The sequence below is a fragment of the Lathyrus oleraceus genome, chromosome 1 (assembly GCF_024323335.1).
Source record: "Lathyrus oleraceus cultivar Zhongwan6 chromosome 1, CAAS_Psat_ZW6_1.0, whole genome shotgun sequence".
NCBI lineage: Eukaryota > Viridiplantae > Streptophyta > Magnoliopsida > Fabales > Fabaceae > Lathyrus > Lathyrus oleraceus.
Window position 1 is genome coordinate 416,546,909 of NC_066579.1, and position 72,089 is coordinate 416,618,997.

At 34.3% G+C, this 72,089-nt stretch overlaps 3 protein-coding genes and 1 non-coding gene across 4 annotated transcripts; 2 read left to right on the plus strand and 2 right to left on the minus strand.

Moving 5' to 3' along the window:
• Positions 1-34,077: 34,077 nt before the first annotated feature.
• Positions 34,078-35,590, plus strand: LOC127077600 (putative pectate lyase 2). Its single transcript, XM_051018728.1, has 4 exons — positions 34,078-34,827; positions 34,927-35,030; positions 35,127-35,265; positions 35,372-35,590. The coding sequence occupies exons 1-4, from the start codon at positions 34,078-34,080 to the stop codon at positions 35,588-35,590; spliced, it is 1,212 nt and encodes a 403-aa protein (XP_050874685.1).
• A 123-nt stretch (positions 35,591-35,713) lies between these two features.
• Positions 35,714-37,415, minus strand: LOC127077616 (LEAF RUST 10 DISEASE-RESISTANCE LOCUS RECEPTOR-LIKE PROTEIN KINASE-like 2.7). Its single transcript, XM_051018729.1, has 3 exons — positions 36,538-37,415; positions 36,190-36,234; positions 35,714-36,088 (listed from the first exon to the last, which is right to left on the minus strand). Exons 1-3 carry the CDS (start codon positions 37,325-37,327, stop codon positions 35,961-35,963), a joined length of 963 nt encoding a protein of 320 aa, XP_050874686.1. The 5' UTR covers positions 37,328-37,415; the 3' UTR covers positions 35,714-35,960.
• Positions 37,416-40,747: 3,332 nt separating this feature from the next.
• On the plus strand, positions 40,748-41,263 carry LOC127112915 (uncharacterized mitochondrial protein AtMg00860-like). Its single transcript, XM_051046398.1, has one exon. It carries the CDS (start codon positions 40,748-40,750, stop codon positions 41,261-41,263), a length of 516 nt encoding a protein of 171 aa, XP_050902355.1.
• A 9,264-nt stretch (positions 41,264-50,527) lies between these two features.
• Positions 50,528-50,631, minus strand: LOC127116623 (small nucleolar RNA R71). The gene has a single exon (XR_007801435.1). It is a non-coding gene; the product is annotated as a small nucleolar RNA R71 (small nucleolar RNA).
• Between the last annotated feature and the right edge of the window lie 21,458 nt (positions 50,632-72,089).

Below are 72,089 nucleotides of genomic sequence, written 5' to 3' on the forward strand. Positions count from 1 at the left end.
CTTGGATAACTCGAATATATGAAATTCTAACTTATTTATTCACTAGGTATTTTCACAAAATCTCTCTAGGCACTCTAACATAGGCCTTCTCCAAATTAATGAAAATTAAGTACAAATTTTGCTAGTCCATTTAACATTGCTCTATCACATGTTTGAGTAGATAGATCACTTCTACGGTCAACCTTTGAGGCATAAAACCAAATTGAATTATAAATTAATCTCATATAATTTATACAATTTTGTTTATTCCCTTTATTCTTATAGATTTGAACTAAATTGCTTCTTTTATAAATAAATTTTTTAATATAATGTCATGCGGTAGATGTTATAATAAGAGATATAAAAAAAAATAAAGTGTTAAATGAATGTTAATAAATTATGACGGTCAAAATATAATTGTATTAATACAATCTATGTATCTATAATTTATGTTTGGTTAAATATCTTTTTGCAATAGCATAAACCACAAGTTTAATGCAACTGGTTCGTCCAGTTAATGCCTGAATGTTGGAAACTCCATCAACAACAATAATTAAGCTTTATTCTACTAATCTCTAATTATAACAACAACATAAAAAAATAATAACATCAATTAAACTTTATTCCGATAAGTAGGTCAGCTAACTAGACTCAATTATATTATAATATTCCATTAAAAAACATGTTTCTCTATAATTCATAATCTTTAGATTTTGTCTTTTTAGGTTATCTTTTACCTCTATTTATCTAACTATCTTCAATTTGATTTACGATTTTTATTATATAATTCAAATGTCATCTTTATATGTATATATCCAAATCATCTAAATTTATTTTTCATCATCTTATTTACTATAGGTGATACTCCTAACACTTTCTATAATATTATAATTTTTAATTTTATCCTATATATTTTTACCACTTATAATGCAACATCTCCATCTCTTTTATATTTATTTTATTATATGTTTAATTCTTTATGCTTGGATTTTATCCCGTACAAAGCGTTGTTCTTAAAATTGTCTTATAAAATTTCCCTTTAAATTGATTGGAATTTTGTTTCACATAAATACTTGATGCCCTCCTCTATTTTAACCACTCAATTTGAATTTACTAGTTTATGTCTCTTTCAATTTCCCCGTCATTTGGTATTATGGGCTCCTAGATATTTAATCGGTGTAACTTATGACAATGATATTATCTCCAATTTTTATCTCTAGTTTTGAAATACTTCTTCTTTTTCTAAACTTATATATCATATACGATGTATTACTTCTTAAAAAAAATCATACGCTACTATGATTCATCCATCTTCAAATCTCCAACCTTTAACTTAAATTTTATTTTGACTCTTCAAATAGGATTTTATCGTTTGTAAAAAACATACGTGCAATAACTCATAGACGTGTTACGTAAATTCATACAAAATTATTAAATGAAATGTAGTACAATGTTGTTAAACTTCGACAATTTCTTAAAGAACTTCAAATTTGAATAACCATAAGTGAAAATAATAACATAAATAAATATTGGGCTTGTGTTTTGAAAATAACTTATTGTTAAACAACAATGAACAACTAAATTTGTACAACCAATTTATTAATTTCGGCGATTCTAATGGGATATATTACATGTTTCAAAAATATCCACTTATTGATTTATTAATGTCTGAGTGAAAACCTAATCGATCAACTAACGATTAGCCTTACTCGATTTCAAACTAAACAACCGTTACAAACCAATTCTGATTCTTTCATAATTCCTACTAAGAAAAAAATACTTGTTACAAACCTTGTTTATAATGGAGGATCCCATACAGAAAAGCTGAAGAATGCACATAAAGTGTGCAGCAGAATGTAAAGAGGAAGAAGAAGAAGTATGAAAAATACTGTTACATTGATTGATTTTAGAAGAAGATACAATGGTGCTATATATACACAAGTAGTAACCAATCTAAGCCTGCCACCTAAGCTAACAGAAATATATTATACATATACAAAGCTATATACAGATCAAGAATACTACTATGTACAAAAGATGTATAATCCAATATGCCCCCTCAAGTTGGACTGTGGATAGTGCAGAGTCCTAACTTGGAAAGGATAGAGGAAAAAGCAGGAGAATGCAAAGGCTTTGTGAAAACATCTGCTAGCTGGTCATTGGTGGAAACAGGAAGCAAGTGGATGAGCCTGGAAACGATTTTCTCTCGAATCACATGGCAATCGAACTCAATGTGTTTACTTCTTTCATGGAAGGTAGGGTTATGCGCAAGGTAAATGGCAGATTTGCTATCACAATATACAGATGCAGGCTGTGAAAACTGTACCATTAGGTCATTAAAGAGAAATTGCAGCCATTGAATCTCACAAGTGAGAGAAGCTAAGGCTCTGTATTCAGCTTCTGTGGAGGATCTGGACACAGTATTCTGCTTCTTGGACTTCCAGCATAACAAGGAATTACCAAGAACAACACAAAAGCCAATGATGGATTTTCTTGTGGTAGGACATCTAGCCCAGTCAGAATCAGCAAAGGCACACAGTTTGAGAGGACTAGAGGCTGAAAGGAATATACCTTTGGCTGGAGAGCTCTTCAAAAACCTGAGAACTTTAGTTGCAGCCTGATAGTGTGGAACAAGTGGCTTAGATACAAATTGACTCAAGTGCTGCACTGCAAAAGATATATTAGGCCTAGTGTTGGTGAGATAGATTAACCTGTCAATCAACCTTCTGTAGGAGGTAGGATTAGGCAAAAGTTCACCATCAGTAGGAGAAAGCTTGAGATTGGGATCAAAGGGAATAGAAGAAGGCTTGGCTGCCAGAAAACCTATATCTTCCAAAAGCTCAAGAGTGTATTTTTTCTGGTTCATGAAAATACCTTTTGAAGATCTAGCAATCTCAAAACCCAAAAAGAACCTGAGCTGGCCAAGGTCTTTAGTCCTGAACTTATCATCAAGTATGTGTTTAATGTGATGAATCTCCTGTAAAGAATTACCGATTAACACAATATCATCGACATAGACAAGGATGGCAGTGAAAGTATCCTTGGTAGATTTAACATAGAGAGAATGATCAACCTGTGATTGAGTATACCCCAGAGAGATTAAGAAGGTTGACAGTTTTGAGTAACACTGTCTACTGGCCTGTTTGAGACCATATAGAGACTTTTGTAATTTGCATACCTGAGATGGAACAGCTGAAGTGAGACCAGGAGGGAGTGTCATATATACCTCTTCATGTAAGTCACCATGAAGGAAGGCATTATTAACATCCAACTGTTCCATATGCCAGCCCTTTATTGCAGCAACAGACAACAAAACTCTTACTGTGGTGATCTTGGCTACAGGAGAAAAGGTGTCAAAGTAATCTACACCTTCCATTTGAGTGTATCCCTTAGCTACCAGCCTAGCTTTATACCTCTCAATAGAACCATCAGCCTGATATTTGATTTTGTATACCCACCTGCAGCCTATGGGAACTTTTCCTGGTGGAAGTTCAACAACCTCCCATGTTTGGTTTTCTGCAAGAGCCTGTAGTTCAATATCCATGGCTTGTTTCCAACAATCACTCTTAATGGCTTGATTATATGTTTTAGGTTCAGTGTTAGAGGAAATAGAGAAACAAAAATGCTTATATGCAGGAGAGCAATTGTTATATGTAAGCACAGAAGATAAAGGATAAAGGACATGGGAATGAGGTTTGGAGAGAGAGGAGTAACAATGATAATCCTTTAGATATTGGGGAGGGTGAGATGACCTAGAAGACTGTCTTAAGGGAACAGAATTGTTATCTGCAGAGGATTGGGAAATTAAACCAGTAGAATCATTGGATAAAAGAGTGTTAGGTTCTAATGTATGCTCAGAGTGAGTACTAGGTTCTAGAAAAGGTACATCAGGTAGGCTAGGGGCATAGCTGTTGGAGGGGACAAATATATCGGGAGAAGAAGTATCAAAAGGTACAGAAGAATCAGAATTGTAACTAGGTAAAGGAGAATCAGTATGAGTAGGCAGATTATTAGGGAGAGAGGTCAGTGAACCAGGACTATGGTGGTTCAAATTAGGAGGGGAGTTGGCACAGTCATTAGTGGATGTGGACACATCAGAGGATAAAGACAGATCAGTACTGGATTGAGTGTGAGGTATGGGAAAAGGCAGGTCATCTAAGTTTTGGCTTGGTGAGGGATCTGCAGGACTATTATCAGAATGAGCAGAGTTATGCTTAAAGGGAACTGTGTTTTCATAGAAGACAACATTCCTTGAGACAAAAATATTATGGTGATGGAGGTCATATAAAATGTAGCCTTTTGTACCATCTCTATAACCAAGGAAAATACATTTTCTAGCTCTAGAGTCAAATTTTACTCTGTGAGCTTGGAGTGTGGTGGCATAGCACAAACATCCAAAGACCTTAAGATGGATAATGGAGGGAGGTTGACTGAATAGAATTTCATAAGGACATTTTGATTTGAGCAGGGGTGAGGGTAGTCTGTTGATTATGTGGACAGCATGTTGGATGCAGAAGTTCCACAAGTTTAAAGGATGTTTGAATGAAAAAGTAAGGACCTGGCAACATTAAGTATGTGCTGGTGTTTTCTTTCCACCACTCCATTTTATTGGGATGTTTCAACACAAGTCCTTTAATGAATAATTCCTTGGGATAAAAGGAAATCTGCAACAGCTATGAACTCAGTCCCATTGTTAGATCTTAGGCATTTGAGTGTGGTATGGAATTGGGTTTTAGTGTATGCTATGAATTGGATAAGGCTTTTTCTGGTTTGGTCTTTGGTTTTGAGAAAAATAACCCATGTGTGCCTACTGTAATCATCAACAAGAGTGAGAAAGTATTTATGTCCTAAGGTAGAAACAGTGGAGAAAGGTCCCCACAAATCAACATGCAAAATATCAAAAGGAGCAGAAGAACATGAAGTGCTATTAGGAAAAGATAACTTTCTTTGTTTTGCAAAGTGACAAGAGTCACAAGGAACAACATCTTTATTACAAGGAATGAAAGGAAAATTTTTAGAAATAGCTTATAAACCTGTATTGGATAGATGGCCTAATCTTAAGTGCCAAAGAGTACAAGAATTTAAAGCAATAGAAGGATTTGTGGATTGGTGAGCTGTGGAGTCAAGGACATGTAGTCCTCTTTGCAGGCTAGCTATACCAATCAGAACCTTGGAATGAGTTTGCATGATATGACAGTTGTTAGCAGTGAATTGAACTAGGCATTCATTGCTATCTATCAATTTAGCAACAGAGATGAGGTTGACATGAAAACTTGGAATATAAAGAACATTATGTAGAGTTAAGGATGGAGAAATAACAATAGTACCAGAAATGGATGCTACAACTTGGGAGCCATTAGGCAGACTAACAGGAATAGGGACTATGTTTTTGTATTGAGTAAAAAAATCAAAATTGAAAGTAAAGTGATCAGTAGCACATGTATCTAAGATCCAGAGATTAGGGTTCTTACCATTCATGTTGGAGGCATGAAAATTCATAACAAAAGGGGATGTGGAGACAAAGTTGACTGTGGAATTAAGTTTGGATTGTTGGAGTAAAGCCAGAATATTGTTGTACTGCTCCTAAGTAAAACCAAAAGCAGAAGGTGTTGAACCCTGAGGAGAAGCTTCTGTAGCACTGTTAGCCGTGGCAGCTGCCAGAATCTTGCCTTTGTTCTTAAAACCTGGAGGATAGCCATGCTTTTGAAAACACGTCTCCACTGTGTGATTAGTTCTTCCACAGTGAGTGCAGATTCTGTTGGTACCTTTGGAGCCGTGATAACCCTGATTCTTGCCTTTGTAATTAGTGTTACCCTGTTTGGCAGCATAGTTTCCTTCAGTAGTCTGGACTTGTAAGGCAATTGTTTCCTCAGCAGTGCTAGCAGTAGGAGTATCGCCATTGATGGAGCTATGCATCTCTCTTTCTTGTTGTTTAACAAGTGAGAATGCGTAATTGATATCAGGAAGTGGATTCATCATCATTATTTGTGATTTGGAATGAGTAAATTTTTCAGATAATCCTTTCAGAAACCGTATAACGTAATCTTGCTCTCTGTATTTCTTGATGGAAGCTATGGCACCATAAGAACACTGAATAACGCAAGAACAGAACGATATCGGTCGATAGTTCTCCAACTCATCCCACATGACCTTAAGCTGAGTGAAATAGTTAGATACATCGAGATTACCTTGACGAAACTTGTAGAGATCCTCTTGAATGTCTGAAATGCGGAAGTTATCGCCATGTGAAAACCGAATCTGCAGATTCTTCCAAACTCCTGTGGCACTATCAATCCATAAAACCGATTTGGCAATCGATTCAGAGATTGAACGCTGAATCCACGCAAGAACCATTGTATTACATCTAATCCATGGCGCGTACAATGGATCTGAAACTGGAGGTTTGGTTAGGGATCCATCAATGAACTTGTCCTTGTTTTTGGAGATTAGGGCGATTTGCATAGAACGCGCCCAAACGTGATAGTTCTTATCGTTGAGTAGCTGAGTAACAAGAACAAGAGCTGGATTTTCATTTGGATGGAGGTAGTAAGGGTTTGCAGAATTGGTTGAAAAATCGGCATAGCTCTGGTTTGCCATTGAAGCTAAATCAAGAACGGAGAAAAAAGAAAGGAAATCGCGAACAGAGATGAAAAGAATGCGCGAAGAACAAGAAACAAAAAGGAAAGCAATGGCTACCAGAGCATTGTATGCTCTGATACCATGTTGGTAATGGAGGATCCCATACAGAAAAGCTGAAGAATGCACATAAAGTGTGCAGCAGAATGTAAAGAGGAAGAAGAAGAAGTATGAAAAATATTGTTACATTGATTGATTTTAGAAGAAGATACAATGGTGCTATATATACACAAGTAGTAACCAATCTAAGCCTGCCACATAAGCTAACAGAAATATATTATACATATACAAAGCTATATACAGATCAAGAATACCAGTATGTACAAAAGATATATAATCCAATAAACCTAGATTTGCATTAATATTGTAAACCTAACATCAATATCTCAACAAACAATCTGAAATCAGTGAATTGATTTAAGGTTTTTAGCGTTGCATTATATGTTTGCACAAAGTATATTGAATGAAAAAAATAAGTTAAAACTAAGATGATTTTAAGCTGCTAAAACATCCTTGTTTATAAACCTAAGGTATTATGTAATTAGGTTCTAGAGATAATTTCCCCATCACATTTTTTGGTCATTAGTAAGTTGAAACCTGGCTTTGGAGTCCACATGATAGTTGTATCCCAATAATATAGTATAGTTTGCAGAAGAAGACAAAGTAAAGATGAGGTTAAATCCAAAATTTACATAGTGAAATCACGAAGTCGAATTAAAATCCAAAGTTTGGAAACAAGATAAGGCAAGTAAAAGTATCCAATAAAATGCTATAAAAGTGTGTAAAAATTAAGAATGCAACGTTTAAAACAAGTACACATCTTAGACAATGAGGATAACAATATTGAGTAATATATCATATAAAATTTAAAGTAAACAGAAAAGAAAATCAACTAAAGAGAGCATAAAAAATGATTCAATCCTTATATTATATAAGTAAAATGCTTATAATCACCTAGTTATTAAAAATAACATCAAACATGAATTTGTAATTGAAAAATTGTAAGATTTTTTTTTTAAAGTTAAAACAAACTATTCAGAAAATAATATATTCCTATACTATTCCAATTAATCATTTAAACAATTAATACTTGTCTCTAAACCTAAAACGCCTTATCTAGTTACTATTATAAAAAAAAATCATTTTTAAATTTATTAAATAATCAATATATCTAATTAATATAGAGACCATTATTCAAACTTACAAAATAAAAATATTTTTATTTATAATAATAATTGAAAAGAGTATGTTAATGTTGTGTTTGTCATTAATGTGATATATGTTATCTAGTAACAAACTTAGATTTGAGGTCAATTACCATCTTTTTCTCTTTCTTCTTAAAATTCAGTTATTTAAACCTTTAAGATTATTATTGAGCATAGGAGTCTAATCAATACTTAGAGAGAGCTGATAAAAAGATTATGATGAAGAAATGAAGAAGATGGTGAAATTTTGAATGAGAGCGTTGATAAAAAGATTATGATTTAGAGAGAGAATAGGGTGATAATTTGAATGAGAAAGTTGATAAAAAGATTACGATGAAGAAATATTTTGAATGTGTGTAAGAGAGAGGTGTGTTATATTTTGAATGAGAAAGTTGGTGATGTTTTAATGAAGAAAATGGATAAGAGGAAGATAATGTCTCTAACTTGTGTTTATTGTCGTTGAAATGAAGATTCGAGTTAAATGTATATTTTATGCAAAAATAAAATAAAATCAAGAACATATATTTCTTAATAAAAGGCACTCTTCTTTTCTAATATAGTGTGATTAGGAGTGGCAAAACGGTCTGGTCCGTTGTGCATGTCCATTTTGTCCACACTTTAGTGCTGGTTGAACTAATAGTTTAGAAGTTCACTCTCTAATGTGTCCGTTCAATCACATCCTTTTTTTTAGTTTTTGCAACCGTGGACATTTATATAATTTTATGTATTTTTAAACTTAAAAGATACGATGCTCGCATATCTGTCTCATACCTCGCCCGCACTTTAGTGCGAGTCAGATTAAGGTTTTAGGGACACAACCTCAGTTATGCCCGTTCCATCCTGCCTCATTCTTTTTACTGATTTTTGTCGGATGAGGCAAAATGGGACGAACATGTCGATTTGCCACGTGGAATGTTATTGAATGAATCTACTACTTTGTTCAACCCTGTTGTTGTAATTTGATTATTCCTTATTCAAAATAATTTGCGTACTCTCCATGTGTAATTTGATATCTCCTCCTTTAAAATAACTTAATCAAATGATTTGTAACTAATTAGTAAAAATATCATTCTTTCTCTACCACTTATTCAATTTTTTTAATTTATGTGAAATGATCGTCCCTCATTGTGGGACGGATGAAGTATATCATTATCATTGCGACATAAATTATGGATATATTAATTGATTTTAATTTAGGAGAATTAATTAATTTTATTATGCTCTATATTTTATTTAAGAAAATTACATTCATTTATTAATTTTGACTATGTAGTATCCCTATAATTTTATTAGCCAATATTTTTTAAAAAACATTCTAGCAAGTATTTTCATAATAAAAAAATTTATTTTAATATATATATATATATAGAGAGAGATATCTTAGGCTCCCGCTCTGCGAGTCCGTGCTTAAGGCCATCCTTGTTCACACCTATACATAAAAATTGATACCCTCCATTTATTTTAACATTGCGACATTTGATTAATTACATATGATAAATTTAATTGAATAAATAATTATTCAGTTAAAATTATAATCAATTCAATCACGTAAGTTAATTATATTTTATGACTTGAATTGAATTAATCATTTTAATTGAATTAATTATATTCTTACATATGATTGATTAATTACATGTTTAATATATATAAAATAACATTGAATTAATCATGTTTAATAACATATTTAGATTCTCTCCTCTTATTTTTCTCTCTATGCTCTATTCTAATTTTCTAACTCTCTATTTAAAACAAAATAATTTTATAATAATGAGAGAGAATAAGATTAAAAGAATGATATAGAGTTAGAAGAACAATAGAGAAAAAAATGATATAGAGTTAGAAGAACAATAGAGAAAAAAATGATATAGAGTTAAAAGAATGATATAGAGTTAGAAGAACAATAGAGAAAAAAATGATATAGAGTTAAAAGAATGATATAGAGTTAGAAGAACAATAGAGAAAAAAATGAGAGTATCCATGATATATCCTTCATGCACTACTTTTTTTAATAAAATCCCACGGCTTTTCATAAATCATCAACTTAAAAAAAAAAAAAAATATATATATATATATATATATATATATATATATATATATATATATATATATATATATATATATTCAAAAAAACATAAGTTTGTAAATATTTATAATTTAGTTTTTATTACTACTTAATAAAATTATAGATGCAATTACTAATGCTTGAAAACCTTATAGGTATTCGTAAATATTAATTAATGTTTCCTCCTCATTTTCAACTGATTAAATACGTATATGAAGTATTTCTTGCCAAACAAGCCTAACTTAGTTTACAGAATCAATTCAACCACACTGATTTAGACCACCCCACTAACTAATACTATTATGTCATGCATGCAATCTATATGAAATTAAATGCCAAACTATGTATGATCCATGAACCTTCATTCTTCTATAAGTATCGACCATCGTTTATTATTATTCTCATTCAAAACATATTAACCAACACAAAGTACTAATTTACTCATATCCAATTTTCTTGAACCTTTCCTAGCTTTTAAATACCAAAATGAAGTCCATGAACATTTTCCTTGTGACGTTGCTATTTATGACTTTGGCCATTACAATATCATCAGCAACGTCTTCTGAAAACGAAGAACCAAACTCTAATCTACAAGGAACAAGCACCTTTTTCCTTTCCCGAAAACAAAACAGAGTCTCCCTGACATGTAACAAATACCCCAAAATTTGTTATATCAAAGGTAGCGCAGGCCCTGATTGCTGCAACAACAGATGTGTCAACTTTACCACAGACATGTTTAACTGTGGGAGGTGTGGAAAGAAATGTAGCTTTCCAAAGATATGTTGTGATGGTAAATGCGTGAATCCTAGGAGTAACGAGAAGCACTGTGGGAAATGTGGCAACAAGTGCGACAATAGAGGTTCTTGTGTTTATGGAATGTGCAGCTATGCCTAGAACTTCAAATGGATTAAGTGGTATATATAGTTTGACAAATAAAGCAGCCACTGTTATTATTTATTTTTATATTTGCATTCATTAATTGGTGACTTGGTGTAATAATAAATAATGTTGCTATTTGTTATTGTTGGTATTGTTATTAATTGAAGAAAAAACTGTAATTGGTTATTTATGAAATAAATAAAAGAGCTGCTATTCCAATGCCCGAAACTATACACTGTTTTTATTTTATTTTCTTCTTTGTTTGCAATTTCTCTATAATTATTACAAGTATCCCCTCTGGTTGAATTGTAAATTCTTGTATCAATACAGATGGTGCTTGATAGAAATAATGATATGTCGAAACATGTAATGTGCGTCGAATTATATTAGATATCGAAGTGGCGAAGCAGATTGTTCGACAGAGGATTTCGACTTGGACCAAAATAGGTATTTTGGACCTTTGTAATTTTTGGACTTAACTTAGGGAGTAAGTTAGCTCAATTATAAATAGAGGGAGTAACCCCTATGTTCATAACAATCTTGTAATCACTTGCAGTTGCAAAACTAACGAGATTTTCTACCGGCTGTGGGCAGAGAGAGACACTGTTGAAATAATCCTCTTCCCCAATTTCCGTCAAAATCTTCTTTCTTATTCAAGTTTCTTTTCTTGTTTTCACCATCATTGTGCAGCGATACAATCTTGCAACCAAAGTTGGTTGATTCACTCGAGTGAAGTGTGAAGAACAAATGGGAATTTGATCGATTGATTGAATTTTGTCCATCAAGATTGACTCGGAATTACTCGAAGTTTTGGGTTTAATTCCAACATCTGGTATCTAGAGCACTGACTAAGCGATTAATGGGAAGCAAAACAGGATGGTGATTAATCATCCGAATAGACATTTTTCTGCGAGTCTCCCAATTCTGAAGAATTAGAATTACGAGAATTGGTGCAAGGAGATAAATGTTGTCTTCTGCTATCAAGATCTTTGGTATCTTGTGAAGGAGAGAGTGACACCGCTTGCAACAAACGCGATGGATGAAGAAAAACTGCACACAAAGAATTGAAGAAAAAAGATTATAAAGATATTTTTATAAAATCCATCCACGTGTTGATTTTGATAATTTTGAAAATGTTAGTGATGTTGAATCAGCGAGAAGAGTTAAAAAAAATTCAACATTGACAAAGGAAGAGCTTCAAGGGACGCTTGAATCTCATGAACAAAGAATGGCTGAAAGAGTTATAGGCAAGTCGAAAAGTGATTTGGCATTACAGACGCAATCAACAAGAGAAAATAAAGGAAAAGGGAAGTGGGCCGACAACAAAGGTAGATGAGGCTACAACAATTCGACTGGTCGAAATCGACAAGAAAGAGACTGGTCGGACTAGAGAAGACTCTCATACCAAAGCAACCAAAGAGGTGGTGGTATAGGAAGATATGATGGTCAAAAACCTGACAAAACTCACATTCAGTGTTTCAATTGTCAGAAATATGGTCACTGCACAAGTGATTGTCCTAAAAAATAGAAGAGTCAGTAAACTGATGCAAAGTTTACAAAACATGAAGAAGAGATGTTGTTGATGGTCACAATAAGAGATGAAGAAAGATTTCAGGACCAATGGTACTTGGACTCAAAATTCTCATGACACATGACTGGTAGAAAAGATTGGTTTGTAAGCATGAAACCCTCAATGAAGAACATGGTAAAATGTGCAAATGATAATACTCTAGCAGCTGAAGTTATTGGTGATGTTCTGATTATGAGGAAAGATGGCAAGAGGTCAGTAATTTCTAATGTACTGTACATACCAGGCATGAAAATTAATTTTCTCAGCATAGGTCAGTTAGTCGAAAAGAACTACAAAGTGTCGATCAAAAATAAGACTATGAGAGTTCTCGACGCAGGTGGAAGGTTAATCTCGAAGGCACCTATGTCTCAGAATATAACCTTTAGGGTTGAACTTAATGTGATGGAGCACAAGTGCCTTGCAACTACAGCTAGTAGGGTTGAATGGATATGGCACTATAGACTTGGCCATCTCAATTTCAAAGACATCAAAAATCTGAAGAGAAGGAATATGGTTTCAGGGTTACCATAAATCAAAATTCCAAATGAAGCGTGTGAAGAATGTGTGCATGAGAAGCAACACAAGAACAACTTCAGCAAGGATGCAGGAAGCAAGTCGAAGGCAATCCTTGAAGTCATATACTCAAATGTGTGTGGTCATATCCAGGTAGATTCGATTGGAGGTAACAAATACTTTGTCACATTCATAGATGATTTCAATCAAAAACTTTGGACTCACCTGATCAAGAAGAAAAATGAAGTGATTAAGGCATTTGCCAAGTTTAAATCTATGATTGAAAGACAAAATGGTCAAAGGCTCAAGATTCTGAGGACTGATGGTGGTGGGGAGTATGTGTCGAAAGGTTTCGACAAGTTATGTGAGAAAGAATGGATTATGCATTAGGTGGTACCACCATACACTCCGCAACATAATGGAATTGCTGAAAGGATGAATATAACCATCATGAATATGGTGAAAGGTATGTTGAAAGGCAAGCATCTACCCAAAGAATTATGGGGAGAAGTTGTGTCTACAACTACATATATTTTGAACAGATGTCCGACGAAGAAGCGAGAAGAACTTACGTGAGAAGAATATTATTCTGGTGTTAAGCCTAGCTTAAGTAATCCGAAGGTATTTAGATTTATAGCACATATACATGTTCCAGATCACTTGAGAAGAAAACTTGATGACAAGTCGAATCAGATGATCCTAATAGGATATCTTTGACTGGAGGTTACAAGTTATTCAACCCAGTGAACAAGAAAGTAGTGATCAGCAGGGACGTGATCATATATGAGCTTAAGAAATGAGACTAGACTGAAAATGTCAAGAAGGATTAAATGAGAATCTTATATGAAGAACCAACAATTGAAATCAAAAGAGAAGTTCGACAAGAAAAAGTCAGAGGTCAAGACAACACAAGCAGACCTCAGAGAACAAGACACATGCCTGCAAGGTTACAAGAATGTATGATTACATCAGATGATGTGGTAGATAATGAAGGTGAGTTGGTACACTATGCTTTCTATGTAGATGTTGAACCAATCAATGTAGCTGAGGCATTGAAGGATTCGAAGTGGGTGAAATAAAAGAATGAGGAACTGAAGTCCATCAAAGTCAACAACACTTGGTCACTTGTCAAATTTCCTCAAGGTAAGAAGGGAATCGATGTGAAGTGGGTATACAAGGTAAAGTTGAATCCCAAAGGAGAAGTAACTCGACACAAGGAAAGGCTTTTGGCGAAAGGATTTCTTCAGAAGGAAGGAGTTGACTTCGATGAAGTTTTTGCACTTGTTGCTAGGATCGAAACAATCAGGTTGGTTGTTGGTCTAGAAAACATGAACAATGTGAACACGTGTCAGATGGATGTGAAATTTGCATTCCTAAATGGCCCCTTAGATGAAGAAAAAGAGATGTTGCTGGTGGTCACAACAAGAGATGAAGAAAGATTTCAGGACCAATGGTACTTGGACTCAAAATTCCCATCACACGTGACTGGTAGGAAAGATTGGTTTGTCAACATGAAACCCTCAGTGAAGAACATGGTAAAATGTGCAAATGACAATACTCTAGCAGCTGGAGGTATTGGTGATGTTCTGAATATGAGGAACGATGGCAAGAGGTTAGTAATTTCTAATGTACTAGACATACTAGGCATGGAAATTAATTTTCTTAACATAGGGTAGTTAGTCCAAAAAGAACTACAAAGTGCCGATCAAAGACAAGATGATGAGAGTTCTCGACGCAGGTGAAAGGTTAATCTTGAAGGCACCTATGTCTCAGAATAGAACCTTCAAGATTGAACTTAATATGATGGAGCATAAGTGCCTTGCAACTGCAGCTAGCAGGGATGAAAGGATATGACACTATAGACTTGGTCATCTCAATTTCAAAGACATCCTAAATTTGAAGAGAAGGAATATGGTTTCAGGGTTACCATAAATCGACATTCCAAATGAAGTGTGTGAAGAATGCGGGTAGGAGAAGCAACACAAGAACAACTTCAGCAAGGATGCATGAAGCAAGTCGAAGGCAATCCTTGAAGTCATATACACTGGTGTGTGTGGTTCTATCCAAGTGGATTTGATTGGAGGTAACATATACTTTATCACATTTATAGATGATTTCAATCGAAAACTTTGGACTTACCTGATCAAGAATAAAACTGAAGTGATTGATGTATTTGCCAAGTTTAAATCTATGGTCGAAAGACAAAATGGTCGAAGGTTCAAGATTCTGAGCACTGATGGTGGTAGAGAGTATGTGTCGAAATACTTCGACAAGTTATATGAGAAATAAGGGATTATGCATTAGGTGGTGCCACCATACACTCCACAACATAATGGAATTGCTGAAAGGATAAATATAACCATCATGAATATGGTGAGAGGTATGTTGAAAGGCAAGCATCTTCCCAAAGAATTATGGGGAGAAGTTATGTCGACAACTACATATATTTTGAACAGATATCCGATGAAGAAACTAGAAGAAATTACATGAGAAGAATGTTGGTCTGGTGTCAAGCCTAACTTAAGTAATCTGAAGGTATTTAGATCTATAGCACATATACATGTGCCAGATCACTTGAGAAGAAAACTTGATGACAAGTCGAGTCAGATGATCATAATAGGATATCATTCTATTGGAGGTTACAAGTTGTTCGACCCAATGAACAAGCAAGTAGTGATCAGCAGGGACGTGATCATAGATGAGCTTAAGGAATGAGATTGGACTGAAAATGTCAAGAAGGATTAAATGAGAATCTTATGTGAAGAACCAACAATTAAAGTCGAAAGAGAAGTTCGACAAGAAGAAGTCAGAGATCAAGAAAGCACAAGCAGACTTCAGAGAACAGGACGCATGACTGCAAGGTTACAAGAATGTGTGATTACATCAGATGATGTGGTCTATTATGAAGGTGAGCTGGTACACTATGCTTTTTATGCAGATGTCGAACCAGTCAATGTAGTTGAGTCATTGAAGGATTCGAAGTGGGTGAAAGAAAAGAATGAGGAACTGAAGTCAATCAAAGTGAACAACACTTGGTCACTTGTCGAATTTCCTCAAGGAAAGAAGGAAATCGATGTGAAGTAGGTATACAAGGTTAAGTTGAATACCAAAGGAGAAGTAACTCGACACAAGGCAAGGCTTGTGGCGAAAGATTTCTTCAGAAGGAAGGAATTGACTTCGATGAAGTTTTTGCACTTGTAGCTAGGATCGAAACAATCAGGTTGGTTGTTGGTCTAGAAAACATGAACAACTGGAACACGTGTCAGATGGATGTGAAACTTGCATTCCTAAATGGCTCCTTAGATGAAGAAGTTTATGTTGCATAACCAGTTGGGTTTGTGAAACATGGCGAAGAAAACAAGGTATACAGGCTGCATAAAGTCCTGTATGAACTTAAGCAAGCTCTTAGAGCTTGGAATAAGAAGATAGATACATTTCTAAGGGAGAGGAATTTGTGAAGTGCACAACTGAGCATGGAGTATATGTAAGAAGAAGCAATAGTGAATTGTGTAACGCCCCGATTTTTATTTAAATTATTTTTCATAATTTAATTATGTGATAGTTGTGGTTGTGTTGTGTTGATTGGTGTTTTGATGTGTTATGTACCCTTGGTGTGGGGAAGTTGCCTTAGAAATTAAGGTGTTGGGGAGTGTATGAGAAAAAGTGAAGAAAGAATGGTGTCTTTGGTGGTAAAATTATCATTTTACCCTTACGCTTTCAAACTTCATTGCAATGCATAAGCAACTTTTCGGTTAATATTCTGGAATAGGGTATTATAATAACACAATTGTTAATATAATTATTCTCATAATCAATTTTGAGAAGATATATATACAATTAGGATTTAGTGAAATAAGAAATTCACATTAGATTTAATAAACTCAAACAGGTTTTACTCGTCAGTTTAATGTTAAAATCGAGGTGAAAAGTGTTATACCCGTTGATGGAATGTCAAAACCGACGGGGAAGGTGTTTTCACTATTTAAAAAATTCAAAATATTCTTAGGGATCGAACCCATGACCTTTACACATTACTTGTCGGTTGAGTTAAAACCGAGAGGTAAAGTGACGCTCTTTTGATGACACATTTTGTTACCTCGTATGTGAAACCAAGGTAAATCATTTTTTTAACCGAGGTAAAAAGCGTTTTTCGTTGTAATGGATGTAGGAGGTTCTTCTCTCCACTTCACAGGGGTATTGGTAGGAAGCTGGATTTGGATCGAGAATGATTTGTTTGTGGAGCTTAATCGTGGAATTTCACGGGAATTCAATGTCGATTCCTACAAATAACGTCATTGTTTCGTATCAGAACCATAATTGATGTTGATTGATGATAAAGGACTCTGTAAATTGTGATGTTGATCTTCGGTATGATAGCGCATAGTGGTCCTATAAGGTTAGCACTCCAACGTTCAAGTCAGTTATAAAGTCTGTTGTAAAAAACAATGTTGGAATTACAAAGTACAATTTGTTTCTTGATCGATAAGAAGCCCACAAGGGTAGAAAAGAAGAAAATAACAAGAACACAATGAAATTGGTTATAAAATGTTATTCTTTACTTTCTCTTTGAAATAAGATTACAAGTGTTACAGAATAGCAAATAACCTCTCTCACCCTAATTAGGATTTGTGTTATCCAATAATGAGAGACTAATATGTTATTTATAAGAAAACTAACATACTAAACTAATGATTTTTTACACACAGACTCATTACACAAGCTAACTTAGAGAACAAGCTAACTTAAACAATTGAACATAACAAACAGGCTCAATTCGACATGCTAACAATTCTAGCATACTTTGACTATAACATGTAAACAGACTTTGACAATATGCTAATGATCCTGTCGGATTGTCTAACCAAGAAGCTATCCTTCGACCATACTAGAGTTCGATCCAATATCTCACAAATCTCCACCTTAGAGCAAACTTTATAACATCAAAGGAACAAACTAGCTTTCTTTTTTCTATGTTCGTTAACACATCGTCCATGACTCCGACTCCCTTCAACGCTTCTAAACAACCATGTTGAACCAGTAGCGTTTTCATCTTCAGACGCCATAGGCTGAAATCATTCACTTCGATGAACTTTTTAATCTCATACTTTGTTGACGACATCTCCTTCACGCTCACCGCACCAATTTGTTATGAAAACGATGTCAGAATTACAAAGTATAATTGGTTTCTTGATCGGTAAGAAACCCACAAGGGTAGAAAAGAAACACAATGATATTGGTTATAAACTGTTATTTTTTACTTTCTATTTGAAACAAGATTACAAGTGTTACAGAATAGCAAATAACCTCTCTCGCCCTAATTATGATTTGCGTTATGCAATAATAAGAGACTAGTATTTTATTTATAAAAAAAAACTAACATACTAAACTAATAGGCTTTTACACACAGACTCATTACACAAGTTAACCTAAAGAATAAGTTAACTTAAACAATTGGGCATAACAAACAGACTCAATTTGACATGATAACAATCCTAGCATACTTTGACTATAGCATGTGAATAGACTTCGACGTCATGCTAATGATCATGTCGGATTGTCGAATCAAGAAGCTACCTTTCACTTATAATAGAGTTCGATTCAATATCTGAAAGTCTAAGATGAGTATAGTAAAATGTAGAAATCAGAAAAATATATCCTGAATCTTAAATGCATTGACTATATACTTGGATCAACTCCATTTAACTTGTGCATGATTGGACCTTCTTCTAAACAAATATAATATTTTATGTTCGGATATAATTTGATCACTCCTCTTTAGAATAGTTTTTTCAAATAATTTATAACTAACTATACTATTATCAATTGACTTTATTTAAGTAAATATATAACAACGTTTACACTATATTTAAAAGAAAAAACATGTTTCTTTTACAAGTGCTTAAATGTAGAATTGTTTATTGAAATATGAGCTTTAAGTACTTTAAAAGTATGGTCTTGTTATCCAAATTGATGAGTAGTACATAATTGATAGAAAAAAGTCAAAGTATTAGCTGTCTAAGCGTATATGCTTTAAAAAGCAATGGTCAAACAATAGTATATTGGTGCTTCTGTAACTGATTGCTGTTTTCCTCCCTAGACTACCTACTTACTTTGTTTTACAAAAGATCTAGCTTCATATGGTCATAAATATTTATAAATTTATTTGCATTACAGCTTAATAAAATTATAGATGCAATTAACTAATGCCTGAAAACGTTATTCGTATTCTTAACTCAAGTACTTATTAATGTTTCCTCCTCATTTTCAACAGATTAAATACGTATATGAAGGTATTTCTTGCCAAACAAGCCTAACATGGTTTACATAAGACCACTCCACTAACTAATATTATGTCATGCATGCAATCTATATGAAACGAATGGCCAAACTATGTAATCCATGAACCTTTATTCTTCTATAAATATCTACCACCTTTCTTTATTCTTCTCATTCAAAACATATTCACCAACACAAAGTTCTACTTTACTCATATCCAATTTTCTTGTACATTTCCTAGCTTTAAATACCAAAATCAAATCCATGAACCTTTTCCTTGTAACATTGCTAATTATGGCTTTGGCCATTACACTATCATTAGCCCCATCTTCTGCAATGGAAGAACCAAACCCTAATCTTCAAGAAACAAGTCACTTTTTCCTTTCTCGAAAACAAAACAGAGTCTCTCTTACATGTGATAAATACTCCAAAATTTGTCATATCAAAGGTAGTGCAGGCCCTGACTGCTGCAACAAGAGATGTGTCAATTTTAGCACAGACATGTTTAATTGTGGGAGGTGTGGAAAGAAATGTAGCTTTCCAAAGATATGTTGTGATGGTAAATGCGTGAATCCTAGGAGTAATGAGAAGCATTGTGGGAAATGTGGTAACAAATGCGACAACAGAGGTTCGTGTGTTTATGGAATGTGCAGCTACGCCTAGAATTTGAAGTTGATAAACTATAGTGTGAACAATAAAGCAGCCACTACTAAAATTTATTTGACATTTGCGTTGATTATTTGGTGACTTGTTGTATTAATAAATAATATTGCTATTTGTTATTGTTTGGTATTGTTATTAATTGAAGAAAAAAATGTAATTGGTTATTTATGAAATAAATAAAAGAGCTGCTGTTCCAGAACTTGAAACTATATACTTATATTAATGATCTTTTATAGAATTAGTTTGTTATAATTGTTAAACTAAATAACAATGGATTTTTAATTCAAATGGCAATGCTAGAGTGGTTAATTTTTAGATTTGTTTTCTTGTACTCTTTTTATAATGCCCTGATTTTGAATAGAGAGATTGTATTTTTTATATATAAAAAACTAAAATTTTGAGATAAAATAACTTTCACAATCATTCATTGATTTAAAATCAGAGTAGTTTTTTTTCTCTTAAAAAGTCTAATCCAATTTGATGACCGGAATTGTTGTCACATTTGTAAAATAGATATTTTACTTACTACCTCAACCATTTGTAATTAAAATGTTTCAATTATATATTAATCAAATTAAAATATATTACATAAAGGCAACAAGTCTTCATATATAGAAGAAAAAAAAAGACTCCAACAAAAAAATTTAATTTGTTTTTACTCAAAATTAAAACTCTAAATAATTATATTTGATTTTATTCAATCTATCAAACAAATCTAATTAACACATTGTTAAAAGATACTCCCTCCGTTCCTTTTTAAGTGTCACTTTTTTACTTTTTACACCTACCAAGGAAACTAATCATTATTGTTACTTTTCAAACGATAATTCCTCCTTTACCTATAATACCCTTAATTATTTATTATATTCACTTTACTTTTTCTCTCTCTGCAATCATTATATAGGGGTAATTTTGACAAAATAGCAATTAATACTACCTTGAATTTTACAAGTGACAATTAAAAAGAAACAAATTTTTTACAAGAAAGTGACATTTATAAAGGAACGGAGGGAGTAACAACAAATTTGATAGAAACACAACCAAAATTTTCGCTCAAAATAATAAGAACCATGACTTACCGACAAATGTCAGATGTACACATGATAGAACATTGTGTCTCACATGTGTCCTTTTCACCACTAAAACATTTTGTAAACTCCATGTTGTTTTGCATAATGAAGAAAATCAAAAGGAACAACAATCTCCCTCTTTGGCATATTTTGGCAAAATCAACTCTTGCAAAACTTAACAGATGTTAATGGGTAAATCCTAAAAAATAACATAAATTGATCATCATAAGCATGCCACAATTAGAGCAAACAGCAGCAGCAGAACACACGTAAGATGGTTGCTACACACTCAAAACAGAATCACAATGCTCCCATAGTCAGACACACAATCAAGTTAACATGCACACTTACAAAGTAAGTAGTTAGGTCACTCATAACATGTCACTAACACCAGTCATATCACTTAGAACACATCACTACCACTACTCTCCCTTTTTCCATAATTTTGAAAAATGTAAGAACAAAAGAAAACCATATCAGAAGTTACCAAACAACGTCAGTAGTAGAAAAGAGAACCAGGACATCTAACATTGTTATTGGCCAAAAAACCATAAGGCTAACAAACCATCACAAATCCATAATAAGGAAAAAAACATGTCCATAAACAAGTGTCAAAGGAACAATAAACATACTAAAATACTTGAAAGAAAACAAGACCCCTAACTTCACTGGCCAAACCTTCCACCTGATGAGAGAAAAGTCACGCAGTCTTTGTCAACATCTAGGTCAGAATCACTTGCTTGATTATACTTTCTTTTCAATGACTTCATCTTTGTCACTGACTTTTTCCCAGTCACAGATCCTCCAATAGATGGTTCAACATGTGTTTCCACCCTAAACTCCGACTCTTAATTATAAAAGAGAAAATCACATTTTAGGATGTTACTCCAACAAAACATACATACTTTATTCAGATAAAGTCAACATACTCGTAGCCGAATTCAAATTATGGCAGAACTTCAAATATTTATTCAAAGGAAATACTTAAGGAAAATGAAAGCCAACATCAACTCAAAGTTGCAAGGTCATCTTCCAACTCACAAGCAATTACTCCTGCAAAATTTATGTGCAATATTTTATAAAGCCACACAAAACAAATAAGAAAGGAGTGAGAATACACCTTACAAATATTAATGGTGAAAATTAACAGCATGATGGTACACGAAACAATAACAAGTATATTATTCTCACAAAATACAATCACATTCCAATTTATAATATAAATGCTAATGCACCAACTTCTCCTCAATATGAATGTGGTACTGGATTTTTGGGATCAGAGGTATGTTACTGATTATCCTTGTCTCCAGTTCCTCTTTGAATTATGTCCCTCTATAGACATGAGAATTCTGTTGGTGCAAAGGTAGAATATATGATGAATGGAAATATTCTTATTCAGAGAATGATGGCTACAAAAAGGATTAAAAGTTACAATGATTGACACCCTATTTATAAGCCTCTAACAAACTTAAATATGAATCAAATCTAATATTTAAATCTAATATCTAACAAACTTAAATATGAATCAAATCTAATATTTAAATCTAATATCTAACAAACTTAAATATGAATTAAATCTAATAATTAAATCTAATACCATCCCTTAATTCATATTCCATCAAAACTTGTAACACCAATTCCATCCCTTAATCTGAGAAATTGATCAGTCTTGATAGCTTTCGTCAGAACATCTGCCAACTGCTTCTGAGTGCTGCAGTGTACAACTTCTAACACTCCCCTCTGAACTTGATGTCTCAGAAAATGATACTTGGTCTCAATGTGCTTGCTTCTCCCATGCAACACTGGGTTTCTGGCAAGATTGATTGCAGACTTGTTGTCAATCATCAGCTTCAGAGGTTTGTTTACTTTAATCTTCAGATCCTGCAATAGATTCAGAATCCACACAGCTTGGCATGCAGTAACAGCAATCTTACAATTCTTCAGATCAAATCTCTTCAGAAGTTCTAATTCATACTTGAGCTGATGCAAAATAATACCTTTCTCAGAGTATCTGAACTCCATCCCTAGAAAGTATGTCATTTTGCCTAGATCAGTCATTTCGAATTCATTCATCAGAACTTTCTTGAACTTGGCTATCTCTTGTTCAGAACTTCCAGTCTTGTTTCTCTCTATAGCATCAAGTTCTTCTTTCATGGCCTTCAGCCAGAGCTTCTGCTTAAGAGCCTCTTCTGTACTTATGGGTTCAGAGTCTACTAACATGGCACACTGAATAACTTCTCCTTCAGAGTCTACTTCAGTGTCTTGCAGCATGTCAAATTCTGCATATCTTCTGGGGATGTTTCTGATTCTTTGTGGTCTCTGAACTTGTTCAGAGTCTTGAGCTTCAGAGTTTCTAGCTTCAGATGGTTGACTTCCTCCAGAGCTTTGATCATCTTCAGGGTCTGGCATATTTCCAGAGTCTGAATTGCCACCAGAATCTGGATTACCATCAGAGTCTGGGTCATCTAGATCATCAGAGTCACCTTCATCTTCTGAGTCTTCTCCAGAGTCAGAATCACTATCAGAGTCAGAATCAACGTCAGAGTTTACTCCAACCTCAGAAATTCTGAACTCTGACCTTTCTTCAGAGGTTCTAACATCAGAGTCAGATTGAGACTTATCCCAATTCCAAACTTCTGATTCCTTCACAATCACATCTCTGCTGAATTCAATTTTATTGGTTTCTGGACAATAGAGCTTATATGCACCTGTACTGTGGTACCCTATCAGAATCATCACTTTGCTTCTATCATCCGCTTCTGTCTTCTGGCTTCTGGAACATGTTTATAGCAAACAGAACCAAACACCTTCAGATGACTAACACTTTGCTTATCTCCAGTCCACTTCTGTATTGGAACTATTTCCTTCAACTTCTTCGTAGGACATCGGTTGAGTACATACGTTGCAGTGGCAACAGCTTCTCCCCAGAGCTTCTGAGGAAGTTTCTTCTCCTTTAGCATGCTTCTCACCATATCAAGCAAAGTGCGGTTTCTTCTTTCAGCAAGACCATTGTGTTGAGGGGTATAAGGAGCAGTAACCTCATGCTCAATTCCATTCTCCTCACAGAATTTCTGGAATTCTTTGGAGTTATACTCACCTCCACCGTCAGTTCTAAGAATCTTCAACTTCTGACCACTCTGATTCTCAGCCTTCATTCTGAACTTCTTGAATTCATCAAACACCTCGTGTTTAAACTTAATAAGGGATACCCATGTCATTCTTGTGAATTCATCAACAAATAACACAAAGTATTTATTCCCTCCAATCGATGCTACTGGAAATGGACCACACACATCAGAATGTACAACTCCCAAGGCATGTTTTGCTCTTGGAGCAGTTTCTGACGCAAATGGCAATCGTGGTTGTTTTCCTTCCATGCAAACTTTGCATGACTTTTCAGGCTTCTTAATTGCAGGAATTCCATGTACCAACTTCTTTGAATTCAGATGTTTTAAGCTTCTGAAATTCAAATGACCAAATCTTCTGTGCCACAGCTCACTCTCCTTCTCAGCACTTGTTGCACTAAGACATTCTGAGTCTGCAGTTCTGACATTCACCTTGAATGTTCTATTCCTTCCCTGTTCTGACTCCATAATCAACTTCTGATTGCAGTCATACAACTTCAGAAGATTGTCTTTCATGGTAACTGAAAAACCTTTCTCAATTAATTGTCCCACACTCATCAGATTGCTTCTGATGCCAGGTACATACCACACGTTCTGAATCAATGCTGTTTTCCCATTGTTCAGAATCACTCTGACATTTCCCATACCTTCTGCATTAAGATATTTGTCATCAGCACATCTGATCTTTGTCCTCTTTTCAGAGTCAAAGTCAACCAGCCATTTCTTGTTTCCAGTAAGATGATTTGAACAGCCAGTGTCCATATACCACCAGTCTATCAGATCCATATCATCAGATTCAGAGGCCATCAATAGCACAGATTCGTCATCAGAACTTCTGGCTATATTTGCTTCTTCTGATTTTCTCTCCTTGTTTGACCAACAGTCTCTAGCAAAGTGACCAAACTTCTTACAACAGTAACATTGGATCTTCTTCTTGTCATACTTCTCTTTTCCCTTCTGAGCATTCTTTTGTCTATCAGAGGTTGAGCTTTCTGACTTCTGACCACCATCAGATCTTCTCCTGGCTTCTGACTGCTTCTGATACCTCCTATCAGAAGTTGCTTTCAGAGCCTGCTGCTCTACTTCCCTTTCAGAAGTTCTCTCAGTCAAACGCAACTCTTGCGCTTCTAGACTGCTTTGCAGCTCTTCAATTCTCATGGTGCTCAGATCTTTGGAATGTTCTATTGCTACCACAATGTAATCAAATTGACAGGTAAGGGATCTCAATACCTTCTCCATGATTGTTTCTTCAGAAAGAGTTTCTCCACACGCTTTCATCTCATTAGTGATCAGAATCACTCTGGAGATGTATTCAGAAACTTTCTCATTATTCTTCATGTTGAGATTCTCATATTGCTTTCTCAAGGACTGAAGCTTCACCTTCTTCACTGATGCGTCACCACCATAACATCTAACCAGTGTGTCCCACACAGCCTTTGCTGTCGTTGAATCTGCAATCTTCTCAAACACATTTACATCAACACATTGATGAATGAAGAACAATGCTTTCTGATCCTTCTTCCTTACTTCCTTCTGCGCGTTTTTCTGTTCATCCGTCGCATCTGCTGCTACCGGAACATAACCATCAGTGACAAGATCTAGAACATCTTGAGCACCGAACAGTACACGCATTTGGATCATCCAACGATTCCAGTTTTTACCGTCAAATACTGGAAGTTTGGTGTTCATGTTGCCGTTTCAGTTCATCTTTCTACCTTGCACAGTACACTCAGATTTCTCACACAGTGTTTCCCAACCCACAGAATTAAAATTCTGATCAGATTTTGTTCAAGATTCAACACGAATCTAAGAATCAAAACCAAACACACAAGACCTCACGTTCACTCGTGTTTCCCGTGTTTCCCAATGAATCCGAACCGGAGCTCTAGATACCAATTGTTGGTGCAAAGGTAGAATATATGATGAATGGAAATATTCTTATTCAGAGAATGATGGCTATAAAAAGGATTAAAAGTTACAATGATTGACACCCTATTTATAAGCCTCTAACAAACTTAAATATGAATCAAATCTAATATTTAAATCTAATATCTAACAAACTTAAATATGAATCAAATCTAATATTTAAATCTAATATCTAACAAACTTAAATATGAATTAAATCTAATAATTAAATCTAATAAATTCCAGGGTTCCTCTCTGAACTTGAACTCACTGGAACAGAGTCCTACCTAACTCCAAAATATATGAATGCATAATCATGTATAACAAACAAGCATGCAACTCAATCAATCATCAAAATCATCTCAAAAATCATACTCAAAAGAGGTTTCACTCTTGACCTATAAGTTTGTCAATAATCAAGCATCATTCTAATCCCACCGGATTACTCATCTAAAAAATATAATTTATTTGAATAACTACATTACACCTCAAATTGAGTAAAGATATGTTATTACTCAACAACTCTAAAATCAACCAAAATACTCAAAACATCTCAACAAGTTATTATATTATTATAACTCAATGACAATTCTAAAGTACTTAAAAGTACTCTAAAGTACTCAAAATTGCCCTACTGACAACCTTTATGAGTGACAACTCTATTAATCCTAAGGATTGGCAGTTTAACTAAATTATCCAAAATTAACCCAAAGGTACCAAAAAGGTCACTAATGTCAAAAGTTGCTCAAAAATATGCTAAAAACTCCATGAACTCGAAACTTCCAAAAGACATCGCGGCCCGTCGTCGAGCCCGAATAGCTGCTGCTACCCGCGATAGACCCGCCGTCGCGGAGCACCCCTCCGACGCAGACCGCACCCGAGCGTCGCCGCTTCATCGACCCTCATGGTAATCATCCTTCGTAGGCTCGACTCTGATCGCTGCGAGATACGTTTCAGTGCGGCCACACAGCCACCCTGCCTGCGCGATCTTGCGATCGCCACAACCGGCATCGCGATGCGACATGACCGTCGTGGCTCCGCCATGCCCCCCCCCCTTAAAAATTTGATTTTTGATTTATGTTTAAAACGTTCATTTCTTGGAAAATTAAGTTTTTTTGACTTTTTGGAAAATTTGGGAAAATTCACAGATCGCACAATTTTACAGGAATTCAAAAATTGGCCAAAATCACAGATATCAAAACACAATATCCCAATTTGTACAATCTACTCGTAACAACCATCAATTTCATCACAAAAATACACAAAAATCATATTACATCACAACTCATATCAATATATTTTATAGAAATATATAACAGTAAGAATATATTATCATCAATAACAAACCATCTTACATTGATCGTATGGGATTTATTTTAAATCCCATTGTGTCACCACAGTAACATACATAAACAAAATTATTATTCAATCTATGTCAATGGGGTTTTGCACAAATCCTGTTTGGCCAAACATATTACAGAAATTACATGAATTATAGAAAGTACGTAAATCACTCATGGCACTGATGGGAGGGTAAAAACCCCTCACCATCCTGCCTGCCTAATTATCACCCATAGGTAAAGTAATCCCCTTCATACAACGACAATGGAGAAAGTTGTTTCTGAGACTCAGTTATAACTGACAGAGATGTTCGCATTATGATGCACAATTTCGAGGAAATTGTCCTGATGATTGTAATCACATAGTTATGTTGTTTAGTCTTAGTTTTTGTTTGCCTTTTTGTTTAATTATTGTTTAAATTATTGTTTATTTGTTTGTCTTCTATACATAAAATAGGAAGATATAATTGGGGTTCAACTATTTTGTTTCATCCATATAGTTCTTTGTGTAAAAATGCACAAAAGGATAATTGTTCATTTTATTCTTGCGCATTTTTGCTATAAGCATGGGGTTGGTCGAGAATGTCGTCACTCGCCCCGGTCAACGAGAAGCCATTGGCATTCCCCTTCGTAACAAAGTAAGTTTATTTTATTTTATTTCTTCAAATTGATTACTTTATACTATAATTAACTGTAAATAATTTATGTTCAATCTTTTCGGTTTAGGTGGTCTGTTCTGGGGATGAACTACAACAGATGTCTCAAACACGCTATAATAGTCTATCGCAATCTTATAGACCACCTTGGATCTGGCGATGTATTATAACTAAACAACTCTACATTTGGTTTTAATATTACCAAATTACAAATCTTTTAATCATGTATTTTTCTTATACAGTTTAGATGGAGGTTGTATCTAGGTCTCCACCATCAGGTTAACATCGATAATGCTGCAGTTTGGACAACAAAAACATCAATCATCGAATTCACTACTATGATGATGTCGAGGTATTTGATAGACCAACGCCAACAAGCTTCATCATCACACGCCCAACAACAAACCCCCGCCTAACAACCAACCCCACACCATTACAATACCAACAACAATGTCAACCCACCCAAATCCAACGACCAATACCAAATACACCCAATCACCAAACACCTAACTCCATAACCAATTTATGCCACACACCCAAACACAAAACTAAGATCATGATCCATACCACCAACAATCATATGCCGCCACCATATCTTACTATAGCTCTGATGATTCATACGATTCCACTCAATCCCATCATAGCCCCCACCAATGTACACCCAAACATCACATCGTCAAAGAACCCAACCACCACACGACTTTCTTACACCATAATAACCATTGCTTTGTTTCCAAAATGATTCAATGTCCAAATTCAACCAACCAGCCCCTCCACACGTAACCCAACCACCACGACCCAACTACGAGGACATAGGCACCGAACTCGACTACGACACCCCTGGTCCTAGGGAGAAATGATTGAAAATTTGTTAGATATGCCAGAACCCTTGCACCAACCACCTTTGCCTCAGGACAATACTAGGCGACCCCAAACACCTTAGGGAAGTCGTGGAGACCTCGAAGACAAGCGAATGCGTCGGAATGTGAAATCGGATGGCGTTACGATCGATCGGGTCATTGGTTTTATATTCAATCGTTGTGTAATTCAATTTTATGAAATAATATTATAAATTAATTTTAACTCTCTATTTTATTTCAAATTTCTTTATTATTAAAATAATTAAAATTAGAAAAAACTTAAACAAAGCAGTAGTCACTGTGTGTTGCGCATACTCCTATAAAATACATGCACCACTTGCAGTAACATCATGTACATGCAGTCGCCACAAGGATGACGCCTATGTACAAAATCTCAATGCATGCACCACTTTAAGTGACTATTCCTTTTTTTAACTATTTAAAGGTTATACCAATAATTAAGCATTCAATATTTTCTATTGATGTTTTAATATATCATTTTTCAATTTTTTCATTTATTTTCGTTATCATGTAAAATTGTCAGGTATTAGTATATAATATAATAAAATAATTAAAAGGATTTTTTTTTCATTGGCTTAATAATTTTTTCTTCGGTGTGCTTTTGATTTTTGTCTTTATATTTCTTTTTAAGAAATAACTTTTGGATGTTAAATTTTTATTTATTTTAGTCTTTAAAGTTAAAATCTTCAGAAAAATTCATATAAAATTTATAAATTTTCTTACGAAATTTAATTTTAAGGATTAAAATTAAATAAAATTTATTATTTGAGATTTTTACCTTAAAAAAATTCAGAGATGAAAAACAATGGATCAAAAAGACTATTTAAATCTTTTTTATTTTATTTTATAAGAAAATGAAAGCCAACATCAACTCAAAGCAAATATGTCACATCCCCGATGTTATAGAATCATAGGAATGTTCGTCTAATAACGTAAATAAATAAATAAGAAATAAAGTTGCAAGGTCATCTTCCAACTCACAAGCAATTACTTTTGCAAAGTATCTGTACAACATTTCACAAAGCCACACAAAACAAAAAAGAAAGGGGTAAGAATACACATTGCGAAGATTAATGATGAAAATTAACAGCAAGATGGTACACGAAACAATAACAAGTATATTATTCTCACAAAACACAATCACATTCCAATTTATAATAAAAATGCTAATGCACAAACTTCTCCTTCAATATGAATGTGGTACCGGTTTTTGGGATCAAAGGTATGTTACTGATTGTCCTTATCTCTAGTTCCTCTTTGAATTATGTCCCTCTCTAGACATGAGAATGTCAGGGTTCCTTTCTGAACCTGAACTCACTGGAACAAAGTCCTACCTAACTCCAAAATATATGAATGCATGATCATAATAACAAACAGGCATGCAACTCAATCAATAAGAAAAATCATACTCAAAAGAGGTTCCACTCTTGACCCATAAGTTTGTCAATAATCAGGCATCATTGTAATCCCACCAGATTACTCATCTAAAAAATATAATTTATTTGAATAATTATATTACACCTCAAATTGAGTAAAGATATGTTATTACTCAACAACTCTAAAATCAACCAAAAATACTCAAAACATCTCAACAAGTAATTATATTATTTATAACTCAATGAGAACTCTAAAGTACTCAAAATTGCCCTACTGACAACCTTTATGAGTGACAACTCTATTAATCCTAAGGGCTGCCAGTTTAACTAAATCTATCCAAAATTAACCCAAACGTACCAAAAAAAAAGTCACTAATGTCAAAAATTGCTCAAAAATCAACTAAAATTCCATGAACTCGAAACCTCCAAAAGACGTCGCGACTCGCCTTTGGGCCCAAATAGTCTCCGCCACTCGCGATCGATCTGCCACCGCGTTGCACCCCTCCGTCGCAGACCGCACACGAGCGATGCCACAGCAGCGGCCCTGCGGGTAATCAGCCTCTGCATGCTCGATTTCGGTCGCTGGCTGTCGCCATCGCTGCGAGATACGTTTCGATGCGGCCATGCGGCCACCCAACCTGCGAGATCTCGTGATTTCCGCAATCGTTGTCGCGATGCGGCATGGCCGCGACTCCTCCATGCCCCCCCCCCCCCCCCCCCACTAAAAAATTTATTTTTGATTTATGTTAAAAACGTTCATTTCTTCGAAAATTAAGTTTTTTTGACTTTTTGGAAAATTTGAGAAAATTCACAGATCGTACAATTTTACAGGAATTCAAAAATTTGCCAAAATCATAGATACCAAAACACAAAATCCCAATTTGTACAATTTACTTATAACGACCATCAATTTAATCACAAAAATAGTATTACATCACAACTCATATCAACATATTTTATAGAAATATATTACAGTAAAAATATATTATCACCAATAACGAACCATCTTACGGTGATCATAAGGGATTTATTCTAAATCCCATTTGTCACCACAGTAACATACATAAACAAAATTATTATTCAATAGATGCCAATGGGGTTTTGCGCAAACCCCGTTTGGCCAAACATATTACAGAAATTACAGGAATTATAAAAAGTACATAAATCACTCATGGCGTTGATGGAGGGTAAGGACGCCTCACCATCCTGTATGCCTAATTATAACCCATAGATAAAGTAATCCCCTTCTTACAACGACAATGGAGAAATTTGTTTTTGGGACTCAGTTAAAACTAACAGAGATGTTCGCATTCTGATGCACAGTTCTGAGGAAATTATCCTGATGGTTGTAATCGCATAGTTATGTTGTTTAGTCCTTATATTTGTTTGTCTTTTTGATTAATTGTTGTTTAGATTATTGTTTAGTTGTTGTTTAAATTGTTGTAACCGAATGTGATGATTGAGTATGAAAAAATACTTAAAGCTCGTTGTTATATTATGATTCTATTTGGTAATTTTTATATTTCCTGAAACTACTGGTAATACGGTAAATATTATATATTTGTCGTTGTTAAGAAACATAAATAAAATAGGAACATATAATTGGGGTTCAACTGTTTTGTTTCATCTATATAGTTCTTTGTGTAAAAATGCACAAAAGGATACTTGTTCGTTTTATTATTGCGCATTTTTGCTACATGCATGGAGTTGATCGAGAATGTCGTCACTGACCTCGGTCAACGAGAAGTCATTCATATTCCCCTTTACAACAAAGTAAGTTTAATTTATTTTATTTCTTCGAATTGATTACTTTATACTACAATTAACTGTAAATAATTTATTTTCAATCTTTTCGGTTTAGGTGGTCTGTTCTGGGGATGAACTACAACAAATATCTCAAACACGCTATAATAGTCTATCACAATCTTATAGACCACCTTGGATCAAGCGATGTATTACAACTAAACAACTCTACATTTGGTTTTAATATTACCAAATTACAAATCTTCTACTCATGTATTTTTCTTTCACAGTTTATATGGAGGTTGTATCTAAGTCTCGACCATCAGATTAACCCCAACGATGTTGTAGTTTGGACAACAAAAACACCAATCATCAGGTTCACTACTGTGATGATGCTGAGATATTTGATCAACGCACACCAACGAGCTTCGTCATCACACGTCCAACAACAAATCCCCGTCCAACAACCAACCCCACACCATTATAAAACCCAACAACAATGTCAACCCACCCAAACTCAACGATCAACCTCACAACGCCACCATACCAGTTACACCCAGTCAACAAACACCCAACTCCGCAACCAATTCATGCCACACACCCATACACAAAACCAAGATCATGACCCATACCACCAACAATCATATGCCACCACCACATCTTACTATAACTGCGATGATTCATACGATTTCATCCCATCCCACCATAGCCCCCCACCAATGTACACTCAAACATCACATTGTCGAAGCACTCAACCACCACATGACTTTCTTACACCACAAGAACCATTGCGTCATTTCCCAAATGATTCAACGTCTCAATTCAACCAACCATCCCCTCCACACGTAACCCAACCACCACGACCCAACTACAAGAACATGGGCACCGAACTCGACTACGACACCCGCGGTCCTATGGAGAAATGATTGAAAATTTGTTAGATATGCCAAAATCCTCGCACCAACCACCTTTGCCTCAGGCCAATACTAGGAGATCCCAAACACCTTAGAGACATCGTGGGAGACCTCGAAGGCAAGCGAATGCGTCGGGATGTGAAACCAGAGGGTGTTACGATTGATCGAGTCATTGATTTTCTATTCAATCGTTGTGTAATTCAATTTTATGAAATAATATTATAAATTATTTTTAACTCTCTATTTTATTTTAAATTTATTTATTGTTAAAATAATTATAAAAAAAAACATAAACAAAGCAGTAGTCATTGTCTGTGGCGCATGCTTCTGTAGAATGCATGCACCACTTGCAATAGCATCATGTACATGCAGTCGCCACATGGGATGACGCCTATATACACAATCTTAATGCGTACACCACTTTAAGTGGCTAATCCTCTTGTCAATAATTTTCTTTTTTAAACATGATTAATTTGATAAATTATTTAAAATATTAATTATTTTAAAATTTAATTTAAAAATATTATTATTTATAAAAAAAATCACTTTTTTGAACTATTTAAAGGTTGTACCAATAATTAAGCATTCAATATTGATGTTTTAATATATCATTTTTCAAGTTTTTTCATTAGTTTTTGTTATTATGTAAAATTGTCAGGTATTAGTATATGATATAATAAAAAGTTTAGAATGAATTTTTTTTTATTGGCTTAATAGTTTTTTTTCTATAAATTGGTGTGCTTTTGATTTTTGTCTTTGTATTTCTTTTTAAGAATATAATTTTTGAATGTTAATTTTTGTTTTGTTTTAGTCTTTAAAGTAAAATCTGAAAAAAAATCCACAAAAAATATGTAAATTTTCTTACGAAATTTTAGATTAAAACTAAATAAAATTTAATATTTAATATTTTTATCTAAAAAAAATTCAGAGATGAAAAACAACGGATTAATTTAAATCTTTTTTATTTTATTTTATAAGAAAACCATCCAAAAAAAAAAATTTAAAAGAAAAATATCTATGAAGGATGTGTACTAATTTATTTACTTGTGTGCATGATCAAATTCAAGGTTGCCCACTACTAAATAATAATATTATATTTTTCCCATAACATAACCGGTGGCAATATACTATAGGCAAGATTAGAATACAATTACCTCAACTGTGCAATCTATGTTACATCACTGCACTGCACTGCACCAATCGTGAGTACCACTACAAAATAAAAGTTTATACTTGTGTATATAACTCCTTCAACAATTTGTTAATGTTTCAAACCCACAAACAATGGCCACTTTAACTAATTTTATTAATATTCTCCTAGTTCTTATCTTATCATGTTTAATTCTACCTACATTAGGTAATTCAAATTCAAAAAAATATCATAACAGTGATTTATTAGATAATACTCCAACCTACAACATTCCAACACAAAACAATGTTGCTGTCATGAACACAATTGATTCATGCTGGCGAACCAATTCAAATTGGGCATCAAACCGCCAATCATTGGCCGACTGCGCGGTCGGATTCGGCAAAGACGCGATCGGAGGAAAATACGGTGACATATATGAAGTCACCGATCCTTCCGACGATCCAATAAACCCGAAACATGGCACACTACGCTTCGGCGCAATCCAAACTGAACCACTTTGGATAATATTTGCAAATGACATGGTAATCAAGCTGAAAAACGAGCTCATTGTGAATAGTTACAAAACAATTGATGGAAGAGGTGTTAAAGTTGAAATTGGAAATAATGGACCTTGTATTACAATACAAGGTGTTAGTCATGTGATTGTTCATGGAATTAGTATTCATGATTGTAAACCGGGTTTGGCGGGTATGGTTAGAAGTAGTAATGAACATGTTGGATATCGCCAAGGGTGCGATGGTGATGGAATTAGTGTTTTCGATTCTTCGAATATTTGGATCGATCATTGCTTTTTGGCGAGATGCGCGGATGGACTTACCGATGTTACTCATGCTTCAAGTCTTGTTACTATCTCAAATAATTACTTTACTCAACATGATAAAGTAAGTAAATACAATGACTCTGAACGTCAACATCAGAGTACGAACCTGACTCTCATTTGTGTGTGCGAGTTTTTAATAGTTACGATTTGATTGTTGCAGGTGATGTTGCTTGGACACAATGATGATTACAGTGCTGATAGAGTAATGAAAGTGACAGTAGCTTTCAACCATTTTGGCAGTGCTCTAATAGAAAGAATGCCAAGGTAGTTATTTAACTAATTAAGCTACTTAATTTTGTGAAAGATTCAATAATAATATTTTTATATATAATTATTTGATTAATTACAAATGAAATGCAGGGTAAGATTTGGTTATGCTCATGTTGTAAACAACCGATATGATGAGTGGCTCATGTATGCTATTGGGGGTAGTGCTGACCCTATCATTTTCAGTCAAGGAAACTACTTCATTGCTTCCAAAAATTCGGATGCAAAACAGGTAATAAAAAATGTTACAAACACTTAATTCATATATTGCATCATTGATCTTAATTATAGTAACTTTCGTGTTACTGACGTTAATAATGCGGCCGCAATTGTGATAGGTTACGAAGAGAGAAACGGATGGAGAATGGAGTAATTGGAAATGGAGGAGTTATGGTGATGAATTCTTAAATGGTGCTTATTTTGTACCATCTGGTTATGGAAGTTGTGCACCATTATATTCATCATCTCAAAATTTTGTTGCTGCTAAAGCTTCAATGGTGCCTTTGTTAACACTCAATGCAGGACCTCTTGATTGTGTTGTTAACAAACCATGTTAAATTCACCAAACATTTACTTGCATTTACTTTTTTTTTTTCTATGACTTTGATTCTTAAGTCTGAGCTTGTGTGGTAAAAAAAATCAGAGGATTATTTGAGATCGATTTTTAAAGTGAACATGAATTGAGTAGTACATAATTCAAAGACTTTACATTCTCATATACTAATTTTCTAACATTTAACTTACATCAGTAACAAAAAGAAAGAAGTTTGTAACTTTGTATGACCTTTTCAAACTGGTATTTCTGAATAAAAACGTGTTTGGTGTTGACACATACAAGACACCGATACATAATACTATCTGTCTGTAAGGACGTGTCAGTGTCGGTATCTGTAATCGGTATGAGTGTTACACATCATTTATTTATTTTTAGAATAGTCTATTTTCATTACTTTGAACTCCACATGTGACTGGTGCTGTTTTTCTCAATTTTTTCAAGTACCAAATTCCAGCACCAATTCCTAATGCTCCTGCAGCAGAGAATGCAGTAACTGTCCCTGAAGCACAATCCAACACACAACATTAATCATTAGCCTAATTTTTTTTTAATTTCAATAACATATTTAGTTGTGAAAAATTTGTTCATTTCTTCTATTACCTGCTATTACATGAACCTTCCTATTGTGCTGCGCAATTTCTTGATCTGCCAAACAAACAATAGCCAATTAATTTTTACTCTCTCGTTGTTCGCAAATCCTAACTCAACTGACAAAAGCCGATATTGCTAGGTCAGACACCAGAGTTCAAATCCTAACTCAACTGACAAAAGCTGATATTGCTAAGTCAGATGTTATCACCAAACTCTGATACACAACCAGACAAAAAAAATTATACTCTCTCATTCAACTTAAACTAACTTATGATACATTCATAAATTTGTTTCTAGCTTATTTCAAAATGCTAAACTATAACTGCTTAATTAAATAAGATAATATTTTGAACATACCTTTACAATGAGTAGTAGAGTTTCCATTCTTACACAAACACAAAAAACTCTGTGTCACAGTATCAAATCCACAAGTTCCACCACCCTTCAATTCATCTTGACACATAAGACAACGAGTAGTAACAGGTATATCAAAATCAACTCTAATTCCATATTCAGGGACCTGATCATAAGGTTGAGGAATACCAACATCTCTCCAATAAACACTAGCATAACTTGTACAATACTTAAGCATCAATCTCAAAGATTCACTTGCTTTTGGATAATAAGAACAACAAGAACTACTTGTAAGAGAAAAAGAACATCCTGGTAAATGTCTACATAGATAACTAGCACTGTCACATGATGAATCACAGTGATCAGGAAAATGTTCACAAAACACAGGCTTTGGTTGGATAATCACATGTTCTTCACTACAGTTGAAAAACATGTACTCATTTTGCTTAGAGAGTTTCAGCTTTGTGCTAGTGTCTAGACTAAAGGGTCGCGTCGGTCGAAAGTTTTCACCGTCCTCGCATTTCCACATGAATGAATCAGTGACAATAATGTGAGGATTATCATAGGATATGTTACGGACTTCGTATCGACCGGAAGGTGTTCGGAGTTCGAGTTTTTTTTCTGAGTCGGAACATGCGAGAATGTGTCTGTAGTATGGACTTCCACAACCATCATCAATGCTGAATGGATATTTGATTGAAATGTTGCCACAGGAAGTTCTGCATATGGTTGATTGAGATCTTGTGGTGACTATGAGGAATGAGAGAAGGATTTGAGTAAATAGTAGTAACATTGTACTATTGATTATGGATTTGATTGTATATTTCAATCTATATGGTTTAATTTTGTAGTAACTATGGGAGAGTGTTGAAGAAATAAGGAATATAGATGAAGTGTTGCTTTTATAGTCTCTTTTTGCTTTTAGATATTCTCTATTTTGGTTTCTTTAATCTATGCTTTTGTTCTCTTTATTTATGGCTTTTGCTTTCTGCATTGGTAAGGTGGGGACGAGAAGGGAAGATTAGTGAACTAAGTAATGATCAATATGTAATATGTAGTTTTTCTACTTTTTTAGAGTGCAACAAATTCAGTAATAGTACTATGCTTGAACAACTAAAAAGAGGTGTGCAATAGGAACAAGGAATCAATAACTATGGCATGAATTGGAACTTATCTCTCATGAGTGGATTAGATTTGTCAAAGGGAATTACTTATTGCATCCTATGGATTGCTTCCCCATCTTTATGAAAAACCAAAGTTATATCAAATCTATAGGTAAATGAGTCAGTGTCATTTTTATAAAAAAAAAAAAAGTCCCAAATCTGGAAACAATTCACCTTGAGACATGACCTCAAGTACTTATCCTTTGTGGCAAAAGTTCTACATCACTTGTACATCAAGTATGCTTTAGTTCTGCATTGCTATGCTACATTTCTACTAGTTCACAAAAAATACTTTTTTTTTAATGGTTGGAACTATCACACACCTTTCACCATTCTTATCTATTATTTATCTTTAAATATTTTCGGAGGTATACTTTCAGATTTATTTCTGAAGTATATTTTTAGACTTTTTTTTTTATAAAATGAAAATGTGATTTATTTACATATGAATTTAGTGTAAATGATTATAGGGTGAATCCAGAAATGTATCTTTGCACTAAATTTTGAAAAAAAGAATAGGATGAGTCTCACTTAAAACGTATTTTGGTGTGAAAATAGTTAGTTCGAAAATGCATTTTTGGAATCAGAAGTGTATTTTTAGATTTTCATATGGTACTTTTTCACCTATTAGGGTGAGATTAGTAATTCCTTTGTCAAATTGGGTCATCAAACCAAATCTATTTTATCGGATCAAATTTCCAAATGGGTCGGAATGAGACATACTTATTAGGTTATGGGAGTTACTTTTCCCACCTGTAGAGGTGCTTCTCCACCACAATGAAAAGTCACAATTGTCCTTAGCGTCTGAAGATGCATCTCCAAACACACATTTTTTCAAACACTCATCAGCGCAAGTTGTTGAGGCACCTATGTTGTCAAAAATTAATCTGGAGATGCATAAGCAGTTAATCTGACGATGTACGATATGAGAGGGTCGTGGCCAGCACAAAGAGGACACGAGTCGATGATAACTTGTTTGATGGTTCTCAACGTCGAGGATCGCAACCATCCGGTTCTACTTCTCATAGAAGCCTGTCTCAGACCACTACTTCTTGGAGCCACGTGTCCCCAGAAGATGAAGCACCTAAAGTGTAACACCCCGGTTTAATTTCTGTATTTATTTATTAGGTGTTTATTTTAATTAATCATTATTTGATGTCATAATTAATTAAATATGTGTTATGGTGATTATTTAAATTATTTGAATATATGTGTTATTTGAATAATTGAATTTTATGAGTAGAAATAACAATTGTCTAGTAATGAGCCTAATTAATTAGAATGGGTGGATAAGTGGGTTAAGCCCATTATGAGTTAAAAAGATAGTAAGAGTTTTAAAGATTAGAGTTAGTTTTGCAAAACAAGAGAAGAAGAGGGAATAGAAGAGAAGAGAAGAGAAGGGAAAGAGGAGAAGAGGAAACTAGAGGAAGAAGGACATAGAGATTTCATATATACTAAGGTAAGGGTGAGATTTCAAGTGGTTAGGGGTAAACATAATGTATGTAATGTATGAGGGTTAAATATCATGAACTTAGAATTTGGGGATTTTGATTTTTGAGAAACCCTAACCTGTGTTTATGTTTTAATCCATTAAATTGATGTTTATGTTATGCTATGATGTTTCTATATTGACTTCAATGAATGGGTATGTGTATAGAACATGATTTGATGTATAATTGCATGTTTGAGTTTCACTTGAAAATAGTTTATTTGGAATTTTGGTGAAAATTAGTGGAGCTTAGAATCTTGTTTCCATGATCCTAATAGTTGTTTATATCTATATATATATTATATATATATATATATATATATATATATATATATATATATATATATATATATATATATATCTATATATATATATATATATATATATATATACGAGAGAGAGAGAGAGAGAGAGAGAGAGAGCAGAAGAGGAGAGAGAGAGCGAGAGAGAAGAGAGAGAGAGAAGAAGAAGAGAGAGAGGAGAGAGAGAGAGAGAGAGAGAGCGAGAGAGAGAGAGAGAGAGAGAGAGAGAGAGAGAGGAGAGAGAGAAGAGAGAGAGAGAGAGAGAGAGAGAGGTTGTATAACTATTTATTTCATGAAAAATGATGGATTAATGTGGTTTTGTGATGAAAATTCATGTTGGACAGCAGCATTTTCGCAACAGTAAATTTTCTGATTTTTGATAGCATTTTCACAACAACAAATTTTCTTATTTTTGACAGTATTTTCGCATCAGCATATTTTCTGGTTTTGACAGCATTTTGAAAAACTTGTAAATTCAATAATTTTTGAACCGTAACTCCGTTTGAGGTGCCGTTTGGACCGTTAAGAAGCTAAGAGTATTATCTATAACGTGATATTCATTTTGATAACAGTAGATTAATATTTTATCAAAAGAATCCTAATATGGATGTATGTTGTATGTGTGGTGAATGTGAATGACATGTTTTCTATTGTTTGGCATGTATTGGATGGTTTTTAGATGGATTTTGTGAAGAAACATAATACTTGGAATTATGTATGTGATGATGTGAATTGGTGAATTTGATGAATAACATGAATTGGCTTGTTTGCTTTATGTTAATGTGTTGCGATGAGATGTTGAATGTTATTTGAAGTATTGTTTGGGATTGAAGTCATGTTAGGTGTATGTTGTGCAAATGTTGGATGTGGTATTCTTATGTATGATTAAGGGGTTGCGATCGTTTTAATTGCATGAGTCTTCTTGTTGTTGCACCTTTACACTAGCATGAGTCTATGAAAGAGGCAATGTTGGATAATCTCGTGTAGATGATTTGATTGTCCCAAACCTAACGCCGAATGGGGTTTGAAAGCTTAAGGACGAATCGAGCTTTAGAGGTGGTTATCTAGTCTAATTGAGAGATGCTCGGTTGGTTGGTGCTTGTGTGTTTAGTAAGATTGATTTGAGGTCTGGGTATCATCAGATCCGTGTGAAAGCTGAAGATATTCAGAAGACTGCTTTTAGAATAAGGTATGGACATTATGAGTATTCGGTGATGCCTTTCGGTGTAACGAATGCACCTGGTGTATTTATGGAGTACATGAATCAGATTTTTCATAAATATCTCGATAAGTTTGTCGTTGTGTTTATCGATGATATTTTGATCTATTCGAAGAGTGAAGAGGATCATGATAAGCATTTGAGGATTGTTTTATCTGTATTGAAAGAGAAGCAGTTGTTTTCTAAACTTTCGAAGTGCGAGTTTTGGTTGAAGGAAGTGAGTTTCCTTGGCCGTGTGATATCTAGTGGTGGTATTTCGGTTGATCCTTCTAAGATTGAGGTTATATCTCAATGGGAAGCGCCGAAATCTGTGTCTGAGATTCGTAGTTTTCTTGGTTTGGAAAGTTATTATCGAAAGTTTATTGAAGGCTTTTCTAAGTTATCTTTGTCGTTAACGCAGTTGAATAGGAAAGGTCAAGCTTTCATTTGGACTGCACAGTGTGAAGCTAGTTTTCAAGAGCTTAAAAGGAGATTGACTACTGCTCCTGTTTTGATTTTACAGAATCCATCAGAACCATTTGTTATGTATTGTGATGCTTCATTTATGGGTTTATGAGGTATGTTAATGCAGAATCAACAATTTGTAGCTTATGCTTCAAGACAACTCAAAGTGCATGAGAGGAATTATCCGACTCATGATTTGGAATTAGTTGTTGTTGTGTTTGTTTTGAAGATTTGGAGACATTATTTGTTTGGGTCGAGATTCGATGTGTTTCATGATCACAAGAGTTTGAAGTATTTGTTCGATCAGAAAGAGTTGAATGAGGCAAAGGAGATGGTTGGAATTCTGGAAGGATTTTGATTTTTGTTTGAATTACCATCCTGGCAAAGCGAATGTTGTAGTCGACGCTTTGAGTAGGAAATCTTTGCATATGTCGATGTTGATGGTGCGAGAATTGGATTTGCTTGAACAATTTCGAGATATGAGTTTGGTTTGTGAAGAGGCTTCTTTTGGAGTGAAGCTTGGTATGTTAAAGCTTACTAGTGGAATTTTAGATGAGATTCGAGAAGGTTAGAAATCTGATTTGGTTTTGGTAGATCGATTGACGTTGATCAATCAAGGTAAATGTGGTGATTTTCGGATTGATGAGAATGGTATCATGAGGTGTCATGATAGAGTTTGTGTTCCCGATATTTCGGATTTGAGAAAGAGGATTCTTGATGAAGGACATCGTAGTGGCTTGAGTATTCATCCTGGTGCTACTAAGATGTATCAAGATTTGAGGAAACTGTTTTGATGGCCTAGTATGAAGAAAGAGATTACGGAATTTGTGTATTCATGTTTGATTTGTCAGAAATCGAAGATTGTGCATCAAAAGTTGTCTGGTTTGTTACAATCGTTATCTATTCCTGAATGGAAATGGGATAGTATTTCTATGGATTTTGTTTCTAGTTTACCTAGGACTCCGAGTAATTGTGAAGCTATTTGGGTTATTATGGACAGGTTGACGAAATCTGCTCACTTTATTCCGATTAGAATGGATTATCCGATGGAGAGGCTTGCAAAGCTGTATATTGAGAAAATTGTCAGTTTGCATGGTATTCCGTCTAGAATTGTGTTAGATAGGGATGTGAGGTTTACTTCGAGATTTTGGGAAGGTTTGCAATGTGCTTTGGGTACAAAGTTGTGTTTGAGTTCTACTTATCATCCGCAGACAGATGGTCAGACTGAGAGGACCATTCAGTCGCTTGAGGATCTTTTGAGAGCTTGTGTTTTGGAACAGGGAGGTGTTTGGGATAGTTATTTGCCTTTGATTGAGTTTACCTACAATAATAGTTTTCATTCTAGTATTGGTATGGCTCCGTTTGAAGCTTTGTATGGTAGAAGGTGTAAGACGCCTTTGTGTTGGTACGAATCTGGAGACAGTTTTGTGGTTGGACCTGAGATAGTTCAACAGACTACTGATAAGATTAAAATGATCAGAGAGAAGGGGAAGGTTTCTCAGAGTCGTCAGAAGAGCTACCATAACAAGAGAAGGAAAGCGCCTAAGTTTGAGGTAGATGATCATGTGTTTTTAAGAGTTACTCCGGTAACGGGTGTTGGTAGAGCATTGAAGTCACGTAAGTTGACACCATGTTTTATTGGTCCGTATCAGATTTTCGGGAAAGTAGGTGATGTGGCTTATCAGATTACGTTACTGTCGTCACTTGCTAATCTCCATGATGTGTTTCACATGTCTCAATTGAGGAGATACATTGTGGATCCTTCGCATGTTGTCCAATTAGATGATGTTGAGGTTAGAGATAATTTGACTGTGGAGACATTACATATGCGGATAGAAGATAGAGAGGTGAAACAACTCCGTGGTTAAGAGATCGCTTTAGTGAAAGTTGTTTGGGGAGGACCGGCTGGTGGAAATGTGACATGGGAGCTTGAGAGTCAGATGAGGGATTCATATCCCGAGTTGTTTGCTTGAGGTAATTTTTGAGGACGAAAATGTTTCAAGTGGGGGAGAGTTGTAACACCTCGATTTAATTTCCGTATTTATTTATTATGTGTTTATTTTAATTAATCATTATTTGGTGTGATAATTAATTAAATATGTGTTAGTGTGATTATTTTAATTATTTGAATATATGTGTTATTTGAATAATTGAATTTTATGAGTAGAAATAGAAATTGTCTAGTAATGGGCCTAATTAATTAGAATGGGTGGATAAGTGGGTTAAGCCCATTATGAGTTAAAAAGATAGTCAGGGTTTTAGAGATTAGAGTTAATTTTGCAAAACAAGAGAAGCAGAGAGAAGAGAAGAGAAGAGAAAAGAGGAAAGAGAAGAGAAAAGAGAGAAGAGGAAAAAGAGGACCTAGAGATTTCATATATACTAAGGTAAGGGTGGGATTTCAAGTGGTTATGGGTAAACATAATGTATGTAATGTATGTGGGTTAAATATCATGAACTTAGGATTGGGGGATTTTGATTTTTGAGAAACCCTGGTATGTATTTATGTTTTAATCCATGAAATTGATGTTTATGTTATGCTATGATGTGTCTATATTGAATTTCATGAATGGGTATGTGTATAGAACATAATTTGGTGTATAATTGCATGTTTGAGTTTCACTTCAAAATGGTTGATTTGGGATTTTGGTGAAAATTAGTGGAGCTTAGAATCTTATTTCTATGATCCTAATAGTTGCTATATATATATATATATATATAATATTATATATATATATATATATATATATATATATATATATAGATATATAGATATTATATATATATAATATATTATATATATATATATATATATATATATATATATATATATATCTATTATATATATATATATATATATATATATATATAGCTATATATATATTATATATATATATATAATATATATATATATATATATATAAATATATATATATATATATATAATATCTATTATAACATATATATATATATATGATATATATATATAATATATATATATTATATATATATATATATATATATATATAGGAGAGAGAGAGAGAGAAGAGAGAGAGAGGAGAGAGCGAGAGAGAGAGGTGTAATAAATATTTATTTCATGAAAAATGATGGATTAATATGGTTTTATGATGAAAATTCGTGCTGGACAACAGCATTTTCGCAACAGCAAATTTTCTGGTTTTTGACAGCATTTTCGCAACATCAAATTTTCTGGTTTTGACAGCATTTTGAAATACTTGTAAATTCAATAACTTTTGAACCGTAACTCCGTTTGAGGTGTCGTTTGGACCGTTACGAAGCTAAAAATATTATCTATAATGTCATATTCATTTTGATAATAGTAGATTAATATTTTGTCAAAAGAATCCTAATGTGGATGTATGTTGTATGTGTGGTGAATGTGAATGACATGTTTTCTATTGTTTGGCATGTATTGGATGGTTTTTAGATGGATTTTGTGAAGAAACATAATACTTGAAATTATGTATTTGATGATGTAAATTGGTGAATTTGATGAATAACATGAATTGACTTGTTTGCTTTATGTTAATGTGTTGTGATAAGATGATCAATGATATTTGATGTATTGTTTGGGATTGAAGTCATGTTAGGTGTATGTTGTGCAAATGTTGGATGTGGTATGCTTATGTATGATTAAGTGGTTGCGATCGTCTTAACTGCATGATTCTTGTTGTTGTTTTACACTTACACTAGCATGAGTCTATGAAAGAGGCAATGTTGGGTAATCTCTCATAGATTATTTGCTTGTCTCAAACCTAACGCCGGATGAGGTTTGAAAGCTTAAGGCCGAATCGAGCTTTAGAGGTGGTTATCTAGTCTATTTGAGAGACGCTCGGCAAGCCGGAAATGATAACGGATGGGATCCACATGCATACCGCATTGAGTCACACATTGAGTCGCACATGTCGATGTGAATTGTTGTTTGTGTGATTATGTGATATGATTGTGTGGATATGACTTTGGTAGATATGCATATACGTGGATTTTAGGTGATCCATTTGATATGAATTATTGATGTGTTGTTGATGTGATATGTGTGCATATTTGTGATATATGTGATGAAATAGTGACTTGTATGCATTATGGAATCATGTGAAAGTTGTATACATATTTGATGATGATTTGTAAATGATAATGGATGATAATATGTACATGAAATTGATATGTTGTGAAATATGACTTTTGTATATAATTTAGTATTTATAAATGAATACTTGTGGATTGTTGAGCCATGCCGTATGATGGTAAGCATGTGATTCTTTAATAAGATGATATGATACATGGTTGTATGAAGCGTGACGAATTCTAATAATATATGTATGTTTGTTATACATTTCATATTATTATGTTTTTCTATAATGATTTGAATTATCACCCTTCTGTTGGAATGATGTTCTATCGTGACATCGCTCAGGTACCGAAGATAGTGGTGCTTCGCACAAGGATTAGGTTTAGAGACTAGTTCTTGTTGTGTTTTTACTAGGTAGTCTATAGTGCTCTGGTCATGTAACACTTGGGTTTATGGGATTATTTGTATTTATTTTGATGTTGAGATATATTGTTGTGCTCTCTTTTATCTTGTTATTTGGATACGTTGGTTTTTATATTGAGTGGCCTTAGAGCCCAAAATGATATTTTGTGGTAGATGATTTATGGGAATCATCACTATTTACCATTTATGAAGATAGATGTTATTCCGCTGTGTGAGTTTGCATGTTGGTTATTTGGTTTTGATTTATAATCCGTGTTACTTGTATGTGACCATGGCATATGTTGTTTCTGGTAGAAGTAAATGTGATGCCCTCGTATATGCATGCTTTAATTTACTCTGATTATGCAATTGTATGTTGTATTTGAGTAGTAGTAGTTTGGGGGATGTTACATGAAGACCCTGAAGCCCAGGAGGAACCTGCATTTAATGCCCCTGTATAAAGTTATCCAAAAGGTCCATTTGACACCTTTTTACTTTATCTCTATGAAGACCATGCTGCTAGACATGGATGGGAAGGATGGGTATATTTATTTACTTAGAATTACATATGTTTTAAACTAATTAAATTGCAACTGATGGTGGTATATATTTTTTACAAGAGCGTATGTGTTTAAAGCCGGTAAATCGACATGAAGACATTGGATTTGGAACAGCCTAACGCTAATTGGTTCAGGAATTCTATCGCTATTTTTCATACATTATGACATGCATGTGACATTTGCAAAGAGATAGAATTTAGAGACGTTATCTTTCCACCTTCTTATTGGCGAGATGACCATCACCATGGATGGGTTTCATGCCTCATGCGTCTTTCCGTCAGGGGAAAATTACTGGACCACGAAAAGCTCAGTCGAGAGGAAGCCAGCGAGTGGCTGGTTACATATTCAGGGGCTAACCTAACATATGCCGCAAATGAGGTAGCTGACACCAGAGGTGCTCATGCTAAATTTAAATTCTTGGAAGAAATTTATAAATACCAAGTGCAGTGGGATGAGGATGTCAATGATGATGAAATGCAGGTTGAGTACCATTTGCAGTGTGCATTGAGGTTTTACATCTTATTCCTGGTTGACACATCCTTTTTGTGGATAAAAATGCAACCTATGTCGATGTGGTCTACCTTAAATACCTCATCGACTTGACAACGGTTCATGAGTATAACTAGGGACCGCCTGTTTGGTCTACCTGTACTCGAAGTTGGGCAAGGGTTGTCTTTGGAAGACAAAGCAATTGACAGGAAGCTACACACTCCTTACGGTAATTTACTATTACTAATATTTTCATAATTATTTTGTTACACTTGTTATTAATATTTTATTAGAACCATTTTTAGGGATGAATCATCTCCCACTTTCCTCATATCATCGGATGGGAACTTGTGCCTACCTACACTGAGAATTGGCAACGTGTTACCCCCTTAGCATCATATAGAGGAAATAATCCGATCGAGTCATTCCGAGTGTATCTTGATCGTCATGTAGCATATGAAATTGCCTTATGCCTATACGGTGGTCATCACCAGACACCTCAGCTTGACCTCATTTTGCTATACTTCGGGTGGCTGGTGTGTGGGTCAGGTCTGATGTATCTGTGTCTTCCCGTTCGAGTAATGCACCCATTTTGGTATCTACAAATTATTCTGAGACATCCCTCAGAGTACGCTCCTTCCACCATCCGTCACAGAGATCTCGATGTGATACTTGAGGATTTCGAGAATCACTTGGTACCAGAGGAGTATCGCAGGATTCCATCTCCTATACAGTGGGCTTATGTTGACGAGCACATGGGAGGGTTTTATAGGGTGTCACACCCAATCATGACACCATACACTCCTAGAATACGACTTAGGCCTTCTAATCGGGAGGTACTGGAGGCGAGGGATGATCACGCCTAAGACGTGAGTAGCATTTGTCGTCTTACTATGGATATGGCGAGATCGGGAATAAAGGCATTATAAGGAATTATTGCAGAGACACAAAATTCCTTGCAGTACTGGCGGAGAAGCCAGAGGGTTACAATAGGTTATGTTTGGTTATATTGTTTTTTATACTTTTGGAACATATTATGTATGATTGATACATTTTGATTTTACTTTAATTAATATGTGACTTTTTAATTTCATTTTACTTTAATATAACTTGATTTTACTTTAATTTTACCATAATATAACTTGGCCTCAAAAAATTACAATGTTGGGACAACGTTGCTGCCTTTAAACCATCCAAAGGGCTTTCCAAAGATGTATCTCCAAAATATTTATTTTTTGCAACTAACATGCTTCCAATACCTTTTAATTGACTTCAGGGGGTATTTCGGAGATGTATCTCCGGATACACCCCATAAAATTTACGGAGATGCACCTCCAAATCATATTTTGGAAAAAAAATAGGGTGTATCGCTTAATTAAGAAGGTTGGTGTGATTTAAGGTGCGTATGGAGATGCATCTTCGAACACATGAAGATAAATTTTTGGGTTTCCAAGGGTGTGGGGCGCACCCCATAGGGTGGAAAGAGCGTTCCTCTTAGGCTACACGTTTTTTGATCCTACTCAAACTTAACGCACATCGAGTCAATTTCAGCCATACCTGAGTTTTTATAAAATGTAGAAGGTTATTGAAAATGTCCTCGATAATTGATAACTCAGAAACATATAGTGTATTTTGACTCGATTTACATATGTTTTAGTGTTGTTTTATGTCTTTTTGTAGTATTATGCATGCAATGTATGTCGATTTCAGGTACTTAGTGGTTGGAAGCTTATGTGCAACAAAACAGTGAAAAACGGCAAAAACAGGAAGAAAATGCATGATTTATGCTATCATGACGGGTTTATTACATGCATGACAGTCGTCATCATCCCCGGAAGTCAACCCGTCACCAAAATTCAACAAAATGAAGAAGAATTGTTTGAGCTAGATGACAGATGGTCTGTCATGGGGGAAATGATTGTCACCTGCATGAGCGACGAAATATCATGGTCATGACCCTCGTCATGGCAAATCAGTCCAAAATTTTTGCCCTCTTTCAGAAGCAGTTTCTCCAATTTCCAATTTTCTCTCCACTACTTTAGATCTTACAACACCCAACATAAATTGTAGCATATAAATAAGCCCTTAGAACTCCATTTTCAGCATCCAAGCTTTGCATGAGCCATATAATCACTTTTGCAAAAGCAATTATTTTCTCACATTGAGTAATACTGCAATTTTTGTTTCTAAGTTTTGAGCATTTTCAGTTTTATTTTCAACAAGCTATTTCATACATTTTTACAGTTTTATTTCAGATTATTGTTGTTGCGATTTATTTTCAAGTTTGTGTTGTTGTTTCAAGTCAGAATCTGAACTGGATAAAGTCTCCCTTCGAAACATTATTTTATTCAAAGTTCCTATTTTTATGATGATTTTCAAGTTTCCTTTACTTGCAGTTTTTGTTTACTGCTATGAATGTGTGTACTTTAAACAAGTTATGTATGTTTAGTAATTTTACCATGTCAGCTTAAATCGGTTGAGTTTGGAATGTGAAGCCTGTCACACCGATGGTACTCAAATAAGTCGTAAATTTAATGTTTATAATGAAAATTGTTTTTATGTGTGAATAACTTTTGTTTTTATAATTATAGTTTGTTGTGAAAGCAGAAACATAGCGATACCGATTTCAAATCGAAAGAGTGAAACTTGCATCTAAATGTAGGAAAATTCAGGAATTAATTCTAAACACTACGAAAACATTTTTTTTATTAATTTTGAAAATTCTAGTTTTCGAAAAGGTGATTTTAAGAATATAAGCAAACACGCGAAAGGTGACGTTTATATGCTTAAAATCCGATACCGATCACGCGAAAATGAACGACGCATTTAAATTTACTTTTCTACTAAAAGAAACTTTTTAAATAAATAAAAGTGATTATTTTCTAAAAGGGATTTTGCATTATAACACGTTAGACACGCAAAAGCAGACAATTATAATACAAAACCAAAATTTGGTACCGGTCATGCGAAAGCGGATGGTACCTTCAACTTAATCCTTTTATGTACAATAAAATATTTTCTCATTATAAGTATAAGCAACGACTTTGTGAGTACCAACAGTTAACGAGAACTGCGTTCTGGTCTCTCATCAATATAATTAATTTAATATCATCTTATTTTCCGCTTTTGTGAACAAAACACATTCGCATCACCTTAGATAAACAACGCAATAGTAGAGAACGGTAGTTCTCGACAGGTTTATATGGAACCGATAACCTTTTATACTAAACACGATAAAGTCATGCACTTGCGATCGCATCAAGTTTTTGGTTTCGTTGCTGGGGACCAATAAAGTCAATATCATACTCTATTGTTACACCATCTAGACTAAGGCAAAATTTTGCTTTTATTTAAATTTCACTATTATCGGTTGTATGCAAAAGACTCAAACCTCTGGGAAATTAGTCAAACCGATCAACAAAATTGAGCATTAGTTACATATCAAACGCCGATTAGAAGAACTTCGTGCTCAGATGGTTGAGAATAATGATAATCGTCCTCTTAAGAACTTTGTTCTCCCTTCCCAAGATGAGACACATTTGAGCATTATTAACCTGACAATCCAGGCTAACAATTTCAAACTAAAACCTTATTTGTTGTAAATCATGTAGCAGGACCAGTTCTCTGGTAGCCCGATTGAGAACACAAATCTATATCTCTCAGTGTTTGTTCAATTTACTAACACACTAAAAAACAATGGCATCGATCCTGAGTCCATTTGATTGCGACTATCTTCTTTCTCCTTGAGAGACAGAGCCCGAGCATGGCTACAACCCCTCATGTCTAATTCCATCACTACATGGAATGAGCTCGATACTTTCCACTAAGCAAAACAACACAATTGAGGAACCAAATTACTTGTTTTAGGAAGAATGATAGAGAATATATTTTTGATGCTTGGGAGCGGTATAAGGAAATGATACAAGCTTTGCCACACCACGGGCTAGAAAAGTAGTTAATTATTCATAAATTCTATAACGGTCTTCTCTATAATGCGAGAATGACCATTGATGTCGCTGCAGGTTAGGTTCTTAGGAATAAACCTTTTGTTGATGCCTACGCTCTGATCGAGATTATTGCTCAAAATCACTATCAATGGGGAAGCGAATGTGCTCCCATTGAAAATACATAACTCAAAGATGGTATGTATGAGGTGAGCAATTTCGATCACATGAACGCTAAAGTAGATGTTCTAACTCAAAATATCGACAACTTGACCATCACCTCTGCAGCTACCATAAATGTCGTGACTCCCAACTATGAAATTTATAAAGTCCCTGGACATGTCACTGCTGACTGTCGGTTATTAGCTGACCTACCCCTGGCTAGGTTTATTATGTGCAAGGAAATCCCTATTCAAACATGTATAATCCTGGATGGACAAATCATCTTAGTTTATCCTATAAGAATAATAACACTCTATTTGCACCTAACCTTGACCCCATCACTCCACCTGGTTTCCAAAATCATAAAGGAGCCCTTACTGCTCCTATTACTCTAAAACGTCTAACTTGGAACTAATAATGGAAAACATCGTCTTGTCTCAAACTTAGCAGAATAAAGAGTTTCTGAATCAAAACGTTCATACCAATGATTTGATTAAGGAGCTGGCCAATAAAGTGGATGTTATGGACATTCATAACAAAATTCTTGAGACCCAGATCTTTAAAATAGCCCAGCAACAAGTGGTTCCGCTGCTCCCACTGGAATATTTTCTGGCCAGACGCTACCTAATCCTAAGGGACGCGCTAAAGCTTTAACATTGTAGATAAATCAAGTGGAACAGGGTTAGAAGGCCTCGTCGACAAGAGAGTTAGAAACTAGATTACATATAAAAGTGTAGAGGAAGATTCAGAGAGAGCAACTGACAAAGACCCTGAAAGAGAACAGTCAATAGTTGATAATGGACAGACATCAAAGGAAAATGAGGTAGTATAGAAGGAAAAGGAAGAACCATATGTACCTCCTCCTCCTTATAATCCACATATTCATTACCTACAAGACTTGTAAAGTATAAAACCGAGGGGTAACTTAAGAAGTTTGTGGAGCTCCTAAAGACGTTCCATATCACTATTCCCTTTTTGGAGGCAATAACCCAAATGCCTTCGTATGCTAAGTTCCTGAAAGAGATTTTAACCAACTAGAGGAAACTCGATGACGACGGTTAGGTGGAACCAAAGCTAAACCCACTTGTGATTATGTTTTGTGTGAATGAAATACTTGTGATTGTTAATTGTTTACCATTCTGCTATTAATTTTCACCATTAACATTTGTAAAGTGTATTCTCACCCCTTTTTGTTATTGTGACGTATGTGCTCCTATGGAGTAAAGACAACCAGGTACTCAACAAAAGTAGTTTCTTGGGAGTTGGAAGATGGCTTTGGAGCTTGTCTTTGTTTATTTTTACATTTATTGTTTTTTACTTGTTTATATGCTCTGAGTCGTAACATCGGGAAATGGCGTATTATTTTGTTTGAGCCGATGTTTGGAGTTTATTTTCTTTGAGTATTTTTCGTGATGAGATATTTTGAGTTCCGCTGTAAGATCTTTGAAAAATATTCATGAAGTTACATGTTTTACTTTAAGTATCATCCTAAGTTATAAAATTTCTCGTTTATATTAAGAGTCGGGTTTTAGGGTGTTACATTTAGCACTTTTCTCTCAGTCATTTCCCCATGATTGATGGTTCTTTGTCATATCCTTCATTAGATTATATGCCATGTCTTGCGGACTATTCATTAGTGCACCAGTTGTGGCCGTATCTAAAGTCCTCCACATAGAATAGAAGAGACCATTATAAAATGTGTGTACTATCAACCACTTATCTAACTCATGGAACATGCAAAGTCTCAATAGGTCTTTGAAATGATAACAGGCGTTAAAGAGATACTTTTCATCCTTTTTCCTAAAGTTACCGACCTCGCTTCTTACCTAGGTGGTCTTTCTTAGTGGAAAGTACCACGTAAGGAAAGTAGCCTTGAGTTTTGCTCATGAGGTTACAGAATTTGCAAGAAAACACTGAATCCATGCTCGAGCTCGATCTCTAAGCGAGAACAGGAACAACCTGAGGCAGATGGTGTTTTGATCAACACCACTGGCCTTTAAATTTCCACAGGTCTCAATAAAAGTAGACTAATGAATATTCAAGTTTCATTGCTATTCCAAATTTTGAGATACGAAAAATAGATCTATCAGCATAGTACCGATTAAAATTAGTTTCTTTCTCTTTAGTGTAAAAGATGTCAGAGTGGTAGGAGGATGATGCTTGGGAGGTGCGATCTTTTTTTGGTACCATTTGGTGATGATTAAGAAATGAAAAATCTTTAATAACACTAATGCAATGAAAATGAGATGGTGGAATGATATGAGAAAGATAAGAAAGCATACCTTTATTTATACAATGTCGAATCGGTTAGATTAGGGTTCTAATTAATTAGGAGAACTTAATTCAGGAAGATGGACGTTGGGACTAGTCATTACATTAAATTTCAAAGTTTCTAACTGTTTATTTTAGTGCGCCAAAGTTCAAATTTTGAATTCATCTAATCGATTAAGGAAAGATCCTAACTGATTATTTTGGGTGCTTTAAGATTTTTAAACTACTTGGGCCTTGTGTTGAATTTGCTTTCTTTTTATTCTTTGTGCACCCCTGGTTAACTTCTTAGTATCACTTTCTTGACAAATACTAGAAAACTCGTCTATCTTGTTAGTAAAAATATTTTTAAAGGAAGAGTTAATTAGAGTTCTACCGATTATTAAACCTTTAAATAATGTACTACCTTGATTACCAAGTAATCTTGATAGATAGTCCCCCTTCCGAGGGAATGCCAGCATAATAATGCATTTTATTCTCTATGTATCATTGGATACAAGAGTTGGTTAAAATGCGAGATAAATATGTCCACAACAGACTTATATTTTCAACCAATTAGAATGTTAGTTGATCATCACAAATTAGAGATCTTGAGACCATTCTCCACACAAAAAATCTTTGATCATGATCATTGATATACACCATCAGCGAGCATCCTTGGATCAAATGCTTCAATTCAAATTATTGTATACTAAAATGTATACTATTTTATTTGCATAGCTTCATTTAATATGCATTAAGGCTTCATAAAAACATCAAATCATCCTTGCAAAACATATTAGGATTTCACCATTGGTACCCAGGTTTTCTTGGGTCTTGGTGCGTTAATATTTCTAAGAGTTCTAGGGTTATTTACTTTAGACCTTCTTAATTTATCAAAACAAAACGGATCTAAATTCCCAAATCTATTTCAATGATAAAACTTATAAACACATCCATTCACTTTCTGTCAATTTTATCCTTTGTTATGTGTTCTACCGGATTTAAACTGTAATCCAGTTTTATTTAAGGAAGGTTTTTGGCTTGATAGAGTCATGTCAATATTTTCTTTCCCTTAGTAAATCTACTTAGGGTTTCATGCAAATCCATCACTTTCTTTTTCATCGAGACACGAGTCTCACATGTTCCATATATGTTTCTAATATTAGTTATTTCGTTCTTAAGCGTTTCATTACTCATTTTTAGAAACTCAAGATAATCCTGATGTGCAAGGTCGCAAGTGCACGACAATTTGAAGTAATATATGAGATCAAACCATTGGGAGATGTGTATGAGTACTGAATTTTATCCTAACAGTGTTTAGCTAAAGCGATCTTAATTTTGGTGGTTTAGTGCAAATTGAAATAGAATTAACAGATAATAAAAACAGGACATGCAGTAGTGATCATCTATCTTGACTCACCCTATTAATTATCCAAAACAGAACATGAGAATATCATAGCATATTATAGAAAAGTAGATAAATATGTACTACACCCACTTTTGTGGCTTGCTTATTTAGACATGTTTCTGACACGACTAAGCGGATTTCTCAATTAAGAGTGAGTCACATTGTCACGGAGAGTGTCTCTCTACTCTATTATTTAGCATTTTGCAGTCTAATATCGATTCATATCTGTAACACCTCAAAATTTGCCCTCCTCTCTTGGGACTAGCTTAGCATATTGCATTTCATTTTGTAGGACATTAGTCATTGCATATTGCATATCTTGTGAAAATAGACAAGTCATTCTCCTAAGTCTTTCTCAGAAGATAGAGAGGTTGAGAGATGCAAGCCTGAGGGTCTCATAAATTGATCACTAGCCATCTGAGGGTTTGTGCTTCAATTAGGGTTTCTTGGTCCCTCAAGGAGTTTGACCATTATCTTATTGGCAAGGATATGTCATCATCGTCATGGTCTTGTCATCCTCAAGGGGTTCATTGTGCCTGATCATGTTCTTTGGGATTAGGGTTTTGACCTCTGGTCAACCCTAATCAGTTGCATTCTACCAGTCAGGGATTTTCAAGGAGATGAGGTCTTTCTTGAGAAAGAGATCATCATATGATTTTATTGAGCTTTAACAAGCTAGGGTTTCATTCTGGAGTCATTTCATCAAGTGGTTGAGGCTCAAAGTCATCTGAGCATGTTCAAGTCATCTGGGGGCCTAGAAAGTCAACAGAAAGTCAACTGAGGGCTAGGAGGTGGAGAAAGGGGTTTCAACATCTCATTCATGTCCAAAAGAAGCTTATTCATCATGTAGATTGTTTATCTTGAAGAATTTGAGGTCAGATCAAAACTTTCCAAAAATGGAAAATGACCTGTAATTGGAAGTTTCCAAAAATGGTAAGGTTTTGGTTCAAATTCAACTTGATCTTGCATCATCAAAGAAGCTTCAAATGAAATTTTGTCCAACATGAAAGTTGAAGATCTCTCTCTCCCATTTCAAAAAAGTCCAAGATCATGAATTTATGATGAATGGTTGGGGAGATATGATCAAATCATGGCAAAGTGTGCTTGAAACTTCAAAAGGGCATAACTTTTGATTTATAACTCCAAATTTGGTGGTTCTTTTTGCATAATGCTTCTCATGTCATGAAGTTTCCAAATCAATCATCACATTGCATAAAATGTTATCACATGATCATTTGCATATCCATGCCCATTTTGGAGGGAAATTGCAAAATTTAAAAATGGTACATTACATGAACTTTTTACCATTGCCAATATGTTTGAAAAATGATTTTAAGTGCATTTGAGTTTGGAATGGTTACTGTTCACGTGTGCATGCTTCACACACCCTCCAATTTGTCATTTTTTGCCATGCACCTTATCTTGATTAATTTTAACTAAACCATGCTTAATTTGGATTAAGAATGGATTAGTGAAGCATATATATTCATAATCACAACAGAATTGAGGAGAATTCTAGATCTAGATCTCAAAATTCTCTCTCCCTCCAAAATTTTCTTCTAAGCAAAATTCAAATTTCTTCAACATAGCACCTTGTTTTGATTGAAGATTCATGATCAGTGAGTGTGATTGAGTGTGAATTCAGCCTTTGTTTGAAGAATTGGAGCCATAATCGAGTAGTTGAAGTTCAAGAACATTGCCATGGCAAGTGAGAATTTAGCTAGATCTACACGTTTCCAAGCTTCAATTTCTTCATCAAACATCATTACAAGTATTCTGGATTGGATTTGGATCATTGCAAGGCCTTAGATTGTGCGTTTTCAAGAGCTGTTCTTCAAGAGGTCACATTTTCGATCCTTTTAATTCTCTGTTTTATGCACATGTTCATGTAGATCTTGTGTTGCTGATGATTCTGGTGAAAATTTCATGAAAAATGATGCACTATAGCATGAGATATGTGTGAATAAAGTTTTGTGCACCAAACTTCTTTTGCTCGATTCTCTCTATTCATGTTGAATTAAGCTTAGTTATGAGTTGATCCTTGATGTACATTGCATGAGCTTTGTTTTGATATAATTTTTGATGAATTCTGGAAAATTCTGGAAATTCTGGAAATTTTTGTATGAAGATCATACTGTTCATCATCGTCTTCACGAGGAAGACGATGTTTTCCAGGTTAGCGACGGCCTAGCGTCCGTCTTAGCGTCCATTTGGTGCGCTAGGGTTCTTCATCCAAAACGGCATCGTTTCGTGTTGGCGCGTGCTCATTCAAATCTGGACCGGCTTCGATTCTGGCCGAGAGCAGTTTTTTCAAATTAATTTCTCATTTGCACTTCTCCCTCCATTATTCCATGTACATTATTCATTTCATTTCAAATTTTTTAACCAACTTCCAAAAATCATATCTAATTGAAAAATGACTCAAATAATTCCAAATTTTTTGTAGCATGATCCTCTATTTGTCTAGTATTTTTTGATGATAATTGCTGAGGTTGTGCCTGGCTGGTTTTTGATTTGTGTTAGACTATTTGATCATATGTGCTTTTGTGACCTTGCCTTGCTCTTTCTATTGTGAAATGCTTGATATTGATCCAAATGCCATGAAATTTTGCATGATGATTCCTAACATGTTGATGGATGTTTGAGGCTTGGTTGGTATTTTTCTCATTTGCCATTTCTGTTTTACATACATGTTTGTATGGTGTGACAATTTGTGTCACACATTTGGTTGATCAACTTGTGCAATTTTGTTTCCATATCAAATGATCTTTGATGCTTCTGATTTTTTGTATGATGATTGGATTGGATGTGTTGAATGCTCATGAATGTTTCCAGAATTATTCGAATCATTTCTGTTTTGATTTGGAATTTTCATTCTCAATGTCCAAATGTGAGCTTTGAAATTGTCTTTGACTTCCCTTGCTTATTACATGGACTTGCTTGATGATTTTGACTTGGTCCTTTTTAGGACATGTTAATATGTGTTTGAAGTTGCATTGTGTTGAATATTAGCTCCTGTTTTGGATTTTTTCTTCACCTTTGACCCTAGGCTTTGACCTAGTGGTTTGGACTTACATGTGAGCTTTGAATTTCAGGACCAAGCACCTAATCTCCATGGTTGATGTTGCTTCATCATTTGAATGTTGATATTTGCTATTGATTGCTAACATTTGTTTGTTTTGTAGGTTGATGATGATTCACTTGAGTTTGCCTTATGGCTTATATGTTGTACATTGGGATTGTCTGTTTGTTGTTGACTGTTGTCTGTTTGTCTGAATAATGTACTGATTTGTTTAGTTGTTTACACAGGTACCTAAGTTGCTTTAAGTTCATTTGAACTTTGCTTTGCTTTGCTTGTGGTTGGCATACCACTTAGGTATAATCCCTATTCTTCATGTAGTCTGGAAGACCTGTCATGTTACTTTGGCAGGCACCTGTCTGAAGCCCTCCTTAAGAGGCAATGTTTGTGTTTGTTTATCTTTGTGCCTTGTACATATAAAGACCTCCTAAGTGAAGAGGCATTGGCAGATAAAAGAGATGTGCAATCCATCCCCTGCTACCCAGTTGTGTCATTAATCTTGCTCACACCCTGTGTTGATGCACTTTGAATAAAAGCCCAAAATCTTGTTGTGTCAGTCATGTGGAATAGAGTCCCTTCATTCTGGACTCCCACACATTCTATTGATTCAAGCTCTCCCAGGCCAGGGATAAGAGCTATGAGGCATAACCCTCATCTATATTTCATCTGCTCACCCTAACTTTCAATCTTAGAGGTTAAGAGCCTGACCACCCATTCCAGTATTTGGCTTGTTTGTCAAGGTCGATATGACCCCTTGACTAAAGCCCAACCTTGCTTGAGCCCCTTGGTTGTGTATAGTGTGTGCTATTTGCTTTTGATGTTTATCTGTTTTGCTTCTCATCTCCTTTCTGTAGGAGTCGTATGATCAACTTTTGAGGAAGTTGACGTACGTAGAGATAGACTTGAGTTGACTCACTACCTGTGTGAGTCAAACTCTTGTTAGAAACCTCAACCTAGGACTATTGTGGATTGCATGACAACTTTTAGGCTCGAGTCAGTCTCCCTTTTAGTTGTTATTTCCCGGTCTCTGGTTTAGGAGAAAGTTTCTCCCCTGTTAAGGGGAACTACGTCGCCCTGATCCTCATACCAGATGAGGTACGTAGGCAGGAGATCGTGCGAGATCTCTCCGGGAACCCTTTTTTCTTTCTTGATGTGTGTTTGTTTGTTTGGAGTCTGATGTAAGCCCAGCGATTGGCATTCGGTTTCCCATTTGTTTGTTGTGCGTGGAGTCTGATGTAAGTCTAGCGATTGTCATTTGGTTTTCTGTTCGGGTTTGTTTGTCTGGAGTTGGACGTAAGACCAGCCATTGGCAGTCTGTTTCCATTTGTGTGTTTGCTTTGACGTCTCAGCGTCTGTGCGTGTGTTTTGTTTCGGCATGCGTTAGCCGAACTACGGCAGCTCTGATTCTCATTCCAGATGAGATACGTAGGCATAAGATGCGATATCCTAGCGAGCCCTTTTCCCATTTCCCCGAACTACGTCGACTCTGATGTTTGTTTCCGACAAACTACGTAGGCCCAGGATGCGACATCCTGCCGAGTCCTCTTCCTCCATCCTCTCCCGCCTGTTTATTCCAGTGTGTGTGCATTCTTTTGAGCAGTGTTTAGCAACCTTATTCTATTCTTTCTGAGCGGGGATCCCGTTGAGTACGAAGGACGTGAGGGGTGCTAATACCTTCCCCTTGCGTAACTGACTCCCGTACCCTGTAATCTCCGGTCGTAAGACCATTCCTTTCCAGGTTTACTTCGAGCGTTTCCTTTCCCTCCTTTGGGATAAATAACGCACGGTGGCGGCTCTGTTTGTTTGTTTTTTCCCGCCGGTTGTTTTTCGCGGATGCGACAATATCCTTTCAAACTATGACCGTATCTTGGTTTCCTTTGATTTTGCAACCGACACAAATATATCTAAGATTTCAGATCCTAAAGTAAAAATTCTAATAATTCTCAAAGTTCGTGTTTGGAAAATTAATTTAGGGACGAGCGTGAGATAAAATCTCACAACTCCTTGTCCTTAAAAAACTACTCACTCATGGTGAGGTTAACAACAATTAAACAAGGTAAAAATATAGCATGCATAATCAAGTAAATAATGTAAAGGCAATTGTAAAAATAAAGAACCTGATTGAAGGAAAGCTTGATTAAAATAAAAATTCAGAAAAATACAGCAAGAATGTTACAGAGAAATACAGGAAAAAGTAGAGAGCCAATGTTAAAAGTTGCAAAGTATCTGGAATTAACAAGTGACCCATTTACCTCAAGCTCAAGTGCATTACTTATACAAAACTATCAATTAATCACTCATAATTTTATGCATAATCATTAAGGTCCACTAACATTAAGTCGTGATCAGTTTCAGATGTTCAAAAGTCATAAAAACGCCTAAAAACTCTTGATTTGATAATCGTCGCTGGGTGTAACAAGGGTGTGTCACCTAACACGGGGGTGGGGGGCTCGTGTCAAGCAACACGAACCGTGTCCGAGGATTAATCTAGCATGTGTTTCCCTTAGTTTCCTTGTATGGGTGCAGTAGCTTGGGACAACATGACTTGTGTCCACTGACATCGATCAAACGTGTTAGCCTCAGGTGTTTTGTATGGGGAGATTTCATGTTCGTGAAATCCTAGGTCTTTTCACTCCATTTGGTTCCATTACTCTCTTATTTCCTAAAAACATCAAAAGAACACAAAAGCGTATAAAATTGCATAAAAATAATGAAAAAATAGAAGAAAGCGAAAATAGAATAAGTTAAAAATATGATGCATAATCACTTATCAAATCCTTAAGGTCTAAGTTATGATTTTTAATATCATCATTTTACTTGATTAACTTAGAACATAATTTAAACAACTGCTTATATGATAATCTTGTTACATCATGGTCATCTTCTTCTTGAGATACTTTCAAATAGATTTCATCTTCCTTGTTGGATAAAGATGCTTTGAAGGTTCTACCAGAGGTTGACTCTTCGAGTTTCCTCCTTGATCTTGAATCTCTATTATTAATATAAGTTTTAGTCTCTTTTCTTTTATTAGAAATTCCACTAGATGAGACTTCCTTTTCACTTTATGTTAAATCTTCCAAGGATCGTTAAACTAATGAGATTGTTCTTTCGAAGGAGATTAATGAAGTTGATTTATATTCACAGGAGTTGGTTAATGAAGTTACCAATTATTATTTTAGACTTTAACTTATGTATTCATTCTTTAGTAGTTGAATAACTTCATTCAAATTCTCTATGATTTCCTCATTCTTGGATTTTTCATGAAATTCATAAGCACTCTCATCTCTCGATTTAACTATTGGATCAAATTTATGATTCTAATTCTTAATTCTTAGATATTTTTTTAGCAATAAAAGTTCTAATATTACTCCCAAAATTTCTAAATTTAGAGAAGCATCTATGAGTAAACCATTCATCATCTTCATCTTATGTGTTCATTCACTCTTGTTCGATACCTGGAGAAACTCCGTATCTCATTTATAAAAGACATTTGGATATGCATCGGAAATTCGAGATAAAGAAGATATACGGAAAGTAAAAAGTTAAGGGAAGAAAGAAAACACCAGTAACTTATAGAGGTTTGGTCTAAATGAAGTAACTTACTCCTCTCCCAAAGAATTGATCTTGAGAGTATCCAATAATGCTTAAGAGCTTTTAGAAGGTTAAGCCCATGAATCCACTTATATAAGGAAAATGTAGTTTTAGGTTTACTTACAACCGAAACCAAACAATGGAATGAAGCGGTTAGTCTTCACACCAAATAGGAAACAAAGTTTTGAGCGGTTGGTCTCTAAGCTAAACTGAGATTTTGTATAGACGTGCCTCAATCCAATGTGGAGTTTTTAACTGACTATCCTCCAAACTTAACCGAGGTTTTACACGGTCTGACCACGAACTAAACTGAGGTTTTACACAGTCTAACCACGAATTGAACCGAGATTTTTATGGGGTTGGTCTCAAACCTACCAAGCTTTTACATGGGTTGAACTCATAAGTTGATAGAGGTTTTATACCATGCTGATTTCTAATCGATGTGAAGATTTTTCTCTGGTTATTTTTCACAAACCTAAATAGAAATCTTTTCCTTATGTAATAGAACTCATGAACCAAACAGAGACTTAATACTAAATCTCCTAAAAAGAGCTTTTAATGGGTTTAGCTCCAACCCCCCAAAAAATACTTCCTATGTTATAATAATTAACCTAAGAGGAAAAAGAACTCTTGGGGAATTTACAACCATATCCCATTTCCATAACAACTTCCTCACTAAATATAAGAACTTTTTCTCAAAGCCTTATGGCTAAAAATATGTGAGAAAATGAGAAAAAAATTTAGAGAGAGAAAGAGAGATAATAAGGTTAAATATCTCACATTCTGGATGTGAAAAATGATCGTGAATGTCTATATTTATAAGCCAAATGATGGCTCACAAAAGGAAACAATCTATGGGCAAAATTGATACCTCGATTCGGTCTTGATTCTAATCGATTAGGTTCCACAAATAATCGATTATTTATGCCCATTTTGGAATTTTTTTATAATTAGTCGTTACCCATCATTAAGACACTGTCACATAGACTCGTTTTTACCTTATCTAATCGATTAGGCCTTTGATTTAAACGATTAAGTTATTCAATGACTATCCTAAGCAATCTGACAACTTCTAATTAATTTGGCTATGATCTAAAACATTTTTGGGTGAATTTATTTTAATAATAGAGGATTCAAAAATAGTTTTAGTTAGTGTGTGATTTATCCAAATTACTTTATGAAAACACCCTTGTATTTTTACAAACACTAATGACTCAGACACAATCAAGCGAGCATTTACACTTCCTCTCTTTCATACTATGAAGCTTCGAGTCTTTCGCTAGATACACCAATCAGATAATAATTCCACTTAAATATTCATGGATAATAGGCATGAAATATCTTCAAATTCATACGCCGTCATCGGAGGATATCACGATGATCATAAGACCCTACTTCTTTAGCTTGATTTGGAGGAACAACTTGATCAACCCCTTTAAAATCTTTGACCACTTGAACTGATTTTCTTATTTTATGCTTTATCACCATGATCTCTCCAGGAGTTGTTACAACTTCATATGTTTTCACACTTTAACAACTCCAGGTATTGTCATCATCAAAACCATGATGTTAGCATGACTAGGCATATCTTGGTTGTTTATGAGCTTTGATCACGTCTTAATAAAACCTGCAAGCAAATAATTCCATAATATCTGTCACACTAATATAAAAAATTAGGTTACTCCATCTCTTCGAATCTTGAACCAAAAACTTATAACCAAGCCAACAAACTTGACTGTTGGAAAAAGGCCACGATTGTTAAAATACAAGCTCTTGTTGACAACCAAACTTGGTCTCTTGTTGATTTACCACGTGGAAATATCCCAATTAGATGTAAGTGGGTCTTTAAAATAAAATATAGTTATGCTAGTTGTATTTACATGTACAAGGCAGGGTTAGTTACCAAAGGTTATACTCAACTTTAAGGTCTCGACTACTTCGACATATTCTCTCTTGTGGCAAAAATTACAACTATTATAGTCCTTATTTCATTGCGTGCAATCAGAGGCTGGCACTTAGCACAGTTGGATGTCAATAATGCTTTCTTACATGGTGACCTCCAAGAAGAAGTTTACACGACCCTCTCTCCATGTTATTGTGCATCATTTTACTCTTAAATATGCATGATCTATAAAATTATTTATGGCTTGAAGCACAAATGTAGACAATGGTATTGAAAGATCTCTTCCTTTTTGCTCTTGTTACCTGACAAATTTCGGCCAAAGAAGGCGAACCCACTCGACTAGAAAGCCCGTTGGAATATCATCGACAAGAAGCTGGACAATCCATGGGTTGACACGTAGAGTCCCAGTCGAAGTCGAAGGGCCTCCATGGCGAGAGTGATCGTGGGCGGCCAAAGAACGTGGGTAGTTATCTACGTACATGGGCGAAGTGGGTCGACATGTTTCATCTCAAGATAGGTTCGTAACCCCTTGACGGTTACTTTTTATTAGTATTTAAGCAAGTGTTAGGGATCATTTTAGAGGTGGCATTTTTAACATTTGTAGTAGGAGTACACTTGAAGTACCAAAGCATTTACGAGAAAAAATTCATTTCCCTACAAAAAATGTACCTTTGCCTCCATTTACATTCACAAGTCATTTAAACTTACCAAATTGTCTTTACTTTATTGCCTTACTTTCAATACATATTTGCCTGACATTACTTTTCACTACCTTTCGAACTCATCAAGAGTTATATTTACTCCTTTTGAACATTTCAAAGACATTGCTCACCAAAACATCATACGCTCAAACACTAACTACGGGACTTTGTAGTCGGTCCTACAAGTAACCTTCTCATAGGAAGGCTAGAGATTGTTGACGAAATAACAACTCTCTATTGGTTTTAGACAATCTGAAGTTAATCATACACTCTACACCAAAGCCACTTCATCTAGTTTCACTATATAGCTAGTTTATGTAGATGATGTTGTCTTAGTTGTGAATTCCATCACTGTAATCAATTTTGTCAAATAGGCCTTGGACAACAAGTTCAAAAATCAAAGATCTGGGTCATTTGAGATACTTCTTAGGGTTTGAAATTTCCATAACCAATTCAGAAATCTTCTTCAATTCAATACATTATACCCTTAAATTATGCAAGACACATGACATATTTCTTCCAAACTCTCTTTCATTCAATTTTATCCTTCACTCAAACTCTCTACATCAGAAGGTATTCTTTTCCCTAACCCTACAATTTATAAAAGACCGATTGACAAGCTGATTTATCTTACAAATAGGAGACCATATATCTCTTTTGTTGTGCAATACCTTAGTCAGTTTTTTTCAAAAACCTCTCATTCCCCACTAAAATGTAGCTATTTGACTCTTGAGATACTTAAAACCCTCTCCTTCTAGTGGCATATTTTTCTCTACTCATAGTGCTTTTAAAATACCTGACACAAGGAAATCTATCATAGGGTTATGTGTATTACTTAGTTCCTCTTTGGCATGTTGGAAATTAAAGAAGCAAAATAATATATCAAGATGTTCAACTGAGGTAGAGTACAGAGCATTGACATCCTTGACATGTGAGCTACAATGGCCTCAAAGTTTATTCAGAGACCTTCAAATCCACTTTTCAACACATGCTTTTGTTTATTGTGACACCCAATCAGCAATTCATCTAGCACACAATTCGACATTCCATAAAAAGATAAAGCATATTAAACTTGATTGGCAAATGATTCATTAAAAGACCAATTCCAAATTTATACACCTTCTTCCTGCTCTCAACACAAATCACTTGGTAAATATGTTTACCAAGCCCTCGCATTCATAAACCTTAGCTTCAGTTGTATCCAAGTTAAGATTTTATAACATACACACACTCAAACTTCAGGGGGTGCTAAATATATTAGGCCCAATTATTTTGTTTTAGTCTTTTAGGCCCATTAACCAATTCTACATTTGGTTGAGTTTGTTAGACAATTGCTAAAGCGAGTTGTGTGTACTCTTTTTTAGTAGTCTTAAACCTATTGATATAAAGGTTAAGTAACTCTTTCTCTTTTGTAACACAAATACAATTTTACACAATGAGAATGAGTTCCTACTATTGCTTGTTTTTTCTGTGTACAATATCAACATTTATAGTTCTTAAATATATTAATATTATAATAATTAAGTCGTGTGGCTTTCCATATGATTGCTATAATTACATGTAGTTAGACTTTTTAAAAATGTATTTTGTTTTAGGAAGAACTAAAGTTTTTAATGTTTTTTTATTTTTTATTTTTTAGAAGTGATATTATCTATGTGAAATTGGGTTACATTTAACTTTCGTTTTTTTGTTTTTTTAGTTTCTTCAAGATGAAGATTAGAAGCTAATATGAAGATTCTATGTAATCCTCTTGTATTGTTTGTATAAATATTTTGGTGGTTTCCTCATCGATAATTCTCTCAATTTTTTTTTCAAACAACAATCAATTTCTCCATTTAATATTGTGATTCTAAATTTTAAAAAAATAAAATTGATTAATAAACATATTAAAGATTTTTAGATTAATTTAAAAATTGTAAGTTACTCCTTAAATAGTTATAATTGCGAGTGTAATTTTATTTTCATTTGATCGTAGATAAATTAAACTATAATTTTTCAAAAGTAGTATGGATGACATCTTAATGTATTGAGCAGAGGTTATACACTTTAGAGATTCAACAAATTAATGTGACTTTAGTTTTATTAAAGTCACTGAATAGGACAAAAAACCAATCTAAGTTTATAAAATAAAAGTAAGATTAATGAATTGAAGACGAGGAGATGATCCGAATGTGAATGGTATCAAAACGGGTAGCTTGGAAGCGTACGCAACGGGAGGTGTCACTATGCCGTTCGCCGCATGGTTCCATTTTTTTGCCCTTTTCTTTCTGTTTTGGTCTAATGGTCTGCATATTTTCTACATTTCAATGCTGTCACAACCTAACCACATACCACATTTCAACGTCGTTCATGTAAGCCACGTGGGGTGGGATCTACCAGTCAACTCTAACCTTTTTCTACATCTTCATTTTCTTTTTCAGTCTTCAAATGCTGCTTTTTTTAATCATTATATTTATATTTATATTATTGTGAATTTTTTTATCAAAATAATCCATGTTTTTTTTTAAATCTCAAAATAGCTCATATTTTAGATAATTTTCAAAAATAATCTATTTTGAAGAACCGATGCTAGATGAATATTCTTTAAACTAAAGAGGTGGTGCCAATTGGATTGACTTTTATATCTAATAGTGTTAATTGAATTGACATCAATGTCTGTTGTGTAATTTTTTTTGTTAATAATTGACATGTTATATAAAATTCGAAATCGAAAATAGTAATATTAATATTAGATTGCGTTTACATACGAAAATCAAATATACTACTGTCGTTGATCTGGATTATCCAACCGACCTTCAGTTCCACATCCCCTAACTATCATAACGCGTGATCCTAGCCCACGTTGTCGATTCACCCCATGTGTTTGAGGATTTGAGGACCCAAGAACAACACCATAATCTGCAACAGATTCCCTAAGAAGTTCGACAATTTCACGTAGTCCTATGTATGCAATGAAATGTTACTATATGTGAGTTTGTGACCCATGCCAGAGTAGTTGAGGTGTGTTTGAGTAATTGGGGTGCGACTGGGTGGATTGAAGGGTGACATTGGTGTGAATGATTCGTTGGGGAAATGTTGAAATAGGGGTGGTGATGTTTGATAGACATTTGGTTGTTGCATGTTTTGGTTTTGTGATGTTTGGGCTTCTTTGCTATATTATGAGAGATAGTTAGTGTTAAACATCGTTGAGTGTTTTGCCTATGGCGACTTTGATAGGGTGATATCTTGGGGACATATCGATGTTGGATGTCTTGATAATAATCTTCTTGTTGGCGGTGGTACGGGGTATACTATAGGTATTGTGATTGGGTGTTTGGCATGTTCGTAGGTATGTCTGTTTGTGGGCCGGTAATCTTGTTGGGTAAAGGGTTGTGAGTAACTGGTCTGGTAATTTTATGGGGGGTTAGATGTTTTGGGTGTAAATGACTTGGCGTGAGTCGTACAGGTACATATCCTCAAGGAGAAACTCAAATTCAACTGATTTGTACCAAGCCATATAATTATGAGGCTTCTCTCTCGAATAAATCACTTTCCCTTGACGGCGACAAAGACGAACCATGTTTTGCAATATTAGAAGATAATGAGAGAGAGACGTGGAAAAATGAATCCCATTATACTTGTATTTATACTAAAAATTACATAATACGCACTGATGTCAATTCAATTGGGGACTACATTTAAAAATAACACATAAACGACAATTTGATTGATAACACTAGATGCAGAAGTTCATCTAATTGACGACATCTCTTTGAATTAGAGAGCGGACGTTTAATTGATCTGACATTGACTTTTTTAATTTTATAAAATAGGATAATTTAAAAATAAATTTGAAATGTTGATTATTTTAAGATTTTTTTTAAAAAATGGGTTATTTAGGTAAGAAAATTTATTATTGTAACCATTGTTTTTTTACCTATACAGTGATTTACTAAAAAATTCTGCATTTCATAGTTAATATTTTATCTCTAGTAAGTTGACATTAATAGGAAATCAACATGTAATATGACATGCTTGTAGTTAGCATGTCACGTCTTAACTTCTAATAATAGAAGTTACTAATATATAATCATTTTAAACGTTTTGTTAATGTATTTACTAATTCATTTGTAAAAAAATAAAATATTATTTTGACGAGTTTTATAATTTCAATGACTAATTTGTTTTGAAATTCATGTATACTGGGTATACTTTAAGATCACATTCATTTGAGTGAAATAGAACTTATGTGATTTATTAACTTTAAGTTTTATGGAAAAGTGATTTAAAATAGACTTAGAAATTACATGTTACCTATTCTCCACTAAAACAATATTCATTATGTTGTTTAATATTTTTTAATAAAATAAAGTATTAAATATTTTTTTACTTTAAAATTATTAATTTATAAATATTAATAATTTATTTATATTACTACATAAAATATAAATAAATATTGTTGTGATTAAAAATTTACCTTTGAACCAGCCGTTTACAATAAGAACTTGTTTAATACTTTATATTTGTAATACATATTGTTGTCTAGATGGGTTAATAAATTGTGTTATTAGCTTTTTGTTCCAAAATTATTATTTATTTAAATTGTATTTTATTTTGGTAGAATTTATCTTCTTTATTAACTTAATGTACTATTTTTCTAATTTTATCTTTATAATATTCTTACAATTTTATGTTTCATTTTGTCATATACCTATTATTTTTATCAAGAAAAGTTGAAAATTTGATTCATCAAGAACTAGACAACTAGTATATAATCAAAAAGAAAATATGTTAGATAGGACACTATGGCTCTACCTCTACTCCAGTCCACGGTTCCATCTCTATCACCTTACCTCATATTAATGTCTATTTCATTATTTATTTAAAGGCTCTTCATCAATAATTCAACTATAATGTTAAAATAAACTAGAGTTAAACTATCAATCAATTATAAATAGGTCTACTTCTACGCTAATATTTATACAAAATTAGAGAAAAATATTTAACCTTGACCCAACGGTGAGATAGTGAAGGAAAAAATGTGTAATAATACGTACTTCATTGACTTTAAAATTTTATAAAACTGTCTTTATTTTCTTGAAAAATATGGCTATATATTACCTGCATTTTCTGACCAACGACCAAGAATGTCTGACCAGTTAGGGTGATAATAAATTTTCATTTTCTTCGGATGGAAAATTTTGTAATTGTAATTAATTTGGATGTGTGTAGGTTAATGAGGTCCTAGAAATGAATGCTTTGAATTTTATGAAAGTGTTATGGTTTGAATTTAGTGTTCACCTCTTAATGACCCTCCCTTTGTAGAACAACAAAGGATTCATTCCAAAGTATAGTTGGAGAAATTGTTATGGTGCCATTTTTTTTTCTGAAAATGAAACTATGTTACGAAAACTATACGTTCTAACAATATTGTTTACATTCATAAAGTATCTAAGCCTTCTTTTTGACAAAATTCATTAAACAAATTAAGAGAAACTTTTTTCAGATGTTTGAACGCAGAGTTTCTCAAATGAAAGATAATATTTAATAACTAAACAATGCCATGATGCCCGTCCATAGATAAATTATCCATTGTGTTGAGAAGCATAGTCGATATCAACAAAGAAAAAAATAAAACAAGAGATGATTCAATTGTTTAATAGTGATTCAATGATAAAATATTTTATATGTCATCATGACTAACTAACAAGTTTTAATTAATTTGTAACAAATCTAATTAACTAATAATTATCAATAATCAATTAATATATTAACTCTAACTTGCTCGTTTAAGATGGAATATGGATTACCATTTTCAATATAAAAATAACAATATAATTTAAAAAAGAAGAAAGAAAATATAGTGTAACTCATTAAAGAAAGAGAATAATAAACTCAATTTTAAGTCTTCAGATGTCAAACTTTGATTAACAAAACTTAACATCATATAATGGAAATGTGGATCCATGTGCTTTTAGATACTATCAAGGTGATTCAATGTGATCGAGATTGTTGATATTAAAGTTGCAATCAACTGTTAAGTTTTGATGATGACAACAATTGATATTCAACAATATCTAATAAAATCTGTATTTCTTAAATATAACTTAAGCGATCAAAGATGCTTTCAGTACCGAAATATTTTATCAAGTTATTTTTTGAAGATGCTCTTGTTTGTTGAGAATGTAGCAAGTGTGAGTAGTGTGGATAATAGTCTCACATTGATTGAAAATGTGGAGACTTGAGCACTTATAAGTAAGAGAATCCACTCATCTATCATCTTAAGGTTTTGGGTGAATATGTGGTATGTGTTTCACAGAGGTGTTTCTTTAAAAGAAGTTTCACAATGTTCAATACTCCCTAGTGAAAAACTCTCCCAACACATGGTATCAAGAGTCTTTGGTTCAAGAAATGGACTGGCTTACTTGTATCGAAAGTCAACGACACCATAAGGGTGGTGAGTAAGAAACATTTCGTAGAAGAGTGTCAATGGCACCACAGGGGTGGTGACTAAGAAACGTTTCGTGTGATACAAGAGTTTGTGGAAGTAAGAAGGATTTCCACTTGAGAGAAAGCATTGTGGACTCACACTTGAGGGTTCATTTTGAGAATGTAGCAAGTGTGAGTGATGTGGGTAATAGTCACATATTTGTTAAAAATGCAGAGACTTGAGCATTTATAAGTGACAGAACTCACCCACTTGTCGCCTTAAGGTTTTGGGTGAATATGTGGTGTGTCTCTCACAAGGGTGTTTCTCTAAAAGAAGAAGTCCCGCAATATTCAATGCTCCCTAGTGAAAAACTCCCCCAATATTATTCAGATGCCTAGAAGATCAAGTCATATCTTTGAAGTCAAGTCTATCATCTAACGGTGCTAAAGTGAAGACTTATGTTTCAAGATTCTTTAGTGATTTGGTCTCTCATTGTTCTGATGATGAAAACCAAGTTGAAACAATATTAAGCCTCATAAAGGTAAAGATTCAAAGTTGTTTTGTGATCCTAAAGTCAAAGATAATGATGTCAAAACTTGAAGCTGCAGAGTCGTGAAAGAGAGGAAATATGAAAGCTCGTTTGGTAGTGTCTGAGTGACCAGAATCTTGTAAAAGCATAAGGGTATCTCTGAAATTTACTAAGGAAAAATCACACATGCTTAAAACCTTTGAGAAGCCTATCTTAATTTGGTAAAACCTCCTAAAAATATTTTCAAGGCCTAGCTAATTGATTTGGGAACTATCTGATAAATTAGAACCATGTTTGCAAGTGTATATTCGATTAACCCTGGTGCTATAATTGAATACTACAATTCATAAAGCTTATTAATCGATTATAAAAAAAAGTATCTTGGAAATAACTAGAAATCAAAACATTCCATTTTTGGGTCTAATAGTTTATTAGGCTAATCGATTAGGACACTTATTTGGCTCATAGGTTGTTTCTAAATGTATATCATACTTTGACCTATAAATAGAGAGATCATAAATGATTTCAAACAATTCAGAAAATGACCTTTGATCCTACATTCTCACTTTCTCATTTTTTTTCTATAAATCTCACATTTCGTCGCTTGGATTTTTCCTTAGTGATTTTAAAGTATTTTTGTGCTTAGTGAGGATTTTTGTTCTGAGTGAATGGTATATTTGTAATTTACCCAAGCATGTATTATCTCTTGAGTGAAGTATCTTCTGTAAGAAGTTGTTTTGTTGCGAGCTAAACCATTAAAAAATATTATTTGGTTTGGGGATAGTCTTAGGAAGTCTTCGTTTGGTTGGTGAGTTTCGCTTACTGCAAAAGCTCTTGTTTGGTTCGTGAAGATTGTCGAATAAAATCTCTATAAAGGTTATTGAACTCATCCTAGCGTAAAAGCTTTGTCAGTTTGAGATCATCCCGTGTAAAGTATCATCTTGGTTCGATATTAACCTATGAAAATTCTCATCTTGGTTTGAGATCATTCCATGTAAAATCTCAGCTTGGTTCAAAGGTTAGTCGATTTAAAACCTTGATTCGTTTAGAAGGATAGTCAATATAAAACTTCATATCGGTTCAAATTTTAGCATGTACAAAATCTCAGTTAGGTTTGGAGGATATTTAGTCTAAACTCCAAGTTTTGTTAGAAGTTAGCTATTAAACTTCAAAACTTTGTTAAAAGAGGTCCGTAGGCATATCCTGTTAAAAACTCTCAAGATAGTGGAAACTCTTAAGAAGAATTATTAGGTCACCTTCATTTTAAACGGACCTCTATAATTCATACACGTCTTTCTCTTTCTGTTATCTCTTTTAATTTTCAGTTATTTTCTTTCCCTTGGTTTCCCATCCGTTTCTTTATTTTGCTGCTTATTTCTTTGTTTGTTTTACCAATGATTTTAAACTTTACTTTTATCAAAGAT

Excerpts from the sequence above, each read along its gene's own strand:
- LOC127077616 (XM_051018729.1), bottom strand. The coding sequence starts at position 37,327 with ATGTTACTACTATTTACTCAAATCCTTCTCTCATTCCTCATAGTCACC. Across the intron at positions 36,235-36,537 it reads CTCTACTACTCATTGTAAAG|ATCAAGAAATTGCGCAGCAC; the intron begins GTATGTTCAAAA and ends TTTGTTTGGCAG. Across the intron at positions 36,089-36,189 it reads GAAGGTTCATGTAATAGCAG|GGACAGTTACTGCATTCTCT; the intron begins GTAATAGAAGAA and ends ATTGTGCTTCAG.
- LOC127112915 (XM_051046398.1), top strand. The coding sequence starts at position 40,748 with ATGAATCAGATTTTTCATAAATATCTCGATAAGTTTGTCGTTGTGTTT.
- LOC127077600 (XM_051018728.1), top strand. The coding sequence starts at position 34,078 with ATGGCCACTTTAACTAATTTTATTAATATTCTCCTAGTTCTTATCTTA. Across the intron at positions 34,828-34,926 it reads ACTTTACTCAACATGATAAA|GTGATGTTGCTTGGACACAA; the intron begins GTAAGTAAATAC and ends TGATTGTTGCAG. Across the intron at positions 35,266-35,371 it reads AAAATTCGGATGCAAAACAG|GTTACGAAGAGAGAAACGGA; the intron begins GTAATAAAAAAT and ends CAATTGTGATAG.